A 72,089-nucleotide genomic window follows, 5' to 3' on the forward strand; every position below is an offset into this window, starting at 1 on the left:
ACAGGTACCCGAGATTTCCCTGAATCCAGATCCAGAACTCTGTCTCCTTCACCTAGGTGCTTATTCCCATTTCACAAATAAAGAAAGTGAGGAGGTGAGAGACTTAGTCAGCCAGTAGTAGAATAAGCATTGGAATGAGCACAAAAGACGTGGATTTCACTCCTAGCTTTATAACTTCCTATTGTATAATCTACTCAAGTCACTTCTCATTTTGGGACTTCATTTTTTTCATTTGGATAATAAGAATATTGAAGTAAGATTGCTCCCTTCAAAGCTATAAATTTATAATATGACTTTCATAAGATTCCAAGACTAATCAGTGACAGAGTCAATACTGGGACCTAGCTCTTCTCATCTAAAGTCCAGTATTATTTCTATTACATGGTGAAGTTGGAATTTATTTAAGGCAAATATCATTTGGGAAAGACTTAGGCAGAAGCATCTTGTTAGATATGAGAGTGAAATCATCTTGCACAAAACTCACAACCAAATTGAAATATTACATATCTTATGAAAATTCAGCTTTCAAATGATCCAAAGGAATAAAATATGAATCTGAGTCCTAGATCACCTCCATGATTGCTCTCAAGTCAACTTCATGGTAGGTCTTTCCCTCAGATCAGGAATTCCTTAACTATAGGGTATTCTCAGGCTTGCTCATGTCTCTACCCCTAATCTGAGAGTAGTAATCAAATAGGACCTTTCAGAGAGAAAAGAAGTCAATCAATTGTCTTCTGGATCTACTCCAGGTGCTAGGGACTTCCCATATCAAATTAGTCCTGCATGTATGGCCACTTTTCCTCTATGAGACTGATATTACTTGTTAAATTATAAGTTTTTAAGAAAACACTTTTCAAAATGCTCTAAATCATTATTGATTAGAAAAATGTACAGTAAGATAACTTTGAGGTACCACTTCATACCTCTCAGATTGGCTAAGATGACAGAAAAAAATAATGATAAATGTTAGAGGAAAGGTGGGAAAACTGGGACATTATTGTATTGTTGATGGAATGGCAAAATGATCCAATCATTCTGGAGAATGGAATATGCCCAAAGAGCCATAAAACTATGCATACCTTTTGATCCAGCAGAGCCTCTACTGGGTCTGTATCCCAGAGAGACCATTAAAAAAAGGAAAAAGGACCCACGTGTACAAAAATATTTGTAGCAACTCTTTTTATAGTGGCAAAGAACTGCAAATTGAATGGATGCTAATTTCTTGGGAAATGGTTGAAAGCTATGGTATATGAACGTAATGGAATATTATTGATCTATAAGAATTGATGAGCAGACTGATTTCAGAAAAGCCTAGAAAGATTTAACTAATGCTGAATGAAATGAGCAGAACCAGGAGAATACTACACACAGTAACAGCAAGACTATATGATAATCTCAAAAAGGGGAAAGGACTCACATTTCTAAAAATGTTTGTAGAAGCCCTTTTTATAGTGGTAAGGAACTTATGATAGAAAGAACTATCTTCATCCAGAGAAAGAACTATGGAGACTGAATGAGTAATGCAGCACAATATTTTCACAATCTCATGATTTTTCCCCCTTTGGTCTGACTTTTCTTGCATAGAATATGGAATATTCCATATTCCATGAAATATAGAAGTATTTTTAATTGTACATTTTTAATCTATATCAGATTACTTGTTATCTTAGAGAGGGAGGGAATAAGAGTAGGGAGGGAGAAAAATTTGGAATGCAAAGTTTTACAAAAGTGAATGTTGAAAACCATTTCCACATTTATTTGGGGAAAAATACTATTGAAAAAAATTTAAATAGCTTTTCATTTTGTATCCTTTGTGCTAAGCACAGTGCTTTGTACCTAATAAACCCTTAATAAATGCTTTTTATCATTTTATATTAATTTCCTCCTTTTCTTTTGGCTTGAAGGCCATCACTCTCTCTGCCTATCTTTTTCTCTCATCAGTTTATAACATTCAAAAATCTATTTGACTTTAATTTAATAGAAATTTTAGAGGCCATTGTATAAAGGCAGGGATTCCTAACCTTTTAAGGCATTATGGTGAAGTCAGTGGACCCTTCTCAGAATGCTTACCTTAGGTTCAGAATCCTTGATAATGGAAAAGAAATTGGATTTGGGGGTCAGAAGACTTTGCTCCATCACTTTCTTTCAAGTCCCAGCTAGAATCCCACCTTCTACAGGAAACCCTTCTCTATCCCTCTAAATTCTTATATCTTCCTTTTACTGATTATTTCATACTGATCCCACATATAACTTGTTCAAACAGTTCTTTTTATGTTATCCCTCATTAGACTGAAAGCTCCTCAAGAGAGGAACTGTCTTTTCTTGGTATCTTTACTATTTAGCACAACATAGACCCTTGATAAATGTTTACTGACTGATTGTATAAGCATTTATTCCTTGTGAGCCTTAGTTTACTCTTTTGTAAAATGGAAATCACCACATTTACTCTAGCTGCCTTTTTAAGATATAAAGATGATCACATGAGATAATTTTTATAAAGTGTTATGTAAATGTGAGTTAATATTACAGAAGTGCCTTCTCTTATGCAACTGTATAGTTAATATAGTGACTTACAAAGGCACCAAGTATATCCTACCTTCGCCTATATTTCACACAGTTGCTAAGGACAAGAAAATGAGACATATTCCCAGATATTTTCTTTATAGAAACAATATTATAAACAACAATTAAATATAGTGGAAATGTTAATCTTATGCTTCAGAAATATTGTGAATCAATGGTTCTTCAAATTTAAACTCAAGTTACATCTTCTTTGTGAAACCTTTCCTAATGGCTAGAGCTGAAATTGTTCTTCCTCCTTAAAATTAACTATGGTATTTTTATCAGGATCTTTCCTTTGTCTCCTTCACTCTTAATGTTGCATTATGCTGATATTTATATACCTGTTCTACTGTACATTTGAATGTAAGCTTCTTGAGGGCAGGGACTGCATCACCTTTTTCTTTAAATCTTTGTATCTCAGATACTTAACCCTAGGCCTTATGTTGGCACTTAATAAATGTTTATTGAATTATTAGCTAGTCTGATAACTTAATATTTAAGTTATCATTTTTGTAAAACAAAGAGATCCAACTAGGACTAGGTTCTCTCCAGCTTTAACACTTTCTGGTTTCATGGGAGCCTGTAGTCTGACTTCTGACATCTGACTGACAGCCAGATTTCCAAAACATAATTCAATTCATCTCAATTCAATTCACATTTAATAATCATCTACTGCACAGAACACTATGATAATTTGTTTGAATTTTTTGTTTGAAAGTTTTACAAAGGCAGCAAAATAATTGTATGGACATGTATACATACATTGTGTTTAACACATACTTCAGCATATTTAACATGTACTGCTCTACCTGCCATCTGGGGGAAGGGGTGGGGGGAAGGAGGGGAAAAAGAGGAACAAAACGTTTTGCAATTGTCAATGCTGAAAAATTACTCATGTATATATCTTGTAAATAAAAAGCTATGAAAGAAAGAAAGAAAGAAAGAAGGAAAGAAAGAAAGAAAGAAAGAAAGAAAGAAAGAAAGAAAGAAAGAAAGAAAGAAAGAAAGAAAGAAAGAAAGAAAGAAAGAAAGAAAGAAAGGAAGGAAGGAAGGAAGGAAGGAAGGAAGGAAGGAAGGAAGGAAGGAAGGAAGGAAGGAAGGAAGGAAGGAAGGAAGGAAGGAAGGAAGGAAGGAAGGAAGGAAGGAAGGAAGGAAGGAAGGAAGGAAGGAAGGAAGGAAGGAAGAAAGGAAGAAAGGAAGAAAGGAAGAAAGAAAGAAAGGAAGAAAGAAAGAAAGAAAGGAAGAAAGAAAGAAAGAAAGAAAGAAAGAAAGAAAGAAAGAAAGAAAGAAAGAAAGAAAGAAAGAAAGAAAGAAAGAAAGAAAGAAAGAAAGAAAGAAAGAAAAGAAATATAGAGTTGGAAGGGACATTTAATTCATGAATGTCATTTAATGCAATCCTTCACTTGTTATTCTTTTTACATTTTTGTAAAATTTTATATGTGCCTAAAAAAATCTATTATTATTATAACGCTTAACCCCACCCCAAAAGGTGTGCTAAGAACAGTATCTAGCATATAGTAGATCCTTAATAAATATTTATTTATCAATTGGTCAATGCTGCTTTTTCACATATTACACACACATACCACACATTATTCACATTCACATATTTTACATATTCACATATCACATATCTTCCTTTTTTTATAGATCCTTTTCTACCTCATTTACCATGTGTATGGAAAAATTTGTTGCTGCTATTGTTGTCTTTAATGGCATGGTTACTGTCAATGGCTATATTATGTGCAGAACACTGTACTAGCAATGAGGGGCAGCTAGTTGGTGTAATGGATAAAGTAGCAGCCCTGAATTCATGAGGACCTGAGTTCAAATCTGCTCTCAGACACTTAACACTTCCTAGCTGTGTGACCCTGGGCAAGTCACTTAACCCTAATTCCCTCAGGGGGGAAAAAAAGATAGTGCATTGTCTTCTAGATTTTTAAGGTATATATTTTAAAATGTTTAGACCAATTGGGAATTTGTTCTAGTATATGATATGAAATTTCAGTTAGTTTCCAGTCCTTCCATTTTAGCCGAAAAAACTGAGGTCCAGAGAAGTTAAATAACTTGCCTAAGGTCACATAGCTAGTTAGTAAAAGATCAAATGAATACCTAGGACTTCTAACTCCTGGTCCAATGTTTTTTTTCTACTAATCAGGTAGTCTAACTTAATCTGAATTGTCTATTAGGATGCTTCAATCTTAAGAAAATAATTTTCTGTTAAGTTTGTTCAAAAGAATATTTGAGAAATATAAGTAGACAACAGTGGACTTTGGGCTTAGGTAAGACCAGAAGTGAAATGGGAAGAAATCTGAAGAAAGAGAGAAAAGGATTTGGGACTATTTCCTGTGGTATGAAGCAAAGAGAGAGACTTAGGGATGGGGAAACAGTCATCCAGATGCATTAAGTAACTAAGGGAATGGGCTAGATTAGAACACTAGAGAATGATTATTCTAGTTTATCGGGGGACTACAAATTATGCTGGACAAAGTTACCATCAATTCAAGCCATTAACAGAATATCCAAAATTAGTAGCGTCCCTCCTTCCATTAAAAAAAAAAAAAAAAAAAAAAGTCTGGTTCTTCATAAACCTCTGTTCTCAGAAATATCTTTTTCCACTGAAGATCCTACTTTTCCCTGCAGGAGAAGGTTTAGTTCTTCAGGGCCTTTAGATATTCCTCTGGAAAATGGATAACAAGTCACAGACATCCTTCCCCAGTCCCTCCCAACTTCTGCAATGGAAACTCTTCATTGATACCTTACTCCGGGCCCCAGCCATCACCAGCCTTCCCATGGCTGAGCTCTAACCCTCACTTAGATCCTTTCACCTCAAAATAAACAGCCAGACTTTGTCAAGCTACCCAATTTTGGTCCTTTGCAGCTACTCTCTCTTCCGATTACCAAACCCTCCCCACCCCCCACCCCTAACTCTCTCCTTTCCAGGGATGCTCCTTCATGCTTCATTCCAGCCTCATAGTTCACATGCATGACAGTGTCTGTTGGCTCTCAACATCCCTTGGGGGAGGGAAAGGTGGTGGGAGCCAGGGCCGAAGAGCAGGTTAATGTTACAGCTCTGGATAAGTGACCTCGGCCAGTTGACGTCAGGGTGATGATGGGTATAGAGGAGGGCTGGGTTTCTGAACTCTAAAGATAGGTCAAATAAAATATAATTGAGCTCCCAGCAGGATAGAGTAAGGGAGCCGGAGACAGTCCCTGAGCCATGGTCTCCACCATCCTCAGAGGCTCAGCCAGGGTTCCTCTGCTCCCAACCCGAGTGCCTGCGGCAGGTTTTGGTTTCATGTCAGGAGCTGTAGTCTGCCTTCCAAAAATAAGCCCCTGCGGCCATGCTGAGGGGAGAAAAACAAGAAGGGCGGTATTTTTAGGGCCATTAATTCTGACCACGTGCCTGGGAGGCAAGGTGGATGGCCTTCCCACAGAAGCTGCTCATCACTATGCCTGCAGGAGGAGGTTGCCTCGGGGGCACGCTGTGGGCTTTCATCTTCTTGGGTATTCTGGCTGGCATGCTGGTACCCTGGCCACTGGTGGGTGGCTTGGCCAACCCTGTGCTCTTGGAAAGGGGCTGGGGGACGCTGCTGGGCTCCCAGCCCCAGGCTGGACTGCCTGGTGGGCTATCCAGCAGTAACTGGGAGAGTGGCTACTTGCTGGGGATCAAGAGGCAGAGGAGACTCTATTGCAACGTGGGCATTGGCTTTCACCTCCAGGTGCCCCCAGATGGCAGGATCAGTGGGACCCATGATGAGAATCCCTACAGTAAGTACAGTGGCCTCTGGTGGGGTGGTTGGGGAATAAAGACCCTGAGAGAGAAGGAGCGGGGAGCCTGCCCTCATGGTGGGACAAGGGAATAAAACTTGCAGGAGTCTGGAAACCTGGTTCACAGATCTCTTATAAAAGAGAAGGGGCTTTCCCAACTCACTTCCAGTTGATCAATGATGGACAGAGGTAGCTACACCCAGAGAAGAAACAATGGGAAGTGAATGTAAATTGTTAGCACTAATATCTGTCTGCCCAGGTTACATGTACCTTCGGAATCTAATGCTTATTGTGCAACAAGAAAATGATATTCGCACACATGTATTGTATCTAGGTTACATTGTGACACATGTAAAATGTATGGGACTGCCTGTCATCGGGGGGAGGGAGTAGAGGGAGGGGGGGATAATTTGGAAAAATGAATACAAGGGATAATATTATAAAAAATATATAATAAATAAAAAAAGAGAAGGGGCTTTCCTCTTCATTCCACTTCCCCTTTCTTTCTCATTACCCCCCATTCGAGACTGAACCTTTGCGGTGGCAGGTGATTGGCTAAAGATCCACCCAGCCTCTCACCATCATCTCTCTGAGCACCTGAGGGAAAGAGTAGTGCAGGAAGGAGAAAGAATAACGGCCTGAGCCTGGGAGAACACACACTGCAGTCCAATCTTGGCTCCCACACTTACTAGCTGCATAACTGCAGACATTCAGTTTACTCAACTGAGTTCAAAATAAGGATAATGTTGCTTGCACTACTAATCTCAGAGAGTGGTTGTTAGGGATGTGCTTTGTAAAGCACCATATGAGTCATTTTTTTATTATTATTATTGCTAATTACCTCCACAGGATTAGCAAAGTCCTATCTATTACTTTATTAAGATCCCTGGAGCTCCTTCAGTTCTGGAAACCATGAGGGAGTATGTGTCAGTAATACTTGGACTAAATAGAATCTAGCTTATTTTAAAAAAAGAAAAAAGAAAAAAAAAAAGGTTTTGCTCCACAGAGGAAGAAAGGAAAGCAGCTTGCAATTTCTAGCCTTGTAAAGGTCTTCCAAAATCCCTATCCCACCCCTTCCTCTTTTCTCACCCATTTCCTCTTTCTAAAATGTTCTGTTTGTGGTAGATGTGGGACAGAGAGAGGGACAGCTATCCTGATTCCAGGACCTGGGAATGGGGAGGGGAACAGACTGAGGAAACCAAGTTGAGGGTTTAAGAATTATGCAGTCTGAGATCAGTCCAGTGAATCCACTGGTTAGAAGCTAGCTGTCCCTGACTACTAACTACTTGTGTCCAGCAAGTCACTTTATCCCTCTTGACCTCAATTTGCTCACCTGTAAAATGAGAGAATAGAGTAGGTGATGTCTAAGGTCCCCTCCAGTTCTAAATCTTGTAAATCTCTATAAAGACACTTTAACTATGTAGTCTAACTCCCTTACTTTAGGAATGAGAAAACTGAGATCCAGAAACAAGTGACTTGCTGGCAAGTCTTGGCTCCCGATTCATTTCAGTGATCTTTCTCCTACATTGCACTGATTCAGAAAAAGGGCTGTTTGTGATGGGTGATGCCTTAGGAGATGCTAGATTTTAAATGTAAATGAAGTGGTTAGAGACTCAGTCACTTTGACCCATTCTCCTACTGGTGGGTGCTCTCCTAGTAAGAACTAATTTTGTTTGGGCACAAATTAAATTAAGTACAGTGATGGTATTCAACTAGATATTTGAACTATTTGGATTAGACACCAGAAAGTACTTTTGGATCCACAGGAAAGCACTGGCAGTAAGGATGCTAAAGTAGGGACTGGATTGATGATTCCATCTGTGGAATTCCCTTGAGGAAATTTCTTCTCATAATGCAGGACTATACCTCCATTATACCTCAGTTTTATGCCCGGGATTTGCCCAAGGTTACCTGTCAGAAGTAGGTCTGGAACCCGCACTCTTGATCTACTACTCCACACTGTCTCTTTCCAGAAGTCAGTATGAAAAAGCAGGGAGACTGGGCAGGATTGGGGGAAGGAGTGATTAACATATGCAACTTTTCTGGAAGACAGAAATTCATATCAATTTTGAAGGCAGGAGCATGAATTAGATGTCCTTCTTAAGTCCCTAAATTCAGAGTTTCTAGCTAGACCTTGACACTGAAAAATGTCTTCTTGCTTAACACAAGTCCCAGGGAAAGAAAAAGGTACAGTGAGAAGTGAACAGTCCAGAGATGCTATTCTGTTTCTCATTCTGATTTTGTCCCCAACTATGTTACTTTGAGCAAGCTGTTCCTTCTCATTAGATATGAATTTTCTTTTTAGTCAGATAAGGACACTGAAGCAGGATGCCCTTAGGGACCCTTCCCCTAGATGCATTCTAAGAGCTTAATGTTATCAGCCTTTCTTTTTACTTAGGTCTTCTGGAAATTTCAACTGTGGACAGAGGTGTTGTGAGTCTATTTGGAGTAAGAAGTGCTCTTTTTGTGGCCATGAATAGTAAAGGAAGACTTTATGGAACAGTGAGTACATGGATCCTTTTCTTTATGGTTCCCATTCTCCTGAAGCTCTGCAAATGAATAAGAATTACAATAAGCAAGTTTCTCAGGAAGGTCTAGTGTGCATATGTGGGGGGTGGGGATGGGAAGATCATTTTTTTTTAATTTCTTTTTTATATCTTAATCTTTGACAGTCTAGAGAAGTCTATAGTTCCCTTCTCAGAATAATGTTTTTAATTGCACAATAGAAAGAAACTGATTCTATTAAAATAGCTATCCAATCTTTTCCCCAAGAAAGTCATGGACCCTCCATCCATGGACTCTTGGTTGAAAACTTCAGCTCTAGGGTCTAAGTACTGACAGAATGATCCTATTTCTTCTGTTTAATTTTCTCTCTCTTCAGAATCTATAGAAATTAATGAGGGGAAAACCTTTTTCCAGGCTGCTTTGGATAAAACACACTTAAGCTAAAGTAGGAATAGGGTTTGTGGGACTAAGAGTTGCTGTTTCTTACCCTTTATGAAAGATTTACAGATATAATGCAAAGTGATTCAACTTCTCCCCAAAAAATGACTGGTGAGTACAGCAATTCTTGTTCCCCACAATCAATCAGCCATTGTGCTATGTGCTGGGAGTATAAAAGAAAAAAAATGAAACAGTTTTTGAATTGATGAAGCTCATATTCTCTCAGGGAGTGGTTGTAGAGATTTGAGTTCCAGTGGATTTGGGGTATTAAGGAGGAGAATTCTCTGCAACTCAGATGAGATGTTTTTCCTCTTCAGGTTTCATAGTTTCATAAATTTAGAGTTGGAAGAGCCTCAGAGTTCATCTATCCCAACCCCCTCATTTTACAAATGAGGAAACTGAGGCCCAGAGAATGAAAGTAATTCAACTAAGTACACTAAGTGAACATATTTGAACCCAGGTCCAAATCCTTTGATCCCAAATCCAATCTACTCTCTCTTCTAGACAAGATACCAGACTGTAAAATCATTCTTCTTATTACTTCTAGCATTAATGCTTTAAATAAAAACCCTATCATTTCTTAGGAAAGAATTACTTGGCACTATCATAGAGAAAAGGGTTTACTTTATGTTAAAGGTGAGAGTTGAGCTTTATGACCTTTGAGTTCCCTGTGAGAGTCTAGGATTTACAGCTTGCCATATTCACAATCCAGTCCAATAGGATTCTGTTCTCACTCCTGTACACTGATTTGTGTTAGTTTGCTGCTGGAATACAGTCCTTGTTAGGAAAGATTATAAAATTACATTACTGGGGATAGCTAAGTGGCAGCCCTAAAGTCAGGAGGACCTGAGTTCAAATTTAGCCTCAAACATTTAACAGTTTCTGACTGTGTGACCCTAGGCAAATCACTTAACCCCCCCCCAAAAAGTGACATTATTAATGCTGAAGACAAAGACAGTTTTCAAGAAATACAAATTGTTAGTATGTGTCAAGAAATAAGTTCTACACCTTCACCTTCAGGAAGTGGTTTTGAAAGTTAAGGAAGGGAAATTAAATGAGGATTTGGGAAAAGATATTTTGTTAGATGTGAATGCTAGAATGGACTTGACCAAACACAGGTTTTCAAATGTCCAGGAAGGTTTTAGGGAGATAAGGAAAGTCATCTACTTTGGAAAAATTTTCTATTATGAATGGAGGATAGAAAGAGAAAGAGAGATGAGACATATTGGAAAATAATTCTTAAACATGGGAACCATCTTGGAGGGATAGACAGTGAGCATGGGACAGAATAGTTTCAGCAATCAAGCAAGCAACAAATCAACAGGCATCTATTAACAATCTATTATGTATCAAACACTTTGCAAAGAAATGGAGGAATCAAGGCAAAAATGAAACTGTTTTCAAGGAGTAGAGTGACCTAATGTATGTCTCCCAAGAGACTTAGTACAAGGAACTTAGGTAAGGAATAAAGGAAGGGAATAAGCATGCATATAGAGTCTATTTTGTGTTAGGCACTGTGACAAGCACTTTACAAGTATTTTCTTATTGGATCCTCACAACATTGTGAGGTAGATGCTGTTACTATCTTCATTTTACAGTTGAGAAAAATGAGGCAACCAGATATTAAGTGGGATCACTTATTCCCACAAAGTGTCTGAGGCTGTAGTTGAACTCAGCTCTTTCTGTTTCCAAGCCCAGTGCTTTAAGATGCCATCTAGTCTCAGCTTTACCAGTAGGCTGAGTAGGAAACCTCCTTTAGGAAATGATTTCAAGGATCCTAGAATGTTTTACCATTATTATCCATAGTGAGAGAGAGCTAGAAAGCAACCCTTATTTTCACAGACAAGGAATGATTATGCAAATAATAAAAGGCTGAAATCAGATCTATGTTCAGGTTTTCTAGCATGAAATTCAGCCTTCTATCCACTACACCAAGTTGTCTCTCAAGTAGAAGCTTACAGATAACAATGTTATTAAAAACTTTTCATTTTAAGATCATCAGATGAAACCTTCACTGAGAATTCACTTACTACTGAACATTACACATGCTTTTCTATAAGGCATCATGATGCCCTCTTCCAAAGGCACCCGGGGAGAGCTGAAGGCATGCTAAAAGTGGGAAAAAAGAGAAAACAGGAGACTGTGAAGATCAATAGCAAATTTCACAATTTTACTCCGGACCAATATGGAGAAGGGGACTGCAAAAGGATATGAGGTTTTAAGATTTTAAGAGAAAAGGCTAAAGAAAAAAAAAAAAAAAAGAAACTCAGAGAACACAAATGAAAAACAGATTCAAACTATTGAAAATTTCTTACTATTAGAGGCACATATAAAGCATATCCTCATTGCACACCATGAGATAAGTAACTTTAAAGGGGACACAGAAATTTGTAAAACATTATTCTTAAATGGTTAAATTCCAGAGGAAAAGGGAGAATCCCTGTGGGAATTTCCAAATCCTTAATTCTCCTCTCCCTGTGGCATCTGGCCAGAGAAAAGACTGGTTCATCAAAGCCTCTTCTCTGATATAGGAGATTCCTTCCCAACCCCCACCTTTGCTCAGGCCTCTAAGCAGCTATATGGGAGAGCTTCGGGGGCCTTACAGAGCCTGTGTCCTGGGTGCTGACAGCAGCTGACAGTTGGTGTGGCAAAAGACCAGGTGGTCTGTTTAACCTTCCCCCCCTTTTCTCCTCTCCAACCCAGCAGCACCAAACTAGGAGCCTCAGAGGTTGTTATCACAGTCTAAAAAAACAATTGCCCAACTGAGCACTGAGCCAGGAAGGCTCCTGCTGGGTGATGATTTCATTCAAGCTATTTCTCTTTAAGCTTCTAGAGTTGCTTCACTCTGGATTCTCAGCTGGAATAGCAACATGGTTTTCAGCAAGAAAGGCTGCTGTTTGTACCCAGAGCCTAAATTACCCAGAAGTTTGGAAATACTTCTGAGATGATGAAGCCTGGGATCTCCCCAAAGCTGAAAGGAATAATGGGGATAGAAAATGAGAGGAAGGAAGGAAGGAAGGAAGGAAGGAAGGAAGGAAGGAAGGAAGGAAGGAAGGAAGGAAGGAAGGAAGGAAGGAAGGAAGGAAGGAAGGAAGGAAGGAAGGAAGGAAGGAAGGAAGGAAGGAAGGAAGGAAGGAAGGAAGGAAGGAAGGAAGGAAGGAAGGAAGGGAAGGAAGGAAGGAAGGAAGGAAGAAAAGAAGGAAGGAAGGAAGAAAAGAAGGAAGGAAGGAAGGAAGGAAGGAAGGAAGGAAGGAAGGAAGGAAGGAAGGAAGGAAGGAAGGAAGGAAGGAAGGATGAGTGGGAGGTACCACTAGATAGTCCAAAAAAGAATATTTCTTCCAAAAAATTTCATTAAAGCTAAGTGTTTTTTCCCCTTTTGACATCAGGACTTTTGGTATCAAGATTGCTACACCTATGTCCAATATGACTAATACTCTGCATTTATGGGTATGGTTTTGAAATAGTTCTCTCCTTGTACTTCATTAGGTTCTATCATTAGGAACTATCCAGAAGTGGAATGGATCACCTCAGGAGATAATGAGTTCTCAGCACTGGAATATTTCATCTAGAAGCCAGATAACCATTAATCAATCAGCAATGTTGTAGAGTTTTGTAGCCTTTGAATCAGGATTTAACAACCTGAAGTCTATAAACCCTTTCTCAACATAATGGTTTTAAATATAAAATACATAGGATTGCAAACAAAATACATTTATTGATATAGTTATCAAAAAAAAATTTAATAGTACATGATGGAAAAAGAGTAGATGCCTATCAATCGGGGAATGGATGAATAAGTTATGGTATATGAAAGTAATGGAATATTATTGTCCTATTTTTTAAAAATTAATGAAAAAGCTGGTCTTAGAAAGGCCTGCAAAGATTTGCATAAATTGAGGCTGAGCCAAACAAGCAGAACCAGGAATAATTGTACACAATAATAGCAATTGTGGAATGATAAACTATAAAAGACTTGGTTCTTCTCAATGGTTCAGTGACTCAAGGGAATCTCAATAAAATTTGAATGAAAAACAGAGAAAGAGAACTATAGACACATAACGTAAATCAACACATAATATATTCACTTTTTCCCTCTTTTTCTTCTGTTTTTTTTTTCTCTTGTGGTTTTTTTTTCTTTTGTTCTGATTTGTCTCTCCCAACATGATGCATAAAGAATTGTGTTTTTAAAAAATGTACTGCACAATCAGGGAAAATAAATAAATGGAGCAAAAAAATAAAGAATAATTCATGGACTTTAAGGTTAGACCCTTAGCTCTAAAGCAATAAATAAATTACATGTGCAATATTATTACTATCAGAGGAGAGGTTTGGTCTAAATGACCTGTGCTGCCTCTACCAACTCTGGGATTCTCTGATTCTGAAGTCTAGGGCAAAGGTTTTCAAAGCGTGCTCCAGAGAATCCTGGGGGTCTTTGAAACCATTTTAGAGGGTCTACAAACTCTAAATTAGTTTTTATTTCTAATTTGGAATATCTATAAATATAATGCACATAAACAAAAACTCTTTGGCTCTATCCTCAATAATTTTTAATAATATAAAAATACTGAGAACAAAAGTTTGAGAACTAGTGGTCTAAGGCGTTATCTTGGAAGATATGAGGAAGGGAAGTAATTTGGTTACCTAAAACATCTGATGTTGGTTCCCACCAGGAAGTATGGCTCTAAAAGGAATGGGACATGGTCCATACAAGTCTTAAGGGAGTAAGAAGGTGAGGAAAATAATGCTTCCATGAACAGCATTGGATTCATGGCTTGGGGGGGAGAAGAAGGGGCAGGGAAGGAATTAATATTAAGGACTATGGAAAGTGGGTGCTGTTTGGTCGATTCTTCCAGGGTAAATCCTCCTAATGGATACCATAGAGAGGAGATTGAATTCCTCCCAGAATTTACAATCTAACTGGAAGAACAAAACAAATAGAATTGAGAAAAAAATCCAGAAAATATTTTCTAAAAGCCATGTAAATAAGAATAGATCAATACAGTATAAATGGTACTAAGGAGTGATTGGAAAATAGGAAGTGACTAAAATAGGAAGTGACCTCAGTCACTTGGCCTTTATTCATTAAAAATGAGATTAGAAAAAGGAAAAATGATGCAGTAGGAGAGATTTAGGATATTCAGAAAGAACTTTATAATAGCTAGGATTGTGAGAAGTTTGGAATGAATAGCCAAGGAAGCCTTTGGAATCTACTTGGACTTCAGAGATCAATTCTTCTAACACTTTCATTTTTACACATCAAGAAGAGATCTCAGTTTAAAAGTTCCCTTTTACCTTTGCAGCAAAACCAGGAATAAAACCTGAACGAGACCTCTTCTCTGAAAGTCTTTAAAATCAGAATGTCCCCTTCTCTCTTTCTGGGGCTGGTTTAAGTATAAAACTCTGTATAAGACAGAGAACATGGGAGACAACCTTTTCCTGACACTATTGGAATCCCATATTTTTAAGGAGCATTTTTGCTCCAGAGAATAAACCTTGAAATATTCATTAATTTGTCTCTTTGCAAAATGTCTCTTTTCATTCTGAGAGCAAAGAAGTGTTAGAGAGATAGCTTGCACATATGTCCCATTAGATCAGCACAGAATTTAAGACCATATAGTCCCAGGGCTGGAGGCATGACAGGCCCAGGATATGTGATCCTGTGGGATTATTTTCATTTGTTAAAGTAATAATATACAGTAGCTGCTTTTATTAACATAGCATTCACATGGTTGGAACTCTTTCTTGCCAGAGATGAGAAGCCAGCATTCCCTGTCATTGGATATTCATGTAAATTAACAACTAATACAGGGACTTGATCTTATATTCATTTCAATGGAACAAGCACTTAGTTAAGCTCCTACCATGGGCAGAGCTCTGAAATAGGTGTTGGAATAATATAAAGTCATGCATCCTTATGCTACAGCAGTGGTTCCCAGTGTTTTTGTTCTAAAAACGCCTTTCAGCAACAATAAAAATGTATTGTAAAGTAATATGAGACTCATAATATTCTTTTAGAATTATTCATTGTGTTCACAGTAACTTAATGCCTTTTACCCCCAAAAAGCTCCAAATCAAAATTTGCATTATATAATTAAAATTATAAACTTTAAAATTTACAAAAGCATGAAAACCCTAATTTCAAAATTATAAAACTCTATATCATGATTGAGAAATCATTTACTGCTTAAGGCACCATGAAAGAAATTTTAGCACAAACCTCTTGGATCATCTTCACAAACTCCCAAGGAATTTGAGAACCATTAAATAGGAACCACTGTCTTTATCTGGTCTGTGCTTAACATAGTATCTGGCATGCAATAGAAGCTTAGTGAAATGTTTATTCACTGACTGACACAAGGAAGAAATGCCCACCTGTAAAAGCTGAGTATATGATGGTGCTAAGAGCAAACAACTTTGATCGTTTCCTCATATCCACCAATGAATAAATGCAATTTATTTTGGTTCAAGTCAACAAATATTTATTTAATACTTACTAGCCTGTAATATCAAGATACTATAAATAAATGATGGAGAAACAAAGAATAAAAAGCAAACTGAATCATTTCTGTGTTTAGGGAGTTTATAATCTAATAGTACTTGATAGTTTAGCTTGCTAGCTAGTTAGTTAGTTGAACTTATTTATTAGTTTAGTAACTTAAACTTAACAAATTAAAAAGGTATGATCATGTCTTAAGTTTTCCATGTGTAAAGCCCCACTTTAAATCAATCACAAGATCAGTCATCATAGCAATACCATCATGCATGTAAAAACTTTTCCATTCATGTTTATGATATCAAAGGTTGTAAGAAAAAAAAAGTAGGAAAAATTGTTTTGCTTTAAGAAACCTATTTTGATAAATTTATTTACTTATTTATTTATTTTTTTCCCCTGAGGCTGGGGTTAAGTGACTTGCCCAGGGTCACACGGATAGGAAGTGTTAAGTGTCTGAGACCAGATTTGAACTCAGGGCCTCCTGAATTCAGGGCTGGTACTCTATCCACTGCGCCATCTAGCTGCCCCCTATTTTGATAAATTTATATTCATTTTTTTACATTATTGGTATTTTCAGCAAAAAAGTAATTGCTTTGCTAAAAAAAATTGTTTCAACATAAATTGATCAGTTTTCATAAACTTTTAGCATTTTAGCAAAAATTAATTTAGTAAAAACAATTATTTTATGTAAATTCACATTTGTTTTTGCAGATTATAACTATTTTCAGCAAAAAAAAAAAAAAAGTAATAGTTTTTGGTGCAGCTAGATAGCATTGTGGATAGAACACCGGCCTTGATTTTAGGAGGACCTGAGTTCAAATTCTGACTTAGACACTTAATGCTTCCTAGTTATGTGACCCTGGGCAAGTTACTTAATGCCAGTTGTCTCAGCAAAAAAAAAAAGAAATAAAGAAAAAAGAAAAAGAAAGAAAAAGTAATAACTTTACTAAAAATTATTTTGATATAAATTTACATTGTTTTTAATAAATGTTTAGCATTTTCAAAAAAAGTAATTGCTTTACTAAAAGAACAATTATTTTCATTTAAATTCACATTTTCACAAATTTTCAGTATTTGTTGAAAACTTCTGTTGTAAGAAGGCAGAAAACTACCCAAATACTTACTTTTTTCTAAAAAAACAAAACCAAAACCAAACCAAAACAAAACAAAACAAAAAAAAATCCTTTTTTGATTAACAAAAAATTATAAACTTTTTAATATGGCAAAGATGAACATGTCATACCACTCAAATCATGTGTGGAATTATTCACTATAAAGATCTGACCATACAGGACCTATAAACAAGGTATTTTAACCATGATTTCAAGCTGATTTCACTTCTTGCTAGTATCTAGATATACATATACATAGAAATCTCTCTTATTCTCTTTGGTGAACAGGTTAAAATGATAACATGTCACTTGTTCCTTCCAAAAATGACTTGCCATTGATAAGGAGAGAAGGGGCAGGGGAGGCGGGGTGAGAACAGGGAACGAGCCTTTATTAAGAACTTACTATTTACTGAACACTTTACAAATTTTGTCATTTTATTATCTTTTGATAGATCTCTTTTGAAGGATAAACTTTTTAAAAGTGATTTTCCTGTTATTACATCTACAATTTCCAAAGAAATATTCCCTAGTGCCCAATTCAGATTCAGAGATTTATAGTCCAGATCTGCCACAATTAAATATGCAGATTATATGAAACTAATAGGAAGACCAAATATAACTTTCTTCCCTTAGGAAACAAATAAATTGTTTTTTCTAAGAACTGAGTTATCTTAACCCCTTGATTTATTTTTTTCTCCCCAGTTTTAGGCTTTAGTGCTTCTATGAGACTATTAAAGAAAAAAAAAAAAAAAACAACCCAAATTATGCACTCAGAATGAACCTGATTGCTCACAGTTTTGGAAACTGGTTAGTTAAGCTATGCTGAAAGGCAGTACTCCTAATGAGGACACTAATCTCTGCCCAATTCTAAGCCTGCTTGTAGACAATAAATTAAAGCAAGGAAAGTTGAGATCTCTGAGTCAGTGTTTCTTAAATTGCCTTTATATTAAGGTTGTGATGAAGCTAATGGGCAGCTAGAAGGTGCAGAGGATAGAGCGCTGGACTCAGAATGAGGAGTTCAAGTCTAACCACAGACATTTAGTACTTATGTGACCCTGAGCAAGTCATTTAACACTTTTGCCTCAGTTTCCTCATCTGTAAAATGAGCTGGAGAAGGAAACGGCAAACCACTTCAGTATCTTTACCAACAAAACCCCAACATGGAGTCACAAGGAAATGTACATAAATGAAATGACACATCACAAGATGATAGCATTGATGTAAAAAATAAATAAGTAAACAGTTGAGGATCCTTTGTGGCAAGAAGCAGGGAAGAATATGATTACCTGTGTTGTTTTTCTTTTGCAAATGTGTTTCTTTGGGTTGTATGGGTTCCTGGGAAGTCATGTGCTCTCAACAAAATTCCATTTGTATGTCCAACTATATAGCATAGGAAAATTCTTTCACCTTTCAAGCAACTACTGGCATAGGACAAAGAGCAATTGTTAGACAAGGACAGAGACCACTATTTTCTAGGCATGGGTGATTTTTTTTTTTTTGTGGTGGTGGAGGAGGAAAAGAGGACGAAGAAGGGGAGAGCTTATTGATGTATGATAGAAAGCTAACATCCATTATTTGAGCATTACTTTTCTTTGACAAATTAGTTTAAAATAAGATGATATTGTGATCTCTAGAAAGTAATTGCTCTCCTTTTTTATTAGTTTTGAGGGTTTCTGGTCCTCTACAATACCATGTATACATACTCCCATAGAAAGGGATGGTGGGAAGAACTTTGGACTTTTAGTCAGAATATTTAGATTTAAGTCTTTCCTCTTGTCAGAAGATGTGTGATCTTGGATAAATCATTTGCTCATTCTCAACCTCAGTTCCCTTGTGTATAAATCAAAGCTAATAAATACTCACAAGACTTATCTCATGGTGAGTGTGTCTATATAACTCATAGTTTAGGATTCCAAACTTTAGGTTTATACAAAATTCAATCCTAAATTGTTGCTTGTTGATGCTGTGTCCAATTCTCTGTGACCCCACTTGGGGTTTTCTTGACAAAGATACTGGAATTATTTGACATTTCCTTCTCCAGGATATTTTACAGATGAGGAAACTGAGGCAAACAGGGTTAAATGACTTGCCCAAGGTCACACAGCTACTTAGGATCTGAAGCCAGATTTGAACTCAGGAATATGAGTTTTACTAATTCCATACCCAATGCTTTGTGCACTTTTGCACTATCTAGCTACCCCTATTATGGCTTTTTATTACCCCTAGTTAGAATTGTCTGAGAAATCTCAGATTTCATCTCTGAGTTTTGGAGATCTCCAGAAATATGGTTACAGGTATCATCTGACCTTATACAAGCACAAAAAATGCAAAAAACAACTATTGCAGAAATTATCTGGGGGATAATGTTAGTTACATTAAAAACTTAGGCGTGGGTCTCTTTAAATTATAGGAATGATCTGAAACATTTCTTTAGATAAGTCACAAAAAGAAAACCCCACATTTAGAAAATCAGGAAGTAATCATGGAAATTTTACAAATTAGCACTGGAAACTGAAAGATGTGGTACAGTGAATATTTATAAAATGGAACCTGGATTTAAATCCTAACTGTACAACTTTAGGCAAATCAGCTAACTTCACTTGGTGTTAATTTTAAAGGATCATAAATGTGGATCTGAAGGTGAACCTTAGAGGTCATTTGTTTTATCCTCCATCATTTTATAGGCAAGAAAGCAGAGTCAAGATCTAAACCTGAATTTTTGATTCCAAGTTCCATTATATTATGTTACATTAGATTATATTACATTATATCATATTATATTATACTATAGGATAGTTATATGTTATGTTATATAGTATGCTCATTAGGAGCCTAGCCACTTTCAGCTAAAGTAATTCTCTGAGGCTATTTGTCAAGTTATAGAGAGATTCCCTTCTACTCTGGTGCTGGTAATCCTGAGATCAGTGAAAGCAGTTGTTGTTCACTCAACCAGTGTCCAACTCTACAAGATCCCATAGACTTTGTCCATAGGGGTTTCTTGGCAGAAGTACTAAAGTGGTTTGCCATTGCCTTCTCCAGTGTGTCCCCATTTCATAGATGAAGAATTGAAGCAAATAAGGATTAATTGATACAGCTAGTAATCTGAGGTTGGATTTGAACTCGTGTATCTTTCTGATTCTAGTCCTGCTGTTCTATCCACTGCACCAACTAATAAAGGATAATTCCCCCAAATACTGAACTGTCTATAGCATAGAACATTGTCTATTATGGCCATGGAAAGAGCACTAGATTTAGAGTTCTAATCTCAGCAATTAAAATAATTCATTATGAGATTATGTGCAAGTTACTTTACCTCCCTGTGCCTCAGTTTCCTCATAGGGAAATGGGTAGAATGTAGAACTTGGAGGATTAGCCCCTCACTAATTACTTGACCCTAAGCAAGTCATTTAATCTGGTTTAGCCTATGTTTCCTCTCCTGTAAAATGAAGTAATATCTACTTCAAAGGGTTTCTGAGGATCAAATGTGATAACATTTAAAATTCTTTTCAAATTGTATAGTATTATATACTTATACATACATATATAGTATATATACATATTTATAAATGTTAGGATGTTATAATAGCTTAAGGTTCTTCCTCTTACATTCTCTTACATTCTATGATTCTTGCTGGATTATTTGATTGGGGGATGTAGCAAGTTTGGGAGGGAGGGGATGGTCCTATCTAGAATATGATTATGATTGCTATTAGTCCTTCTCATAAGCGCTCTCTGCCAATTATCCCACTTTTTTGCTCCTCTTCTCCCCAGCCCAGTTTCCAAGAGGAGTGCAAATTCCGAGAAACGCTCCTGCCCAACAATTATAATGCTTATGAATCTGACCTGTACCGAGGGACCTACATCGCTCTGAGCAAGCATGGACGAATAAAGCGTGGCAATAAGGTGTCCCCCGCCATGACTGTCACTCATTTCCTGCCCCGGATATGAAGAAACCAGGAAGAAGGCTTACCTGGAGAGGATAGTTTCTCTGAAATTTGCACAAATGAATAAGCGTCCCTTTCCCACTCCTACCCCCGTGGATGTCCCTTGAATCAAGTGTTTTTAGTGTTCATGAATATGTGTATATCAGGAAAGTGACCAGGAAATTTCAGCCTTCTTAACAACATTTGGTCGGCTGTTGCTGCTCCTCCTATCCTAATTTTATGGTTTTCCTGGTGCTTCCTAGAAATTTCACCCTCTAGACACAGGAAGAGGGCCCCCGTCTCCCAGAATGGCAATGGAGTCTTTGCTGAGATCTTATACTGTAACAGAAGGTATAGATGTCTGCCATGGGATACAAGTACACACATGGGGTGTGTGTGTGTTTGTGTGCGCATGTTTATGCATACTTATATGTCCTTATATGTACAGAACAGAGGCATTTCAAGGCATTGAGTTTCATTTCTCTTGGCTTCATGGCTACAGGAATCTACCCACAAGTATGTCACTTGTCAAACGGTCAGGATTGATGGATGCTCTCTGATATGACCTCTTCTCTCAACTCTCCACTCAGAGGCCAGTGACTTCACAGCAAGCAGGGAGCAGCTGTCCTGTAAGTCCACAGAGTACAAGGCAAGAGATTTCAACTATGAACAGGAGGAATGGTGATTAGACACGCAAAGATTCTTGACTCCAAGGCACTGGAATGCATTGCTAAGGAGAGCTGGGGGTATCTTTTTAAGAGTAAAAGGGGACAACAGCTGCCTAGAATGGTTGAAACAGACCTGCCTGCAGGCAAAGGGTGAACTGGATGGTCCAAAGAGGTCCCTTTCACTGGGAAGGCTCTCTTCAGAATAAAGGCAGGGACAAGGCTGCCCGCCCGTAATTCTTCTTTGTGTTAAAACATCGTTTTAATTTGGGAAGGCAAGGTGCCTCATATGGTCACTGCCTTTGAAGGAACAAGAAAGGGGTTGGAAAAAATAGATATGTATCAGGACACAAGTGCAAATACTATGCAATAGCACCAATTTCTGGAGTCATTAGCCTGGAGCTGATAGAATGAATCTCTAGAGGTTCTGTCTTCCTGCATGGTCCAGGGGTTATATTAATTCTACAAAAAAAAAAAAAAAAAAAAAAAAAAAAGAGCTGCTGACATCAGCCAAACATAAGTTGAACTCTTGTCTACTAGAATTCCATGACACCCCCTGCCTTTTGAAGTGGAGGTCCCCAAATCAACTATAAATAATGACTCTCTGCCTTCAGATTCCTGCCCTGCTGGAGCACTCTTAAATCTAAAACCAGATTGAGCCGTGTCAGAGTACAAAACATTCTCTGCATATGTGAACCAGAAAGTTACAGAATGACCTGATATCCCACCCTGCCGCCATTTTCTTGACCCCTCCCTCGACCGCAAGACAATCCCTCATCTGTTGCAAATACCTTCAACTTCAGCATACCTCTCTATTTGTAGATGCTCCCATCTATAAATAGATCTGAGCAGTGGGTATGTGGACCAAAGATGGCTCTACAGGACCCAAAGACAAGAAACTATGCTAGCTATAGTCCTATTTGTCAAATGCCAAAGGCAGCCTTGTGTCTGGTCTGTTTGGAGGCAGGGATCTGGGTGAAATGACTTCTGGGGGCATCTTCCAGATTATTAAGTCAGTGATGGTAGAAAGCATCATTATTAGGGATCCCCAGATGTGAATTCAAAATCTGGGGTTCAGGGAGCACTGAAAGAATGGCAGCAGAATGCTCCGTGGAAAGGTGGTAAGTCATCTCAGTCAGGGAAAAAGGGAAAGATCATTTCCTGTCTTTTCATCTCTTTGCAAAAACTTGGCTTTAATGAAAAGAAACTCTAGAGAGTGCCATAAGAGCCAAAGTTACTTCTATATCCTCTTGTATTCAAGGACATTGGTTATTGGATCCATATTGGATGACTCAAATCCTGACTGGGAGCTGTTTCAGATATCAACTTCCCTTTCCCAATCTAGGAATGGATTGAAAAGGAGGCCAGTGAAAAATGTCCTCTAGAGGATGCAGTGGTTAGTGGGTTGTCTTTCCTTAGATATGTTAGGCAATCCTACAGCCAACCTTTGATTACCCGTGGGTAATCTGCAAATAGTCCAGCCACATTTTAATAGCCAAAAGTTTACACGTCTCCCTACTAACTGAATTTAGTTAAACAGACAGTTTAAATTTCATCCCCTCTTTCTGGTGAAGGTGAAAAATGTGTCACATGATGACTAAGAGGAAGGAGAGAAATAAGAAACTCATGTAATTATAAATTGGAAATGTGTCACTCTTTGACGTTGACTGTATTGACTTGAGGTCCCTGAGCCCACTCTGATTCCCCAAGGAGAGATCATTGTGGAGGGATAAGAATGGGTACCCCAGGAATAGATGAGGGGTACCTCTATCCTCATACCTCTCTGTTCTTTATATATACCATCCTGATTCCAGCGTAGCCAGTCCCACAGAACCAAAATGGTTGTTGAGAGGACTAACTCAGTCATAGGAAGGGGAAGCCAAGGATGACTTTCCCTCTCTACCGCAGAAGTCCAGTCACTTAGCAAAGATAAGTATGATTTAGACCATGCCTTTCCTAAGTTCTCACGAAGTCTTCCAGACTCCAGTCAGAGCTAGTTGGCTTCTCTTCTAGCCATGAGGACAAGAATGTGATGTTATTACCTCTCTAGGCTCACAAGGCCAGTATAAAGAACAAAACTGTCAGGATGCTTGACCCTGATTGTAGATACACATCTTCCTTAGCTGGGAGCTAGGGGAGTTGGTAATCTTACTAGAAAATTCAAGAATTACCTAAGGGCTTTCTGCCTTTATGAAGACCCACTGTAAGAATACCAAATGACTTTTCTACCTTTTTAAAAATTATTATATCTCAGTCATATTTCACACACACACACACACACACACACACACACACACACACCCCTTCTCCAATGTCCCCCATCAGTTTTCTTACTTCATACATGTTTCTTTTGAAGAAACTCTTTAAACTAGTTTTTTAAAAAACTATAAATTCATTCTCCCTCCTCATCTCCCATCCTTTGAATTCTATCTAGAATTGTGATCTAAGAAAGGGATAATTTCCTCTTCTTTTTTTTAGATTATCATATTATCACATTAAGGATGGATGATCTATTACTCTTGTCTCTAGAAGTTTAAGGCACTGGATAAATTTTCTTTCTGGGGCACTTATATCATGGTCTAGTGCTATCTACTTTTCATGGTGGTGGATGATACATTTATCTACAAGAACTCATGTGTCTTCACTTCTACTTCCTATATGCACCAGTATCTAAATGCTGTCCCCTTTTTTGCCTTGGATACCATCTCCTTACAAAGTAATCTGGACTCTATTTCTGGCTTTTAAGGCCTTAGAATATCTCAACCTAACCTCAGGTTACATAGGTCTTTGCCCTTTTATACATGGACACAGATGTTAGTTTTCATTCATCTTTCCATCTTCTAGAAACCTTTGCTCTTCCCCTAGGGCTCCAGGCAATGAGCTCCTGAGAATATGTTTCCTACCCCATCAAGTAATTTAGATTGTTTAATACTCTTTTGCCTCAAACCAAATAGAAAAATGGAGGAAAATGGGTAGGGGATGAGAAAAATTCAACCAATTCAGATCTGATACTCCAGATACATAAATCATTTAGCAGTGTCCAGTACATTGGTGTATCCTTGTCATCCCTCAAGGAGTGTAATGCTTTCTTGCTGTCTGGAGGAATCAAACTTCTAAAAAGAAAAAAAGGAAAGGGATTAGGAGTTGCTTGACATTATATAGCAAATATCAAGTGCCCCTAATATGCCCATCCAACTGCTGTGTGAATCAGAGGCCAAGTGAATTGCCTACCACCTGGACACCTTAAACCAACTATTTGTATTCTTATGGGTCAGTGATCTCCTTGGTATGGCCATTGTCTCTATTGATGTCCACCATGACCAATTCATCCCTTCTCATTCTGTGGTTCTTAGTGACTTCTTCACGTATCTTTGATAGTAGATAAATTCAACTTAAGCATAAATCATCATTAGTAATGTACAGCCTGCTCACTTCTATCAGGTTTCTTTCCTTTGCTCCTTTGGGTCACTCAAAGTTGTGATTCTTTGGAGATCAAGAGGTGCCATGGCTCATAGCCACATTGCATGACTGGGAAAAATATTGGTGCTAAAAAAATGTGCTTTTGTAGCAGCAAGCATTTTGACAATGCTAAGACATTTACCAAATGTGATTCTGCCCCCTTTTTACTCCTATTCAATTCTGGACCCTCCTCATTTGCCCACCTGCATCACCTGTCCGAGATATACCTCATTGAACAATCGCATTTTTGGCGTTCCTTCTTGCACAAAACTGGACAGTGTTGCATCCTGATATGTTTTCTCTTCCTCTAAATTAAGATATACCTCATATCAGGCCTTCGCAGTTCTAGAGGTTTGTACAACAGGTCAGAAAACAGGAGCTGATCAGTCAAATGTTAGTAAAAGATGTGATGCTTCTGTACTGTTTTGAATGTATGTGCTGTGCACAAACCATTTCATGTACCAGTGGGAAAAAAGCGGTCTTTTTATACATTTCTCTAAGCTGTTTTAATCCCCAACTTCTCTTTCCCATTTCCATCCTGTATCTCTCCTCTGTCTCCCCATCTCCCTTCCCCCAACCCCATTAAAACGAATGATAAATCTTTGGATTGTAGTTGTGTCTTTACTTCAAGAAGCATGAGCTGTCTTACCATTGTATCTCTATCACTATCTGGGCAGTTATTGCAATCAAACTGAGACTTGTGAACAAAACAAAACAAAACAAAACAAAACAAAACAAACAAACAAACAAACAAAAACAACCTTTAACTTAAAAGGGCCAAGGTCTCCCATTGTATCCAGAGCCATCTTCAGTTGTTCTAATTCATGTCTAGCCTCTGGACCCCACTCTGGAAGGAAAATTGAAGCAAGTGACCTTGCACAGTCTCCCTCACTCAAATGCAATTCATTTGCATGTTACAATTTAGCCTCCCGGATGTCATGGTCCCCTTCCAGAAGGAAGAACAAACAACAACAGAAAACACCAGAATGATTCTTCTTATTTTGCAGGTTGAGAGAATCCAATCATTGACAAGTATTCACTGAGTGCCTACCATGCCTGAATTGTACAGAATACAAAGACAAAAATATGTTAAAATCCCTTGTCCTTACAGAGCTTACATTCTATTGATGGAGATAACATGCATATAAATGCATACAAATTAAATGTTACTTCAGGTGGAGTGGGGACAGGCTGCAGGAGAGTAGCACTGGAAGAAGAGTGACAAAAAACACCTCACGTAGAAAATGGCCTGAGCTGGGATTCAAAGAAAGAAAGGTAGGTGAGAGAACGATGACAATATATGTAAAGGAGAAGGCCATTTTGGCTGGATCATAGAGTATAGGAATAGAAGTAATATGTAATAAGCCAAGAAAAGTAGCTTGAAATCACATTGTGAAGTGTTTAAAGTGCCAAATGGAGAAAACAAGGCCCAGAAATTTACCTAAAATCACACAAATAAAGCATCATCTTTGCTTCTTCAGGACTCACTCCTATGCTTCTGAACTCACTGGATAATTGACTTTACAAATTCCCACACCTAGAACAAGACAGTACCTAGAACATTATTCAAGGATCCTTGATTTCAACAATGTTCCACTAACACAAATTGCTACTGTTTTATGCTTTAATAGGTGGTTAGGTGATGCCATAGCACATAGAGTTCTGGGCCTTGGAATTAGCCTCAGACTCTTGTTATCTGTGTGACCCTGGGCAAGTCACTTAATAGTTGTGTGCCTCAGTTTCCCCATCTATAAAAAAATCATCTGAAGAAGAAAATGGCAACCACTCCAATATCTTTGTGAAGAAAATTCCAAATTAGACACAACAATAAAAGAAACAAACAAAACAACAACTAAACAACAAGATGAGAAACTTCATGAGTTGTTGAGGCAAAAAAAAAAAAAAAAATCACCTTGTTGTTACCTGGTAACTCTCAGACATAATCACTCAGTGAATCTATGCTTGAAGTCATTCTGGTTTGGTACATGGCCCCTGCCAGAGCTTAATGCCATGGGGCAGCTAAATGGGTGAATAGAGTACTCAGCCTAGAACCAGGAGGACCTGTGTTCAAATCCAGCCTTAGACACTTAACACATACTAGCTGTATGACCTTATTTCCTCTCAAAAATTACCACCAAAGTTTATGCCCTGCTGATCTTTAAGACCCAGGATTACCTCCATGCCCTAATGAGGCACGAGAGGAATATCTTAGTGGAGATTCTGGCAAACAGAAGGTACTTAAGAAATATTTACTGAAGAAATGTTTCTTATTCTTCTCGACATCTGCTCCCTGAGCCCCCAAATACTATAATTAAAAGATGTGAGTGGAGAGGAGCAAATGTGGTAATTCCCTTAACTGAATAATTTTGGATTCAATAAACCCTTCCCCTCCTTTACCTACTGAATTGAGCTTACAGTCATATTCTCAGCATGGTACTGGTCCCTGCCTAATGATCATGTAATGTAGATGAGAGAGTGTAGGACAGAGAACACACAAAAATAAAGAAAATGGTCAGAAACCATTCTATTTAACTGTGAAAATGAAAATAGATAAATTGGGTGAATATTTAAAAGAATATAAAATGCCTAGATTTTAAAAAGAAGGAAATTGAGACTCTAAACAATCTGAGCTTAAAACAAAAAACTAAGTAAACCAAAGAAAGGATGGTGGTGAGAAAATCTACACAAATTACAAGGGAATTCTACCAAACATTTAAAGAATAATTAGTGTCTAAGATAAATAAAGTGTTCACAAAAGCAAAGGAAAAAAGTACCTTACCATATTCTAACTATGGGATAAATATACTTCATATCTGAACCAGTGAGAAATAAAAGAGAAAAATAAAATTATAGACCACTATGATTGAATACTATTGGAATAAAATGTTAAAATATGAATAAAGAAACTACAGCAACATTTTTAAAAAGTTATTCATTATGATCTGATTGGATTTATTATTGTAATAATGTTTCAACATCAGGAAAGCTACAAATGTCACAAAATATGTTAACAAACAAATAATAAAGAACATGTAACTATGAATTAGAATTAAGAAGAAACACTTTTAAGTTCCATTTCTGACATAATAGCTGTGTGATTTGGGGCAAATAACTTAACCTTTTAATATCCAGGCAAATAGAACTATAAGTAGCAGTAAAAGTATCAACAATATTGTTAAAGGAAGCTCTGGAAAAATTTTTTTTAATTTTAAAAGGAAGTTTTGATTATCATAAAATCACAAGATAAATGGGGGGAAAAGTCTCTATATAGGTTCACAAAAAGCCTTTGACAAATTGCAGCTCTCTTTTATGTTATAAACACAGCATAGAAATGAAAGAATTTTTTTAAAGTATGATCTAAAGTTTATACTCAAAACCAATTATCAACATTAATTGCTATGGACAAGCACTAGAAGCTTTCCTAATAAGATCAAGCTAAAGCACAGGTGACCATTATTTCCACTATTAGCTTAATATGCTAACTAATATATTTTTTAAAAAATTAACTGTGGGATTAATAGTTAGCAGAAGCAGAGAGGAAATTACCTTTCTTTGCAGACAATATTGTGATTTACTTAAAGAACACAAAGATTCAATAAAAATGATTAAAAATATAACATAAAATAACAAGAGACAAAATAAATTCACAAACAACATCAACCATTCTGAACATCACTAACAAAATAAAACAAAAAAGAGCTAAATGAAGGAATTCCATTCAAAATAGTTTTAAAATGCATTAAACATTTAAGAGCAAGTTTAACAAAACTCATCTAGATGTACGTGAGTATATCAACAGCATATTCTTTGTGGGGCAGTGGTTAGAGTGCCAGACTTGGTGTCAGACTCATTTTCACAAGTTCAAAAGTGGCCTCAGACACTTACCAGCTGGGTGACACCGGGCAAGTCACTTAGCCTTGTTGTCCTGTTTCCTCATCTGTAAAATGAGCTGATTCCAGTATCTTTGTCAAGAAAACCCCAAATGGGGTCACAAAGAGACTCACATGACTGAAAAAAAAGCATAACAATAAATAACATTCTTTATAGAAATAAAGGATTAAATTGCACACCTATTCACTATTTTTGGTAAGAAATAAAAATTTTTATACTATTTATATCAATTTATATTTACACTATATGTACTTTATCAATTATGCTACCTAATCCTAAAATTCTGCCTCCTCCTTTCTACTTCTTCCTCTCCCTCTGTTCACAGGAGAAAGATTCTCTAACCCACACATTCAATGAATACACTTCATTGTTCTCTTTGGAAGCCAATGCCTTCCTTTATTTATTATCTCCAATTTTTCTGCATATATATATTATTTGTGCATAGTTGCTTTATGTTTTCTCACCCTGAGAGTGTGAGTTCTTTGAAAGCAGAAACTATTTATTGCCTTCCTTTGTAGCCCTAGTGCTTAGCATAGTGCCGGATATATAAAAAACAATAAATGCTAAGGACAGATTTTTTCTTTTATTCCTTTTTTTCCTCTTCCCCACTTATATGTTCTATTTTTTTCTTAATTTTTTAAAAAATATTTTTTCTTAAATCAGAACAACTAATTCTTTTGCCTCATATAGTTTTTATTTATGATTTCTGGAAAAATAGCTATAAAAAAACAGACTGTTAAAGGCCATATTGATTCAAATGGAGTTACTTGACTATTCCTTTAAACCCAAAGCTCTCACTGCTTGGCCAATAATAGGTCCCAGCCCAAACCTCACTTGCTCTTTGTCTAGGTTTTGATGGCTTACAGTGAGTATAAATAGCAATTATTTCAGTTCTGGCCTGAAATCTTAAGGGTCTTCACCTAGCCTTTAATCACTAAATGGGTATTGCCTCAGACAAACTGAGACCTGAGAAAAACCTTAGCTTATAAGGGCCAAGGTCTCCCATTGCACTTAGGGATATCTCCTGTTGTCCTAATCTATGCGTTTCCACTGGACTCCAAAGACTGGAGGAGAGAGGGAGGTTGATGACTTTGCACAGCCATCCCTCGCTTAAATGCAATTCGCTTGCAAGTCAAGACATCATCTTGATGCTATTGGTCTTTTTATAGACCAAAGGACAAACAACAAAAAAAAGGATACTTTGTAGAACTAAAGAAATGATAACAATTTATTTTGAGAAATAAAAGGTTAGTCAATAGCATTTATTAAGTGCCTATTACATGTCTGGCACTGTGCTAAGCACTAGGGTTACAAAGGAAGGCAAAAGATCGTTTTATTGTTTCTGCTCTCAAGGAACTCATACTCTATGAGGAACATACAAACAACTATGCACAAATAAGATATATACAGAATAAACTGGAGATAATAAACAAATAAAAACCACAAACTGTAAAAACATGGACTCTATTCCCATAATTCTTGGTTGTTCAAGAAGAAGTTATAACAAGAGAAACTTTAAATACTTTTTAAAATGATCTCATTTGAAAAAAAAATGTTTGACAACATTTGCCTTTCTCCATCTTCTAATATCACTTCTGTTTTCTATTACTTTTCAGATACTACTGACAGTGGTTCAGGAATCACATCTACCAGTTCTTATAGACTTTGTGACTTGAATTCATCCAAGACTTCTAATAAATATCCCTCAAAGTAAATATCCTTTTATAAAGGCTGATTGATGTTAAGTGGTTAAATGGAACTGGGATGCTGAGTGATGACAGCTCAGCTTGAGGAGATCACACCAGAATGGAACTGGAGCTCTGTGCATTAGAGAAAAACATTAGGTATCATTTTTGTTCTGCCATTTCCACTGTGAAGGTCATTCTCTATTTTAGGGTTTAAGAGTTGAATAATTCTACCTTCTCTATGTTTTTAATTATCATTATCCCATCCACTCCCAGAAAGGAACTTGTTCCTTCTTTGACCTCTGTCTCCCAAATATAGCTAAAAACCCTTTTTGTTTGTCCTCACTTTCCATCACTACCTTTATGTTAAACTTTAGCATTTCAGACACTGTTTTCATAGAACTGTGTCACAACCTAAGACCCATCCTCAGTTATTGGTCTTACTTCCATCTTCTATACATTTCTTTTAAAAATCTAAATTGGTTGTTAAATTTCTTGTATATCTCCATTGTTTTCTCCATTTTCCTCTTCACTGGAATTGTCTCTTTGAGGTTTCAGAATATTATTCTTGAGTAGATCTATACTGCTTGGGCTATATTTTCTTGAAGCTTTTTATTATAACTTTACCTATCTCTAAAAATCTGCTTTTCTCAAAACTAGGATATGTATCAAGTTATTTCTATGCCCTCTTCTGTATCACAACTCTAGGACTAAATGGTCACTTTACTCTGGGTTTTCCATTATTTCCACCCAAGTAATCAATTTCTCCTTGTTAGTGTCATATCCATAATAGGATGACCCCTGTTGGTTCTTTCACTATGAAATTTTCTCTAAGCTAAGTCAAGAAATTATTATCTGTTCTGCTTTTAGCAGAGACCTCTGGCAGATGTCTGGATAACTAAAGTTCCCATCATCCCATGCCTCTGTGAGAGGTTTATGATGTTTCTCAAACTTTGTCATTTCTTCATTCTGTTTGGGTGTTTTCTAGTAACAAAATAATTTCTATTATTCCCTCCTTTGACCCAAATACCCTCTATCATGCCTTTCCACTATGCTTCTTGGATTTTCTTTCACAAGTATACTTTGTTAAACACAAAAAGTTCTCCTTACCCTTCCTTAAGATATAGCTATCAAGAGCCCTACTCCAGTCATGAGTTTTATCTTAACAAATTTCAGTGCTACCTATGGGATCAAATTTGTCTTCTTGCATAAGTTGTTCTTGTTTATCACCTAAACTTAACTTAAATTTAAGATAGTCACTTGATGCAATTGATGAGGGTCTAGTGGTAGAGAATTGGTATGAGAATCCCCTCTGATCAAAGATGCAGGTCCAACGTGAAAGAATTCATGAACCTGAAAAGTCTGAATGGCAAAAGGGAAGTTTATTGTTGGCTGAAAAGCCAGCTTTTCTAGGAAGACAGACTCCTCAGTGGCAAGAAGTCTTGTCAAAGAAATAAAGGTTCTCACTAAGAAAAGAATGTCTTCACAGCAGGCAAGAATCCTAGTAGGCAGCTGTGTCAACAAGAGTGGTCCCTTGGCAAAGCATAATCCTACTTCAGACTTATACAAAGATTAGGGGTTCAAAATTGTCTTTTTATTGGTGGTCTGCGGCTTGGTTCCAGTTGAAAAGAGAATCAATGCCCCCAGGCCTAGATACTTATCTTGGAGTTTCAAGCCAGGCTTTTTTCTAGAGCCTGGAATTTCCTGAAGAGGATCAGGTTACCCCCAAAAGATCAATGGAGGGTGATTTAACCAAGATCTCCAATTGAATGAAGCCACTTAACTTGTCTGGGAACATATGCTTTCCCAGACTTTGTAGTGTCTGAGACTCCAAATCTCCTTTCTTTTACAGATCAAAGGGGACACAGTTTCAGAGTTCACCCCTATTGCTTCCCCCCAAAAGTCAAGGGGAACAATTTCAGGGTTCACTCCCATGACAATGGCTGTTACTATCAGCTCCTTTCTTGGGTTAACTCTGATGAATTTATGGGTATTTCAGCTATCTGGTCTTCTGCCTTCTTTGTGGCTATTCTTTATAGTATCTAGCTTTAGTAATATACATTGCCCTACCCCTACCCTTAATTGTTTTTAGTTTTAAGTTTTGTTTTTTTTTTATTATGTTTGCTAGTCACCTAGGAACTCCTTTGTCATCCAAATGGAGATCTTGACATAATTAGGAAAAAAGAGAATTAAAGAAGGAACAAGTTCCTTGCTGGGAGTAGATGGAAAAATGATGATTAAAAACATAGAGAAGTTAGAACTGCTCAAATCTCAAACCTACAAAGGAGGGTTTCATATGTCTTCTTGCTTTCTATTTTAATGGTCATTATTAGTAGATTATTATATCAAGTAAGCAATAGTAATTTCCATCAACTCTCAATACATACCATTTTAGTAACTTTAGGGGCTTATATAGATCCAAACTGGTTTCCATAATGACTGAACCAATTTACAGTTCCATCAACAATGCATCAATGTGTCTATTTTGCAGCACCTCCAGCATCTCATTTTTTATTTTTCTTAGGTGGAATTTATTCAGTAGGAAATGATTTAGTCAAGTGTTTCCTTAAGGAAAAGCATTTTGGGAGCAGCTAGATGGCAAAGTGGATAGAGCACCATTTAGTTTTTGATACTAATACTAAGCCGAGAGAGAGAGAGAGAGAAAGAGAGAGAGAGAGAGAGAGAGAGAGAGAGAGAGAGAGAGAGAGAGAGAGAGAGAGCAAGCATAATCATATGTATGAAAATATTTATAACAATTCTTTCTGTAAAGGTGAAAAACTGGAAATTAAAGGGTACCCATAAGTTGGGGAATGATTGAACAGATTATGCTATGAAAATGCAATGGAATATTATTTTTACATTAGAAGTGTCAAAAAGGTGGATCGAGCACCAGCCCTGAAGTCAGGAAAACCTGAGTTCAAATCTGACCTCAGACACTTAACACTTCCTGGCTGTGTGACCCTGGGCAAGTCACTTAAACCCAATTGCCTCCGTGAAAGAAAGAAAGGAAGGAAGGAAGGAAGGAAGAAAAAAAGAAAAAATTACTTTTGGGAAGGTGTCTGACATGATATAGATTGAAGTAGGAAAATGAGGAAAATAATGTCTACAATGACAACATTGTAAAAACAACTTCAAAAGACTTAAGGACTTAAGGACTCTGATCAATGTAGTGGCCAACTGCAATGAAGGATTGTAACTCACCTTCAAATAAAGAAGTGATGGACTCAAGACATTGAATGCATCATACATTTTTTTTTTGACATGGAGGTATAGGAATTGTTTTGCTTAATGATCTATATTTGGTTTTTTGTATTGTTTTGTTTTTATTTTTATTAAAACTTTTTATTCTCAAAACATATGTATGAATAATTTTCAACATTTACCCTTGCAAAATCTTGTGTTCCAAATTTTTTAATCCCTTTCCTCCAACCCCTCCCCTAGAAAACAAGTAATCCAACATATGTTAAACATGTAGTTTGTCTATACGTATTTCCACAATTATCATACTGCGCAATAAAAATCAGATCAACAAGGAAAAAAAATGAGGAAGAAAACAAAATGCAATCAAACAACAAGAAGAGTGAAAATACTATGTTGTGACACACTCAGTTCCCACAGTCCTCTCTCTGGGTGCGGATGGCTCTTACTGTTGTCATGTACAATGAGCTCCTGATTCTGCTCATTTCACTCAGCATCAGTTCCTGTCAGTCTCTCCAGGCCTCTTTGAAATTATCCTGCTGATCATTTCTTACAGAACAATAATATTCCATAATATTCATATACCACAATTTATTCAGCCATTCTCCAATTGAGGAGCATCCACTCAGTTTCCAGTTTCTTGCCACTACAAAAAGGGCTCCATAAACATTTTTGCACATGTGGGTCCCTTTCCCTCCTTTTTGATCTCTTTGGGATATAAGCCCAGTAGAAACACTTCTGGATCAAAGGGTATATACATGGTTTGATGATAGCCCTTTGGGCATAGTAATGATGCATATTTATTAGAAGACTTTTTTTCCCTTTTATTTTTCAATGGGGCTAGAGGAAATGAGAGGGAAAGAAAAGAAATACTTTTACATTGGAAAAAAGGTTTTCAATTTTTAAAAATTCCTGTGACCTTCTATTGCCTTTAGGACAAAATATAAGCTCTATTGGTTGGCTTTCAAAGCTCTTCAGAACTTGACCCCCCCCCCAATTCATCTTCCTGTTTCCTGAGCTAGGTGGCACAGTAGATAGAGCATTGGGTATGGAGTAAGGAAGATCTTAGTCTAAAGGTGACTTTAGATGACTTTTTGGCAGTGTGACTTTGGGCAAATCACTTAACCTCTCAATTGTAAAATGGCCCCTATATCATAAGGTTATTTTGAGGGTCAAATAAGATATTTACAAAGTGCTTAGCACGGTGCCTGGCAACGAGTAGGTACTTAGCAAATTCTTGCTTGCTTCCCTCCTTTTTGTCCTTTTCAATGGCACAGCCAAACTTGCTGTTTTTCACGTATGGCTGACTCACATTTCACGTATTATTTCATGTATCACTGACTCTTTCCTTTGCCTGGAATATATTCCCTCCTTGCCCCTGTGTCAAGGAATCCCCAGCTTCCTTCAAGATATAGATATCTTATACAAAACCACTTCAGCTGCTAGTATCCTCCTTTTGTGCTTAACTACCTTGCATTTATTTTGTGTTTATTCTGCACATATTTTATTTTTATATACTTATGGATTATGTTACCTGCCACAATAGAAAATAACCTTCTTGAAAGCAAAAATTATTTATTTTTATCCTAATAACTAAATTGTCTAGAATAATGATGAACATATAGTAAGCATCCAAAAACAACAACAAGTAAATCCTTGATATTTCTTAGGATAATTTCACCCTTCAAAGAGAGAGAGACCAAAAAAGTAGGAATTCGATTTTATATCTCAGTTTTACTAAGAGAAAAGCTGGTTGCTGAGCTAAAAATGATGAGAACCCTGGGGAGAAGTGACCACTCCATTTAAGAATTTGTGGTCCCTTCTAACTCTAAATAAGTTAGCCTGTTTTCTTCTTTAATTGTTTATGGCCTGTTTCTACCAGAAAAAAAGTTTTTTATTTTGCTGATTAGAGACCCATAAGGCCAATTTGAAGGGAAAAGAAATAATTCAGACACAGCTAGTATTTTGGAACTGAGTTCCATGTACATAGTGGGCTATTAAAATTATTTATTAAATTTATAGGAAGGGGAAAAAAAAGAATTCCTGTATCATAGACTTCAATGAAGGAAAACGATCTCAGAGGAGTAGAGCCCCATCATTTTGTAAATGAGAAAAGCAAAGTCAGGGAATGAAGTGATTTGGCCAAAGTCTCATTGGTAGTTGAGCAGCAGAGCCTTCAAACAGATCTAGCGTTCTTTGTCCATGGCTTATTCACTGTCTCTGCTGGGTTAGGGGTCACAGACAAAAAGGCAGCAGTGGCTTCCCAGGCAGGAGGGACATTGTCTTCCATTTGGTCTCTACACTCATGTAGGGATCTGGCCAAATCCCTGGCCCATTGTGCCTTCACTTCCTCATTGCCAATTTACAGTAGTTTTGAGAAACAGCAAAGGAAGTGGAGAAGAGAAAGCATGGACAGCTGATGAGATATTGGCAAAGAGACAACTGTCTCTGGCTAGCCAACAAGATAAACATCAAGCCAAAAACATGCTTCCGGTCACCTTTAGTTCCCTACATACAACAATTTATTGTAAGCATGACTCTTCCAGCCAACAATTCTAGGAATCAAAAAATTCCTGAATCCTAGAACTGGAAGGAATCTTCAGAAATCAACAATTCCATTCCCCTACCTTGAGATGAGATGGGCTTAGTCCTAAACCAATTCTTTTTTGTTTGTTTCCTTTTTTTTTTTTTTTTTTGCTTAATATTTTATTATATTATTATTTGTTACATACATACATAAACATGTTACATACATACATACATATAACATATTATTTGTTACATATAACTTCATTTGTATTAAGATATACTATAAATTGATTTATTTTAACCAAAAATAGTCTTTTATATTTTGGCTGTGTTGATTAAATACGAATATTGATAAATGGAGTCCTAGTCAGTAACTACACATGTGTGTAGATAGATAGATATAGGCTATAGACACACATATATATAGATATGAATATACACATTTTAAAAGCCATGTTGACTGAGAAGTCATAATATCTGGCTTAATAATAGGCCAAACTAAAATTACACAGATTTTACCATGTAGAAATTATGCAGACAAATCTTTCTGTACATATTCTGTTCTGGTCTCTCATGACCATTTCTAAAGTATGATTTTTTTAGTGTATTATGTAAACTTTGAGGTAATTTTCATTTACATAAAGTTAACAAAGAATGACTACTGTCAAAAATGAAGACAGTCTAAAGATCCCAGATTCCCAGGCCAAATATAAAACTAAGGTTCATTCATTTATGTAGCCAAATTTGACAGTCAAGATGCATTTATTCCAGTTAAGATCCTTATACAAAATATTCTATATAGAAGTAACAATTAATTAACACATATACTAATATAAAAACATCTAAATGAAGCATTTTGAGCAAATATTTAACAAGAAATAAATACAGAAGTTAATAGTACTGAAAATATCTTTTAGTGTTGTGTTTACTAATGAAGAGATGGTGAAAATCTCTCATTCAAATTTCTCATCTTCTCCTTCTACATCTTTAAAGCTGAGAACTTCCAAAGGACATTTTCTTTTATCTCTCTATAACCTCATCAATTTTTCTAAAGTAGACTAAAGACCACCAACTCTCAAGTAGGTCAACATGGACTAAAAAAAAGCCAAAGTTGCTGCTGTTCTCCCAGCAACTTTTACCAGTTGCTCTTAAAGCTCCTTTAGATTTTTTAAATTTTTAAAAGATTTATGAGACATATCTCTAAGTCATATTGATGTCCTGTTGTATTTTGTGACAGCAGTTTTAAATAGAAGTTCATCCCTATATCTAATTTAAATTTTCTCTTTTGAAACTTAAGTCCATTTCAAATCAATTCACTTTGCTTCAGGACATGAAAGGGGTCTTAGACACTATCCAGTATAACTCCCTCAATTCTAAGAAGAGACAACTCACGCCTAGCAAAATTTGGTTCATTTAAATTCTGGATGGTAGAATGGAAAAACCACTAGATTTTTTTCCCTAAGGTATTATCAATGAAAAATGTAAAAAGTAAATGACCAAAGTCTAATTCCTTAAAACAAGCAATCAAAGCTGAGTCTAGCTTGACAATATGCTCCGACCTTGAAAAAGTATAAAGAGCACTGATGGAGTAAATTGGGGTTGGGGTTAAGGGAAGGGGAGATATCATTAGGTTTTAAAAGAGAAGATCTATGTTTTAGTCTGAATTTTTCCATTTACTATGTCTTTTGATGTGAGTTGGTTTTCCTCCCTGGAACTTACTTTCATCCTTTATAAAGAGGATTGACATTGTGGAAAAAAGCAATATGGAATTTTGTGAAAAAAAAATTGTAATAGTTTTTATCAGAGCAAAGAACATTGGGCGTTCATCACCTATGGTATGACTAATCGACCTGTAGCATGGAAATGTAATAAAATAGTATTGTATTGTATGAAACAAAGAATAAGAATAATTCAGGAAAAGCATGGAGTGACTTACAGGAAGTGATACATAATTAAATGAGCAGATCCAAATAAACAATACACCATACATGATGACTAGAACAATTAGGTAAGAATATAAATAACAATAAACTAAACATTGCAATTTTAATGAGCAATCTTGTCCCTGGAGAAGTTGAGGAATATCCAATTCTCCTCTCATGGTGAGAGAAGAAGGGCAACTATAAGCCTGGGATGCTGCATTTGTCTACAATATAGATGATGTTGACTGATTTTGCTGATTTTTCAGTTACCCTAACCCTACTTGCTAGGGTAGAGTGAAATATATTCAGGAATGAATTATGATGAAAAGAAATCAATAAACTTGAGGGGGAAGATAGGAGGAAAGGAATTGGACTAGATAAAGTCTAATCTTCCTTCTATTTATGATAGTTTTTCATCCAAAGGCAGCTTGGAAGGTTGGCAGGAGAGGTCCGTTATATTGAGGTGGATCTGGAGTACAATCATAGTCAGGCCATGCCAGCACATCCTGGCCTCATGAAGCCAAGAAGTGGCAATTGTCTCCAGACCTCTCAGCCACAGAGGGCAAGGACAACTCAGTATTTATCACACAAAGTTGTTGAGCTTAGTGAATCTTAATATATATATTAGCTATTGAATTGGGAACTAGAATTACAGCAAATAATAAGTCAACATTTGTGACAAAATCTCAGGGATACTAAAGAAGTATAAGAGTTAGTGTGGTGCGGTTGTAAGAGTACTGAATTTGCTCAGAGGGACTGGGTTTGACCTTGACTCTGTCAAGGTCTTACTTACTATTTACCTGAGTGATCATGGGTAAGTCATTTAACTTATTTGAAGTTAAGTCAAATTTAGAACTTAAGAACCTTTAAGGTCCCTTGTAACTCTAAATCAATGACCCTGCTCTCATGGAGTATACAATCTATTTAGGCAGAGAAGGGTAGCATCTTTGAAACAAATTAAGAATAATACATGTTATCCAAAGAAGTAGAAAGTGAAAGAAGAAAGGGACCAGAAAGCTCCTTAGAGACCTTCTAGTCTAATCCACTCATTTTTCTTAAAAAAAAAACTAAGATCAAGAGAAAGAAAGTGATTTGTGATTTTTTCCAAGGTCATTCATATAGTTAGTAACCCTAAAACTAGGTTTCTTTTTTTAATTAAAGCTTTTTTATTTTCAAAATATATACATGAACAATTTTCAACATTTACCCTTGCAAAATCTTGTGTTCCAAATTTTTTCCCTGCCTTCCCTCCACTCCTTCCCCTAGATGGCAAGTAATCCACTATATGTTAGACACTTACAATTCTACTATATATATTTCCACAAATATCATGTTGTACAAGAAAAATCAGCTCAAAAGGAAAAAAATGGGAAAGAAATGAAAACAACAACAAAAAGAGTGAAAATACTAGGTTGTGATCCACACTCAGTCCCCACAGTCCTCTCTCTGGGTGCTGATGGCTCTCTTTATCACAAGACCATTGAAATTGACCTATAACAATCTCGTTGCTGTAGAGAACTATGTCCATTAGAATTGATCATCATATAACCTTGCTGTTGCCATGTATAATGATCTCCTGGTTCTGCTCATTTCACTCAGCATCAGTTCATATAAGTCTCTCCAGGCCTCTCTGAAATCATCCTGCTCATTATTTTTATAGAATAATCGTATTCCATAACATTCATATACCATAACTTGTTCAGCTATTCTCCAACTGATGGGCATCCACTCCATTTCCAGTTTCTTGCCACTACAAAGAGGCCTGCCACAAACATTTTTGTATATGTAGGCCCCTTTCCCTCCTTTATGATCTATTTGGGATACAAGTTCAGTAGAAACATTGCTGGATCAAAGGGTATTCTCAGTTTAATAGCCCTTTGGGCATAGTTCCAAATTGTTCTCCAGAATAGTTGGTTCACTTCACAATTCCACCAACAATGCATCAATGTCCCAGTTTTCTCACATCCCCTCCAACATTCATCATTATGTTTTCCTGACATTTTAGCCAATCTGAGAGGTGTATCACTAGATTTCTTGATCTGAAGGTTACTCATGTCAGACTAAACTCATTTATTTTTCCCCTAGATTTCCTCATGTCAGAGATCAGAAGAATGCTATAGTTATATAATAGTTTATATAGTTTCCTAGATTTGTAATTATACAATTTGCTATGTTTTTAATAAAGCATTTGACAGTTTATATTACTTTTGTAAACAAGATAGAGAAATATGGACTAGAAAATATCAAGTAGATTTAGAACCAGTTGAGTTACCTGGTCCAAAGAGTGACCATTAAAAATCTATCAACTTAGAAATGGTCTCCACTGGAGTATCCCAGGGATCTGTCCTTGGTCCTATACTATTTAACATTTTTGTCAAGGACTTGGATGAAGACATAAATAGCATCTAATCAAATTTAATCATGGCACAAAGGAAATGTAGATTACATGTAGAATGACAGAATAAAAATTCAAAAAGATCTTGCCAGATTATTATACTGAATAGGCTGAATTTAATGTGACCAGAGTAAACATTGGGATGTGTCTTGAATGTGTCTGAATAAAAGAAATGCATCTCATTGATACCTTGTACCTTGAAAACAACAGCTAGAGAACTGGTTTTCATTTCCAAGACAACATCTTGATGAAGATGACAAAGGGATTGAGACAACCGCAAATCATGCTTTATGAGAAAAAAAATAGGAATTTTTATCCTCATGAAGAAATGAGTTAGGAGTTATAATAGCTGTCTATAAAATATTTTAAGAATTATTATGCTAGAAGATAAATTAGACTTGTTTTGCTTAGTCCCAGAGGGCAGAAATTAAAGTAAAGGAAGTTGCAGAGGAGCAGATTTAAGCTCAGATAAAGAAAAATTTTCTTAACAATTAAAGCTATTCAAGAATTGAATGTGCTGCACCAAAATGTGTAGATGCCTTTTCTTGTGGGCTTTAAGAGGATTCTGGATGACTACTTGTTAAAATACTATAAAAGGTAGAGGTCCTATGTAGAGCTGGAAGACTTTTACATTTCTTCCTTGTAACTCTGAGAGATGATGATTCTGACTTCCCTCTCCAATTCTGTAGACATTCTATGATGTGATTCCTCCATGAGAATAGGGGCTGCAGATAAATCCATAGTTTTTAGCAAAGTAATATGCATTCTGTGGACATTTAATGCAAGATTGATTTGAGAATGGTGTGATGTGGTAAAAAAAAAAAAAAAAAAAAAAAAAAAAAAAAAAAAAAAGGACATAACCTCATACCTGTTGCAAACTTTCCATCCTTAGAGCCCAATTAAAGTGTCACCTCCCACATAAAACCTTCCTTTATCTCCTTGGTTAGTAATGACCTTCTTCCACAAACATCATATGAAATCTTTTTTTTAAATATTTCTCAGTTGCTTTTGTCATGCGATATTGTATAGTATCATTATCTATTAATTACTATAAGTTCTCGAATTTTTAAAATGAGCAGGCAAAGGAGAAAGAATGCAACCACAAAAACTTACTATGGGAATAGGGGAAGCAAGGGTTCATTTTTAGAGAAGGACAAGAATGTTTTTAAAAAACCTTTTCTCCCCAAAGAGTAATGTAAAATGGCTACCTCTTCAGAAAGAATTTATAGAAAAACTCAAAAAAAAAAGACTTTTGAAATCAAATGAGAGAGATTGAGGGAAAAAAGTAAATGAATGAATAAACAAATAAAAAACCATCTAGGAAAAACAAGAAGACCATGAAAAGAAAGTCAACTGATTAGAAAAGGAGATCTAGATTCTTGAAGAAAAAAATATTCTTTGAAAATTGGAATTGGGCAAGGGGAAGCCAGTGAAGGCATAATAAATCAAGAAATAACAAAACAAAATATAAAGAATGAAAAAATAGAAGAGAATGTGAAACATCTTATAATAAAAACAACAGATCTGAAGAACATATCAATAAGAGAAAACATAAGAATAATTGGACTACCTGAAAGCTATGACCAAAAAAAGAACTTTGACACAATAATACAAGAAAGTAGAAATAGAAAAAAATCTACCAATCATCACCTCAAAGAAATTCTAAGGAAAACACATAGGAACATTATTGCCAAATTTCAAAACTCCAGATCAAAGAGAAAATTTTACAAGAAACAAAACAAAACAAACAACAACAAAAATTCAAATATGCTGGAGCTGTAGTTAGAATTGTATAGGATTTATCAACAGCTATAATATAAGAATGCAGATCCTGAAATATTACATATTATCCATTGAAAGAACTATGTCTATGGCCAAAAAAATATCCAGTAAAACCAATAATATTGAATCAAAAAAAAATACATTCAACAAATTTACAGATTTTCATGTGAATGTATATATATAAATATATATATATATATATATATGTGCGTGTGTATGTGTATAAATATATTCTTACTTAACTGTAACCTGTTTAAGGACAGTGAGGGGATGAAAAGGGGAAAAAAGAATAAATTTAAAAGTTCACAGCAGAAAACAAAAGAAAAACCCACAAGGAAACAAAGAAAAGATGGACAGTTATCAATGTTTTCTATAATTATATGTGCTTTATCATTTTTATTATATTTTATTATACTTATATATAATTTATTATATTAATATGTACTATATTCTACTTTGGTTTTTGCTTATTTTATATTTAGTTTTAAATAAATTTCAAAAATCTACCCAAAAAAATACAATGAAATAAAAATAAAAAATAAAACTTTATGAAGAGCTAAGAGAAAATACATCATGCAAAAAACACAAACTCAATAAATTATTTTTAAGAGAATATTTTGGTGTCTTTTTCATCTTTCATAGCAAAAAATGAAAAAAGTATCATTAATTCACGGATTTAGCCATAAAACTAGTATTTAATGAGCATATTTTGTGCCCAGCTCTCAAATGAGTTCATAGTAATTCTTATAAATAAGCCTGCTCTCCGGAAGCTTAAACTCTAGTTGTAGGTCATACACATGTATATTGTTATATAACAATAAAAAGTTTAGTAACAAACAGAAGAAATTTTTATAAGGCCATGTAATAGGGTCAAATGTATGGCATAGATAGTAATTCATTCAAATTTAGAAGAAGAAACAGTAGGCTGAGTTGATCAGAAAAGGGTTTATGATGAAGACACAACTTGAAATAGGCCTTCAAAGATGGGTGGAATTTACATAGAGAGGAAGACACTCTAGAAAATGGGATAATGTTGATCAAAAGTATCAAGATGGGATTTCACAGGTCACAGTGAACAGACCAGGTATATCATTATTGTACCCACTATGGTTTAATGGAAAGAGTTGAAAGTCAAAAGAGATGAAATTTGGATTCATATCCTGACTCTGACATTACATTAAATTTACTTCAATTTCCTCTAAGAGTATTTGATATAAGGTCACCATAAGACCTTGTTTCTTGTTCTGCCATTTGCTTCTAAAATAAGGACTTTGTACTACATTAGATTCCTAAGATCTCTTCAAAATCAAAAGCTATGATATGGTTAATATGGAAATATATAGCAAGATTTAACATGTACAGTTGCTATCATATTGCTTGCCTTCTCAATGCAGGGGTAGGGAGATGCACTGAACAAAAAATGAATTTGGAACTCAAAATTTAAAAAAAAGGTTATAATTTTTTTTTAAAAAAGAATAATCTTAATAATACAATTGCAAAAAAAACTATAATGTTTTTATAGCATTCATTTCCAGTAATTCTGGCATTCTATGTATTACTGGATTCAATTAGAGATAATACATGTCTTGAACTTTGATCAAGTGCTTACTCTACTAACATACCAGGAAGGAACCACAAATAAAAGAAAGTAATTAACTGGAGGAAAACCATAAAACAAAATACAGAGGGAAATCAAGCAATACAATCATTCTCTTCTCTATACAGAAATGAATAATTTTCAAAGAGATTCACAAACTAATGAGTATATAACCTTTTCTCTAACCTAATACCCAGGAAAATCATGCTTGAAAGCAAAGAATTCTTTGAGTTTCCCAGCTATCATGTCTCTCAGGTCTAGGTTCTCACAGCTCCATCTTCCTGTGTTTGACTGTGGCCCTTTGCCACTTCCCTAATCCAAATTTCACAGTATCTTTATTCATTAGTATCCATTAGTATCCATTGGATACTATTCACTGATGATAGAGAGATACTCCATTCCACAGTATATTCAATGGATACTATTCACTGATGATAGAGAGAATGCTACTTCATTCTGCCTTCATGACTATCATCCACTGAAGTTTCACCCTCCTGCTGATTCTGCTGATCCAAGAAAATGCAATCACTCTTTTAGAGGAAGACAACTTGAGACAATATGCTATTTAACACATTAACTCTTTTCCTATCTGGCCTCACAGCCTACCCTGGGTAGCACACAAAATGGCTACCTACGTGGCTGGAACTATAATGATTTGAGTTCTAAATGTAAGATAACTAGTTCTTGCACCAGTTAAATATGGACCCTTTAATTCCATTCCCTTATCCCCTATTTCTGGGTGCAGACCATCGTTTTAAATCTGGGAATATTTATACCCATTTGCAATTTCCATTCTGATTCCCAATAACTATCTTGAAATTCCAGAAATCTTAGGAAGGTATTGAGAATAGTGAAGGAATGGTAAAAGCCCCATCCATGCCTTTTCATCTCAGGGGATACTTGTCCATTTTTGGCTTCTTGGAAATTCTCCACAGATCTGCCCAACTGCACTTTAGTTTATCAGTTCAATATTCAGGCTAATTCATCTTATCTTGTATACTTGCTACATAACAAATCCATATTCTTTTCCATTAGTGAATTTGTTGCCCTAGGAAGATTGCTTCTGAAGCACATATTTCTGAACAACATATTTTAAAAATTTTATTTATATAACAAAATATTTCTCAATTACATATAAAAAAGTTAACATTCATTTGAAAAAAAACTTAAGTTCCAAATTTTCTTCCTCCCTTCTATCCTTCCCTCACCCTCTGAGAAGGCAAGCTATGTGAAATTGATTATACATATGAAGATATTAAAATTTTAATTCCATATGAACCATGTTTCAAAAGAAAATACACACACAAACCAAACAAATATAGAAAGTTTAAAAAAGTGTGCTTCAATCTGCACCCAGCTTTTATCAGTTCTCACTCTCTCACTGGAGGTAGATATCATTTTTCGTCAAGAGTCTTTTTGAATTGTCTTGGATTATTGTCTTGATCAGAGTAGCTAAGTTTTCCACAATTGATCATTCTGATAATATTGCTATTTTATAGTGTACAATGTTTTCCTGGTTCTGTTCGCTTCACTTTGCATTAGCTTATATGTTTTCCCCAGGTTTTTCTGAAACCATCCTGCTTGTCATTCTTATAACATACTAGTACTCCAATAACAATCATATACCAAAACTTGTTCAGCTATTCCTCAATTAATGGGCATCCCCTCAATTTCCAGTTCTTTGCTGGACAACACATTATTAAGAAAAGACTTAGATGGGGGCAGGTAGGTGGTGCAGTGGAAAGAGCACCAGCCCTGAATTCAGGAGGATCACAGTTCAAATCTGGTCTTAGATACTTAACACTTTCTAGCTGTGTGACCCCAGCCTCAGGAAAAAAAAAAGAAAAGAAAAGAAAAGAAAAGAAAAGAAAAGAAAAGAAAAGAAAAGACTTAGATGAAATAGACAGGATCTAGAAGAGAGCAATGAGATGGTGAAGGGCCCTAAGCTATTGTAAGACCAACCAAATAAATTGGGGTGTTTAGCTACAAACATAGAAAACCTAGAGGGGAAACAATAACTTTCTTCAAGTGTTTTAAAGTTCATATTTTTTAAAAGAAATTAGATTTTTTGACTTGGTTCTTAGAAAGCAGAACAGGAAGCAATAGCTAGAAGTTGCAGAGGTAAAATTAGATTTCATATAAGAAAAACCTTCCTATTTCTATTCCTTGGATATTTAGAGCTATCCAAAAGTATAATGGGAGACCTTGGGAAATATTGAGATGTCTTTCACTAGAGGTCTTCAAGTAAAGACTTGGTGATCATTTGTAATAATGATGATTATGATGATGATGATGATATAATGTAAAGAAAAATTTTGTTCAGGAATAGATTGTACTAGATGCCTGAGTCCCTTCCAATGCTGAGATTCTATGACATTGTATGACACTTCTTGATGTATAAATCATTGCTGGTAATAAACTATAGTTTAATTATATCCCCCATACATTCATTGCCCTTGGGTTAGCCACAATTTATATTCTTTGGATATTGTGGTATTCTATGATTAGTGATTATGTAGCATTACTGAAAAATTTTTGGCATTTTGAAAGTAAATTTTTTCTTCAGGAAACTCTCTTGGAATCATTGAAGGAGCCAAATGTATTCATCTTATCTTGATCAAGTCTGGGTCAAACTCATTTCTATTTGCAGTAACTCTCCAAGATATATGTATAGATTTTTGGCCTCGAGTTTCCTGTTCAATTGGCTACCATTATTTGAAAGTCTTCATATATTTTATTTTCCTGAGTAATCTCTTCTCAGTGGCCCTGTATCTCAATGAGAAATTATCCATTATACCCTGGGGCTTATTGCAATGAATATGAAGCCATCTGTGAACAGGAAAATGTAGAGACTCTCACTAACTAGAAAATCATTTTCTTAGACTTAGTGAAGAATTTCTTCCATGATTAGTAATTACCTTTAATGAAAACATGTCTCATTCTTTTCCAAAGACAAAATCAAGATGGTAAAGTATTAGGAAGCAATACTTCCCTTCACAAAATTCCTTTGAGCATATCCAAACAATGCATCAGATTTTCCTGATGGAGAAATTCAGAAAAAGTTACAGTGAGTCATTTGTCCAGCCCTGCTCAGCACAGGAAGACAGCTAAGCTCTGTGGACACTAGAACAGGGTCAGAGCAGAAATATTCTGCACAGAGCACTCTGGCACCCAGGGAGAAGTTGTTTACAGGGCAATAGGAGGTTCCAAACTCCTATTAAAATACTGGCACAGATATGGCTGCAAAGTAGTATCTATGTTGTCCACTGCCCTAGATCTAGTAGAGATTGAAAAAGATACTTGTACATAGAGATGACCATTTCTAGATAGGGAAATCCCAAATGGTGTAACAAGACTGGAGCAAGTTCAGAAGCCAAGTAGTGGTCATGTGGTTCATATCAGGATCTCTATTTCAAGACTTAGCCCAGCCTCAATAGCCAATACAGGAATCACAGACCAAAGGGGAGCTCACAGTTCTTCCACTTAGAACTTAGAATTTTCCACCTGGCTGATAGGGACTGAGTCCAACAGTATCTACTTTTAGACCAAGGTCTAAGAGCTTGGTAGGCCAGGTCAAGAACTTTTAGAGTACAGATTAGAGGACCAGTTATCAGATATTGCCCTGGATTGGATCATTTTGGGAGCACTAAAAGCTTGCAGATCTATAGCCTGTTCCTGAGATCCTGGACTAACACAACATTAAATAATACAAGAAAGGAGCAACAGACAACTAGTCCAGAACTTCATTCCAGAATTATGGCAAAGCCCAGCCCTAATATAAATTCTAAAGTCAGATTATATCCTTAAAAAACAAGCAAACAAAAAAGGAATTCCATCATAATGAACTATTATAGTGATAAGCTTAAGACAGAAACCTAAAAGAAAATGACTGGAAAACATCTATTAGCTAGAAGAAAATGACTGGAAAACATCTATTAGCAAAGCCTTGGTGGAGGCAGGAGGGAACACAGCTTGGGCAAAAATTCAACTAGAATTCTTGGAAGAAAGGAAGCAAGATTTAAAAATAAAAAGCATTAAGGAATGAAAATGATAACTCTTGATTTTTTTTAAATGTAAAAGAAATTATAAATGTAGAAGAAAAAATTGGAAAGGAAATTTAAAAGTTTGATGCAAGAAATATATAAAACCTTGTCCAAGCAATAAACTTCCTAAAAATTCAAAGGGACCAAATGACTCCTCAAGACAAGAAGAAATACTAAAACTAAGTCCAAAGCCAGGAAAAAATAGAAAGAAATCTAAGGTATCTCCCAGCAAAAGCAACTGAACAAGAAAACAAATGAAGGAGAAAAAAACTGAAGAATCATTGAACTATCTGAAAGCTATGATTGAAAAAAAGAGCCTAGACATCATATTTCAAAATGTCATAAAAGAAAACCATCTAATCTCTCTAAAATCAGAAGGTAAAATGGAAATAGCAAGAATGTGTCCTCTCCTGAAAGAAACTCTCAAATGAAAACTTTCAGGAGCTAAAACCCAGAGTTTCTAATGCAAAGGAAAAACACTGCAAAAAGAAAATTCAAGTACTGAGGAGTCAGAGACAAAATCCTACATGATTTAGTAGCTACTACTATGATGGAGTAAAGAATTTGTAATACAATATTCCAGAAGGCAAAAGATATTGACTTACAAACAAGAATAATGTTCCCAGTAAAACTCAGTTTAATTTTGGGGGAGGGAGAATAGACCTCAATGAAATGGACAACTTCTAAACATACTTGATGAAAACACATTAAAAATGATGCTCAGAGAAATAAAAAGAAACATAAAAAGTCAATCATCAATAATAATTATAAAAGACTATAAATAAGTATATACAGTTCATATTCAACCAGAAGGGAATCAACTAATAAGCATTTATTAGGTACTTACTATGTGTAAGTATGTAGTACTATTGTGATAAGTGCTAGAGATGCAAATACAAAAAAGGAAGATATAAAAAAGACATAAAAATAAAAAGAAACTCATAACCTAATGGGGCAAAACAATATAAAAGAGAAAGCTGAAAAATGATGATGGGAGGCAGGGAGATAAAGAAAGAAGAAGGAAAGGTTCCCAGTATGAAGACAAGATCATCATGGAATCTAGTCTGAAGGACTTTAACTGGGTGTGGAATGAAAAATTGACTGACCCCAGGAACCTTCTTTGAAAGAAGTCTTTGGGAGGAAATCTTTGATCTGCCCTCCAAGGGATGTAGGAATAGAGAGAAGTAATGAGGTTACTGTTAAGGTATAAGGACCAAGGCAAATGCAATCCTGCAAAGTTTCCTAATAATGACATTTCATATTGTAAGGAAGAGGGAGAAAGAAACTAGCCCACCAAATGCTTCAAGACATAAATTGATAGACAAATAAATAGATCGATAGATGATAGGGAAAGATAGATAAATAGCATTTTATTTCATTCAACTATGTTGCTATTGCTAATTTAAAAAAAAAACTATCTTCAATTCATTTGATGAACAGTTATCAAATATTTTTCTTATGTCAACCATTACATTACTTATTTTGATTAATATTGAAAAGAAAACAGATATCTTTCCCCAACTTTAGAGGATTCTTTTTTTTTTAAATTAGACAATTTTTAAAATTTATTTTTAGGGGCAGGTAGGTAGTTCAATGGATAGAGCACCAACCCTAAAGTCAGAAGGACCTGAGTTCAAATGTGGTCTCAGACACTTAACACTTCCTAGCAGTGTGACCCTGGGCAACTCACTTAACCCCAATTGCCTCAGCAAAAACAACAATAACAAAAAAAAAATCTATTGGAATTGCTTTGGATCACTTAATAAGCTTCAGTTTCTACAGCTACAAAATTGGAATTATAATTACTTTTCCTACTTATCTCACATATGGGAAGGTGTTTTGCAAACTGTAAAGCTATACAAGTATTCTAATAATAACAGTGATTTCAAATGCCTAATTTTTACTGATTCTTCAATAAATTTGTAGAACTTATTTTTTGGCCTTTTATATGAAGCCTCATTTGTGTAAGAAACAGTTATTGAATACCTGCTATGTTCATTTTAGTAGTATGCATCCTTTTGTTGTCAGTTGCTTTTTTCTAAGAAGACTAAATTTTTCTCCTGGACAGAAAAATGTCATGTTGTATTTGGATTCCAGTAGAAGTGATTTTATTTGCCATTCTGCTTTGTCCAGAGTTTATCTGTTATTCTGCTTTATCTATGCCATAATTTCCCTTTATTCATATGGATAACTGAGAGTCTACTCAATTTAGCATGTAAAGATTTCCATGAACTTTTTTTCCATTATTGTGCCAAGTACACTTCCCACTTTTAAACACAGTTCTATAGCTCTCTGGGAATTCTCAGAATCTAAACTCCTGAGTGAAGAATTGACAGGGCTAACCAGGGGAGGGAAAAAGTTGGAGAATCATGACATCAGGGAAATGATGCTATGACATGCCAGTGAATTGGATTGAAGTGAGAGAGGGCTATGAAAAGTCATCAGCCTCCCTTTCTCTCTGGAGCCATCTGAGTCCAGTGGCAAGATGTGATATGGTCTATCTATGATGATGAGTCAGGATGAGTGGAAATGGCTGTGGACACCATGGGAGACCTTGGTGTTTTTAAGTTAAGGTCTTTAACAGGTCTCAATATGAGAGAGACAACATCCAATCAGGGATTAACATAAGTAAGAAATGAAACAGAGAATGGCCTCTTTTACCTAGTCAAACAAATCAATCTGACAGGGGAAGAACTTTAGGGTTTCTAGCCAAAACAAAACAATTGCTATTTATTATATTCACTCCAAGACAAACTGGGTCTACACAATGACCAAATAGGGCTTAGGTTAGCGTCTATTATTGGTCAATCAAAGAGAGCCAGAGTGATTTGGATTTAAGATATGATCATTAAGAAAAAAGTCTAGCCCATAAAGCTCAAGACATAGTGTGAAGTTTCAGTGATCAAAATTTACATTCCTTTGCAGAGCACTCACAGGGAAGAGTATTATACCCAATGTTCACCTAGAGAAGGGAAAGGAAAGAAAAAAGAAAAGAAAGGAAAGGAAAGGAAAGGAAAGGAAAGGAAAGGAAAGGAAAGGAAAGGAAAGGAAAGGAAAGGAAAGGAAAGGAAAGGAAAGGAAAGGAAAGGAAAGGAAAGGAAAGGAAAGGAAAGGAAAGGAAAGGAAAGGAAAGGAAAGGAAAATTTAAATGAAGCAGGTAAATAGCTAAAAATAAAGTACAAAATAACTAAATAGAAAAAAAAGTAAAGAATTTAAATAGCTCAATCTCAGAAAAAGAAATTAAATAAGACATAAATGAACTCTTAAAGAGAAAAAGTCTCTATAGAAGGTGAATTTTCAATTTATTTCTATCAAATATTCAAAAAACAATCCCAATGTTAGATGAAATGTTTACAAAAATTTGAAAAGAAAGGATCATACCAAATCCTTTTCTAAGATTTTGATGCCTAAATTAGAGAGAAACAAGTCAGATAGAAAAAAGCAGTGGACAAATATCCCTAATGAATATTGATGCAAAAAAAATGTTGAATGGAATATTAGTGAGGAGGATACAACAATACATAAAAATTACATATTATAATCATTAGGACAAACTAGGAATGCAAGACAGCTTCAGTATTATTAAAACCATAAATACAAAAGTCCATATTAATAAGAAAAACAATAAAACACATGAATATAGCAACTAAATAGAGAAAAAAAATAACTTTTTGTTCAAAAACATTAGAAAGCAGAGAAATAAATAGATCTTTCCTCAATAGGTAAATAGAACCTATCTAAACAAAGAGCTAGACTTGTATGTAATTGGAATAAGGTAAAGGACTTTCCAATAATATGAGATAAAGTAAGAATAACAATTATTTCCATTATTACTCAACATAGTGGGGCAGAACCAAGATGGCAGAGAGCAGACATGGATTTATGTAACCTCCTTTGACCTTCCCTCAAATCAACAGATTAATCAATAGATTAAGCCTGGTTTTGGAGTAACAGAACCCACAAATATTTGGAGTACAACAAATATCCAGAAGAAAATACTTTGGAAGTACTTCAGGAAACATCTGTTTCAATTGGGCATGGAGAGAAGCTACCAAGCCCAGTCTGAAGCACAGGGAGTTTGGGGCAAAGAGCTGGGACAGGGAGCCAGAACATTGCAGTGTCAGGACATCAGGGAATCTGTGAGGCTCTAAGGCTACTGTGTGCTGATTGAAAGCTGGTGGTTTAGCAGATTTGCTATGAGACACCCAAGAGCAAATGCAAAAAGTAAATTGTAAGCCACTGATCCCTGGAAGAACGTGGGACCTGGCCACCTGGCCACAATTATCCAGCACTGGAAGTCAATTAGAAACACTGGCCTCATAGCAAACTAAAGAGGCTGTCACTCCTTTGCCTCAAGAACAGACATCAACCTTTTTTAAAAATGAGCAAAAAACTAAAAGAATTCTGACCATAGGCAGCTTTTATGGAGAGAGAGAAGAACAGACCTCAAACCCTAAAGTTCCTAAAGGAAAACCAGCTCCAGATGAAGTCCCAAAAATGATCCCCATTTCACAAAGCTCTCTTGGGAGAATTCAAAAAGGATCTTAAAAGAGAGTTAGAAGAAAAATGGGGAAATGAAATATTTGCAAGACAGTATAGAGAAGGAAAACCAAAAATTATCTGAAGAAAACTCTTTACAAAATAGAAATGAAAAAGAAACCAATTCACTGAAAAACAGAATTTGTGAAATGGGGAAAAAAAGCAACGAACAAAACAATTCATTTAAAAATTCAATTGGCCAAATATAAAAGGAACTAAAAAAGGTAACTGACTAATACACTAAAAATTAGAATGTAACAAATGGAAATGAGTAACTCAATGAGACATCAAGAATCAAACAAAACCAAAAAAAAAAAAAAAGAAAATAGAAGAAAATGTAAAATACCTCATTGGAAAAACAACTGAGGTGGAAAATAGATTTAGGGGAGAGACAATCTAAGGATTATTAGACTTCTTGAAAACCATGATGAAAAAAAAAAGAGCCTAGACATCATCTTTCAGGAAATCATCAAGGAAAACTGCTCTGATGTCTTAGAACCAAAAGGTAAAATAGCCATTGAAAGAATTCACTGAGGGCAGCTAGGAGTCACAGTGGATAGAGCACCAGCTCTGAAGTCAGGAGGACCTGAATTCAAACCTGGCTTTAGACATTCAACACTTCCTAGCTGTGTGTGACCCTGGGCAAGTCACTTAACTCTAATTGCCTCAACCCCCCAAAAAAAATAAAATAAAAAATAAAATAAAAAAGAAAGAACTCTTGAGAACTATATCTTTGTTGTGGATATACTTAGAGTACAGGTATAATTTGACTTTATTGTAATAATATGAAAAAGAAACTAGAGGTATAAAAGGGGATTGTATTGGAAAAAAAAAGAAAAATGGAGATAAAATGAGGGAAATTACATCTCATGAAGAGGCAAAGAAGACTATTATAATTGAGCAGAAAGAAAGGAAGGGGAATGAGCATTGTGTGAATCTTACTCACATCAGAATTCACTCAAAGAGAGAATATCAGACATATTTGGTTTCACAGAGAAATTTCTCTCACCTTATAACGAAGTGAGAGGGGAAAGGGGAAAGGAAAGGTAGAGGTTAATAGAAGGCAAAACAAAAGTAGTAGGGGAAAAGGTATAAGAAAGGCGAGGGGCTGTAAAAGGGGAGGGCTGTTTGAGGGAGGTGGTGGTTAGAAGCAAAATACTGGGGAGGGAGGAAAGGGGAAAAGGAAAGAGAAAAGCATAACTTAGGATAAATAAGATGGTGGGAAATATAGAATTAGTCATTTTAACTGTGAATGTGAATGGGATGAACTCTCCCATAAAACAGAGTCTGGAAATTTCCTGAAGGGGATCCAGGCCATCCCCAAAAAGATTCGATGGAGGGTGATTTGACCAAGATCTCCAACTGAATCTGACCGCTTAACTTGGGGAGGGTGATATAGACTGGGGATACAAATACAAAGAAAAGAATAACTCCCTACTTGCAATGACTTTATATTTTATTAAACAAGAAGTGACTGGTTACCACAATAAGACTCATTTCTCATCTAGATGTTTTAAAGAAAAGGCCAAAATCAAAACCAAATTAGAGGAGTAAAATAAAATGTTAATGAGAAAATATTACATTCAATTTTGATCCTGGGAAAGGAAACTTAAACTCAGTTTTTTCCATCTATAAAACAAGGATAATAATATTCCTTATTTTATAAGGTTGTCACTAGGATCAAATAGTATCACATATGTGATTTTATAGAGAGGTTTTATGCTACAAATTAGGATCAAAAAGGTAAGATCTAGAATGATATGAATATTCAGACAAGAAAAAATTACTTATGCAATCTATTTTTGCATATACAAATAAGAACAACACAGAAATAAAGAAATCACAAATCTAAAACTTTTTTATGGAGTGGATAGATAGATAATAGATATAGATATGATGGTGGTTGGGTTACAAGATAGAAAGGGATATATTAGAGATTTGTTATGAAGGTAGAATCAAATGGGCTTATCTAAATTACTACTGATTAGAGAAATGAAAAATAAAACAACTCTGAGGTACCATTTCACACCTATCAGATTGACTAATATGACAAAAAAGGAAAATGGTAAATGATAAATGTTGGAAAGGATGTAAGAAAGTTGGAACACTAATGAATTGCTGATAGAGTTGTGAACTGATCCAACCATTCGGATCAGCAATTTGAAATGATGCCCAAAGAGCTATAAAACTGCATATTCTTTGATCAAGCAATATCATTATGAGTTCTGTATTCCAAAGAGAGCATAAAAAAGAAGAAAGTACCCACATGTGCAAAAATGTTTATAGCAGCTCTCTTTGTGGTAGCAAAGAATTGGAAATCAAGGAGACGCCCATCAATTGAGGAATGGATGAACAAATTATGTTATGTAAATATAATGGAATATTATGGTTCTACAAGAAATTGATAAGCAGGTGGAATTCAGAAAAACCTGAACTGATGTTGAATGAAGCAAGCAGAACCAGGAGGACATTGTACATGATAACAACATTGTGCAGTGATAGACTTTGATAGATTTAGGTCTTCTCAGCAATACAATGATCCAAGACAATTCCAAAAAAAAAAAAAAAAGAGTATGAAAAATCATAGCATCTGTATGTAGATTGAAGCACACAATTTTTGCTTTTCTTTTTTTTTCTCATAATTTTTCCATTTTTGTTTTAATTATTCTTTCACAACATGACTAATGTGGAAATGCATTTAATATGATTGTACAAGTATAATAGATTGCCTGCTGTCTTGGAGAAGGGGAGGGAAGGCAAAAAGAAAGAAAAAAATGGAAATCAAAATCTTATAAAAGTAGATATTAAAACTATCTTTATGTGTAATTAGAAAAATAAAATATTATTAAATGTGTATGTGGGGGGGATAAATTATTTAATTTTTTAAAAGAATTGACAGGACTTGGCAGCTGATTGAATGTAGAAAGGGAGAGAAAGTGAAGAGTCTCTAGTTTTAAGCCTGATCAGCTAGGTGGTGCCCTGGACAGTACTGGGAAAATTAGGAAGAGAAGAGAGCTTAAGGGATGGAGAAAAATGAGTTCAATTTTGGTTTTCTTAAATTTAAGATGTGTAAAAGACACCCAACCCAGGATGTCCATTAGGCAATTGAGAGATGCAAGACTGAAGATTAGAAAAGTGTTATGCCTGGATGAGTAGATCTGGGAATCATCTGGGCTGAGAGATGATAAATGAACTTATGGAAGCCTATGAGATCACTAATTATAATAGCATAAGGGAAAAGAAAAGAAAAACCAGACAGATCTTTGTGGGAGACACCTATGGGATTAGCAGGTAGGACCTGGATGAAAATCCAGAAAATAAGTCTAATAACAAGTGGTCAGACATGAGAGGAAAACCAGGAGAAAACTACAAATGAATATGGGGAATGTGATCTATAACAGAGGTGTCAATTGTACAAGCACGTGACCTGAAAGGCTCCCCCTGCACTTGAACCAGATGGAAATGTAATTGGGAAATATTTAATAAAATAAATAAAATAAAAATACAGTATAACATAACTAATCTTAATGTGTAGTGTTCTATGTCAAAATGCTGCTTGTGGAGATTGTTTCTACTTGTTTCTAAAGTGTCAAAAACAAGATTGATAACTTTGGAGAGAGTAGTTTCATTTAAATAAAAATATTGGAAGCCAGACTGCAGAGAATCAAGGAGAGTAAATGGGAGGAGGTAGAGAATTAGAATTAGAGGCAAAGATTATAGAAGCATCATCAACCCTGAGTATTGATATTATATTGATTATATTGATAAGTTTTTCAAAATTGTTTTCCTTTCCAATGTCTTAATTATTGTATAAATTGTTTGATTCAATTATTTTAGACCAGTTGTCCCAAGTTTCTCTTAATCCATCACTTTCTTTACAGTGTAACAATATTCCATTATATTAATATGCAATCATTTGTTCACCTTCAAGTGGTGGGCATCCCCTTAGTTCCTAATTCATCATAATAAAAAGTGCTTTTGTGAATATTACATGTTTCCTTTATTTTATTTTTTGGAGTATATATGGTTGATAGTAGCATCACTAGAGCAGAGGATATTGTAGCATTTTGCAGACATAGTTCCAAATTATTTTCCAGAATGACTAATCAATTCAAATCTCCACAAAGAGATCCACAGTCAACGGTGTACCTATTCTCTTGCATTCCCTATGACAATTGTCATTTTCTTTTTTTAGGGAGAGGTCATATTTGCCAATCTAATATGTGTGAATAGATCCTCAGAGTTGACTTTTTAAAATATTATTCCCCCCCCCCATCCAATTACTTATAAAAACAGTTGCTTAGATTTGCATTTCTCTTAGTGATTTGGAGCATTTTTTTCATAATGTTATTGATACTTGTCTTTCCTTTGTGAACTTTCTGTTCATTTCTATTAAGGAATGGATCTGTCTATGTTCATATCAATATATAGATTTAGATATATATGAATTAGTTCTTTACAGATCTTGAATATCAGAACTTTTTCAGAAAGGGCAGCTTGGTGATGCAGTGAATAGAGGACTGGTTCTGGAGTCAAGAAGATCTAAATTTAAATTTGACCTCAGACACTTACTAGTTCTGTGTCCCTAGGCAAGTGATTTAATCCCACTTGCTCAGACAGACTGACAGATAGACAGAGAAACAGAGACAGAGACAGAGAAAGAGAAAGAAAACCTTATCAGAAAAATTTGTTAAGGGCAGTTAGATGGAACAGTGGATAGAGCACCTGCCCTAAATTCAGGAGGATTTGAATTCAAATCTGGTCTCAGACACTTAATACTTCCTAGGTGTATGACCCTGGACAAGTCACTTAACCGTAATTATCTCAGAAAAAAAAAATGTTGTGAAGATTTTAAATTCCAAATTAACTGTGTTCTTTCTGATTTTAGCTGCACAAAGACTTTTTGTTTTGCACCAAATCTCTTCAGTTTTTTGTAACTAAAATTGTTCATTTGATCTCTTATGATTCTATTTGTTGTCTGGTCAAGAATGCTTTCCCTGTTCATAGCTGTGAAAGGTATTTCTTTCTGTGTTCTTTAAATTTGTTTTTGATGTGATTTTTTTATATTTAGGTGATAAATCCATTTTGAGTTTAAGATACATGATATGAGACTTCCCCTAAATCTAGATTTTACTAAATTTCAGTTTTCCTAGAAACTTTGGTTGAAATATGAGTCATCTTTCAAGGTATCTTTACCTTGAGATCTTTAATTCTATTGAGTACCATGCTATTGTGTCTGTTTGTCCTTTTGTTACTAATTTATTACTAAATTTTTTGCTTTTTTTATTCTTTATTTTTAGCAAATTAGGATTTCATTTTTCCAATTACATGTAAAGGTAGTTTTTAGCATTCATTTTTATAAAATTTTGAGTTTCAAATTTTTTCTCTCTGCCTCCTTTATGATCTTTCCAAGATGGGAAACAATCTGACATAGATTATACATGTGTAATAACATAAACATATTTCCACATTAATCATGTTGTGAAAGAAAAACAGAACAAAAGAGAAAAGTCAAAACAAAACCCCAAAATTTTAAAAAGTAAAAATAGTATATTTTGATATGCATTAAGATTCCATTCTTCTTTCTCTGGTTATGGATAGAATTTCTCATCATTAGTCTTTTGGAATTGTCTTGGATCATTGTATTGCTGAGAAGAGGCAAGTCAGTTATAGTTGACCTTTGCACAATGTTGCTGTTACTATGTACAATAGTTCTGTTCACTTTACCTAACATCAGTTTGGGTAAGTCTTTTCAGGGATTTCTGAAATCAGTCTATTCACCACTTCTTATAGCACAATAGTATTCCATTCCATTCATATACCAAAACTTTTTTGGCCATTTTCCAATGATCCCCTAAATTCCAATTCTTTGTCAGCACAAAAAGAGTGCTATAAGTATTTCTGTATATGTGGATTATTTTCCTTTCTTATGATCTCTTTGAGATAGAGAAACGTTTGTATTTTTTTTTTAATTATACTACTTGTGATGGAAAAACCCATCTGCATCCAGAGAGAGAACTATGGAGACTGAATGTGGATCAAAGAATAGAGTTTTCACCTTTTTTAATGTTACTGTTTGTTGGATTTGCTTTTTTTCTTTATCATTTTTTCCCCTTTTGATCTGATTTTTCTCATGCAACACGACAAATACGGAACTATGTTTAGAAGAATTGCACATGTTTAACATGTGTATTTATTGGATTGCTTGCTGTCTAAGGAAGGGGAGAAGGAGAAAGAGAGGGAAACAAGGTTTGCAAAGGTGAATGTTGAAAACTATCTTTGCATGTATTTGGAAAAATAAAATGCTATTTAAAAATTGTACTAAGTAGTTTTGATGATTGTTGTTTTGTGGATGTATTTGAGTTTTGGTAATGCTAGACTCCTTTTCATTTCTTTTTTTATTATTTCCTTTATGATCCTTCATATTTTCATTTTCTACATGCATTTTGTGGTTTTTTTAAAGCTTTATGAAGTTACCTTTAAGTAATTCAATTAGTATGGCACTATGCAAAGTATTTAATTTATCTAGTCATTTTTAAATTATATTGGCATGTTTAATATCTTTCCAATTAATTAATTATTTATGTTAATGTTCTATAGCTGTATATGTAGTTTCTGTGGGTGTCTTTAGTAGATACACTCCCAGATATTTTATATGTTCTATAGATATTTGAATAAAATTTCTCTTACTTTTTCTTCTTGCTGGGTTTTATTTGTCAATAAATGTAGAAAAACAAATTATTTGGATGGGTCTTTTTTATACCTTTTAGGTATTTGCTAAAAGTATTATTTAACTAATTTTACATTTGAATTTATAGAGTTTTCTAAGTTGTTTATCATATCATCTGCAAAAGGGAAATTCCAAATTAGCCTATGCTTATTCTCCCAATTTCTTTTGTCTTATTGCAATATCGAACATTTCTTGCAGTGCATCCTAATTATAATGATGTTAGAAATTTTTGCTTTACCCTTGATTGTATTGAAGAGGCCTTTAGCAGTTTTTTATTTCAGTTACTACTAGCCCGTATCTAAATAGACACTTATTACTATAAGTAATACTAAATAATAATAATTTAGTAATACTAAAGAAAGAGCCAATTATTTCTTTTTCTTTTTGTTGTTTACTGTTTTAATTGAAATAAAAGTTGTGTTTTGTTAAAAAAAAAAAAAACTTTTAATGTGTCTATTAATATTGTCATGTGATTTTTATTTTTTCCATTATTAATATGGTCTATGATGCTTATAATTTTCATAATATTAAACCAGCCTTGAATTCCTGATGTAAATCAAGCCTGGTTGCAGTGTATATTTTAAATATGTTGCTGTAGTCCCTTTGCAAATATTTTATTCAATATTTTTGTGTTGATATATGTTATATTAGTCAATACTTTCATTTCTCTTATTTTTCACTTTCCATTTTATGTATCCAAATATTCATACTACAGAAATAAATTAGCAGTATCTATTCCTATTTTTCCTAACATTTTAATGTAATGTTGGCATTAATTATTCTCTGAATATTTTTAATTAAATGATTAACTCACGGTCCCTGAAGTGGTTGGGATTTTTTATTTGAGTAACAATTTCTGAATTTTTTTAGTGTCTTCTTCTGAGATTGTATCTTAATCCTCTATTTCTTGTTCTGTTAACCTGTGTATTTTATTTTATTTTCAAACATTTATATTTTTTCACTTGTTATCATTTATATTGGACTATAATTGGACGAAACTGCTTCTAATAATTTCTTTTATTTTTTCTTCATTTGTTGTGAATTCTCCTTTGCTCTTTCTGACATTGGAAATTGGGATTCCTTTTCCTTGAAAATCAGGTTAGCTAATTGTTTAAATATTTCATTGTCCTTGTTGTTTTCAAAAGATTGGCTTCTAATTGTATTTGTATGGGCTTTTTGGCCTTCAGTGCTGCTTTTTTTGATTTTCAGGATTTGTATATATTGTTTAATTTGGTTTTTATTGTTGTTGTTATTATGTTGCTGTTGTTACTCTTCTAATTCTTTTAATTGCATGCTTAATTCATTGATGTGTTATTTTGCTCTTTGTTTTAAGGATATTGATTTCCCCTGAAATAATTTTTTGCTTTCATCCCAAAAGATTTAGGAAATCATGTTATTATTGTAATTTTTTTTGATGAAATTCCCTATTATTTCTATGCTTTCTTCTTCAATTAACCAATTCTTTGGATTAAATTAATTGGTCTGTGTTTAAATTTGAATTATTTTTTCAAAAGTCCTTTACTAGTTTTAATTTAATTTTGTTGCAGTAAGTAAAGGATGTTTAATATTTCTGCTTTTCTGCATTTGCCTATTATTGTCAATGTTGTTCAGTCATTCCATTTTGTCTAACTTTTTGTGATCCCATGAACCATAGCATGCCAAATCCTTCTATCCTTTTTCCAAAGTCTGTTGAGGCTCATAGTTATTGCTTCTATTACTCTATATATCCAAGTCATACTCTGCCATTCCCTTCTCCTTTTGCTTTCAATTTTTCCCAACATCAGAGTCTTTGCCAGACTCCTGTCTTCTTGTGATGTAGCCAAAATATTTAAGCTTCAGCTTTAGTATTTGACCTTCCAATAAACAGTCTGAATTAATTTCTTTAAATATTAACTGATTTTATTTCCTTACTCCCTAAGCGACTCTCAAAAGCTTTCTTAAGATCCACAATTCAAAAGCATCAATTCTGCAGAGCTCAGCTTTCCTTATACTTCTAGTCTCATAGTCATACATTGCTAGTAGGAAAATCATAGCTTTGACTTTATGGACTTTTGTCAGAAAGGCGATATCTCTGCTTTTTAATGTGTTACCCAGATTTGCCATACTTTTCCTACTCTGGCACAAGCTTATGCATTTGCTTATCAGGTTTCTATACTCTAATATGTGGGTAATTTTTATAGAGGTGCTATGCACAGCTAAGAAATAAGTATAAATTCTTTGTTGTCATTCTGTAATTAGCAGAGATATATTGTATTTAACTTTTCTGATATTCTGTTCAGGTTTTTTAACTTCATTCTTATTTCTTAGACTTGTCTAAATCCCACCAGGACATGTTGAGGGTACCCAACTATTATAATTTTAATTATGGAAACTATGTTTTCCTGAAAATCAGTCAACTTTTCCTTTCAATGGTTACATGCTATGTTATTCAAGGTATATGTATTAAATACTGGTATTATTTTGTTGTTAATTGTGCTTTAAAATATAGTGCAGTTTCTCTTTTTATACCTTTAGGTCAGGTATATCTTTACTGTTTCCTTGTCTAAAATCATGATTAGTACCCCAATTCTTTTTTTTTAGTTCACTTGAAGCATGATATATTCTGATAAAATCACTTATTTTAGTTCTGTGAATTTTTCACATTTTAAAATATATTTCTTGTAAACAACGTATTGTTGAATTCTGCTGTCCTTTTTAATCCATTTTGCTATTCACTTCCATTTTATGGGTGAATTCAACCTATTCATATTCATGGTTATGATGACTACCTGTATATTTCCTTCCATCATATTCCCTTCTCAACCCCCCCCACTCCCTGTTTTTTTGGTCTTATGATCCTGGAATGTGATCAACACCAGTGATCTGAAAATAACATAATTTGTTTCCATTGTATTAACCTTCTTCTCTTCCCCTCATCTAGATCCCAATCAGTGGTTTACTTTCTATTTTAGTTTCCAATTTGTGAGGCACTCTCTAAGGTAGAAGTTTGCTTTGTGATTATTACCCCCCCCCATCTTAAATTTCTCTGCTTTCCTTTTGAAGTTTAATATCTTAATATTTATGTGTAGTGTTCAATCTTCCTGTTACCCTATTCAGATAAGCCTTTGATTCCTGCCCATATGTACAAAAATGTTTGTAGCAGCTCTTTTTTGTAGTGGCATAGAATTGGAAATTGAACAAATGACCAAGAACTAGAGAATGGTTGAATGATTTATGGTATATGAATGTAATAGAATATTATTGTTCTATAAGAAATAATGACCAGGCTGACTTCAAAAAAGTTTGAAAAGACTTACATGAACTGATGCAGAGGGAAGTGAGTAGAACCAGAACACTGTACACAGTAACAGCAAGTCTTCATGTGTACAATGAATAGTAAAAGGAAATGGAAAATCATTCTAGTGTCATGAAGAGTCAAATGTGACTGAAACTGAACAACAGCAGATTTACCTTTTAAAATTTTTCTTGATTCCTATATTTACAATTCTAAGTTTCTATAATTCCTCTTGACCCACTCTCTATGCTGTATTTCAAACTTAGCTGCCTTACCAGCTGCCTTCTCCTCCCCCAATCCCCAAGGATGAGGCCACTTTTTGGCCTTCTTGATATATATTCCTCAAATGTAAAGACAATCTTGTTTTTCTTAGGTTTTTGTTTTTGTGTTTGCTTTTCCTCCTTAGAAATTAGCAAAGTGCTGAGCACACATAATACAAATGTAAAATGCTTTATTCTTTCTATCTGTATGTCTGCCAATTCAGCTCTGATCTTTTCCTCACAAATTCTAGAAAGTTCTCTATTCTAATAAAGACCCTTTTATTTTTCCTTCTATAAAATTATACTCAGTCTTACAAGATAAATTATTCTTGCTTATATGATTTTTGTGCTTTACGAAATTCTAAATTCATGCTAAATGAAATTCCATTCTAAAATTTTTTCTTCTTTAAGATGATTGTTGACAAATCTTGTATGAAACTCACTGGTTCTTTGGTACTTGAATTCTTTCTTTCTGGCTGTCTCTTTTTGCTTGGACCTACAAACTCTAGATTTTGGCTATGGCATTACTAGAAGTTTTCATTTGGGGTTTCTTTCAAGAGGTGACTGGATTTTTTTTTATTATTTTGCTTTCTAGTTCTAGCAAATCTGTGCAGTTTTCACTTCTGATTTTTTGAAATACAGTCTATTTTTTCCTTGGCCTATTTTCCAGGTAAATTGTTTTTAATAATAGATACCTTATGTTTTCAGTTGGTCCTCCTCCCACCCCTAGCCCTGATGTTTTGATTTGCTTTTAATGTTTCTTATTGTATTATAGATACTGAGTTTCTTTTTTTTTCTATTCTACTTTTCTAGAAGTTTTCTACTAAAATAAGATTCTATATCTTCTGTTACAAGCTATTTATCTTCTGTATAATTTTTACACACTATTATTTCATTTTTTATCTCTTACTTCATTTCTTTTGGGTACTCTTTGCAGCCCAGCCATTTAATTTTTCCTAAGACTCAAAATTTTGGGATAACTTTCTTCTGGGTTAACTTATAGGTATCTCTCGATCCATAATATTTCCTCACAAATGTTTGGTGATAGTTTTTTTTCTATTTATTAATATATCCAACCCTAGTTTCTGGATTGGGATTTTGTGCCTTGACCAAAAGGCACCTTTCCTTCCCCTTTCCTTTCTAGATGGAGCAGTCAGTCTATGGCTTCTGTCAGACCCTCTTATCAATTCTTCCTGATTAGGGAACTACTCTAAGCTTCCATCCCTCTCTGGCCTGCACAATTTAGGCAATGCTCCTGGCTTTTGTTCCACCCTACCCATAGGCTTTTCCAGTTTCAGTGATGCTTTGGGCTTGTATCCCATATACTTCAGTCCATGCTGGCTTTTTTCATGGGACACTTTCTATCTTGTCTTTTTTGCTTGTTTATTTATTTATTTTTTTGGGGGGTGAGGCAATTAGGGTTGTGTCTTTGTTCATAGTCACACAGCTCATAAGTGTCAAGAGGTTACCTTTGAAAAGGAAAGGGCAAAAAAAGAAAACATGGTAAATGCAATGGCAAAGAAGTTATAAAATATCACTTACAAATGAAAATTTTTGAGTTGGACACTGTTCCATCATTTGGCCTTGGACACCTGGTTTTGGATCCCTGCCCTGACATTAAGTAGTTATGTGATGGGGCAGCTAGGTGGCGCAGGTGGCCCTGAATTCAGGAGGACCTGAGTTCAAATTTGATCTCAGACACTTAACACTTCCTAGCTGTGTGACCCTGGGCAAGTCACTTAATCCCAGCCTCAGGGGGGGAAAAAAAGTAGTTATGTGATTCTAGCCAATCCATATAATCTCTTTATCTCAACTTCCTCTTTACAAAGTAAGTTAAAATACTCATATTGGGAAAGAGTTTTATAAATGTTTATCTGCTATAGAAATGTGAGTTATTATTATTAGCATATTTACCCAAAGTAATATAAGCCATTTGTAGTCTTTCTACCCTTACTCTTCTTCCAGGGAAAGTAGATTTGGGAATATGTTTCCACATCTTTAGAATGAGGTGATAGAACTGGATAACCTCAATGGCCACTACCAGCTTTAAATTCATACCTAGTATTCCCTCCTCTTCCCCACCAAAAAAATAAAGCTAGGACTCAGTCTGCTTATCTACAAAATGAGAAAATTAACCTAGATGAACTCTAATGTCACTTCCAAGATCTAGCTAACCTTCTATGACACAGGTAAATTTGCTTAGTTGGAAGGCTCCACTCTTCTGTAAAGCCTTAACTGATCTTCCTACCTAAAAATGACTTCTGTATCATTTAAATCTCATAAAACTTTGTTCTCCCCGTGCATTTACCTTCATCTGATTTATATTATGGTTATTCGTGTACTTGTCTTACTATATCACCCTTTCCCTCCCTCCATTATATGGAAAACTTATTTTTGTCTCTCAATGTGTAGACTGGTGTCTTCTACACAATGGGAGATATTTAATAAATGCCTGTGAAATGAATGGAAAGACTACTATTTATTAGTTTTATAATCTTGGCAAGACATATCACCTTATTGTGCCGAATTTTCCTCACCTATCAAATAGTAATTTAGTTGCTAAATTCTGTCCAAACTCATAAAGCACTTTCTTTACCAGAAATCTGTGAGGTGAATAGGGCAAGTTTTTTTTTTTTTTCTTTTTTTTTTTTCCATTTTACAGATGAGCAAAATGAGGCTCAGAGGAATGAGACTTGCTTAACACAAGATCTGGACCCAAGACTTGAACTCACATTTTCTGATTGCAAGACTGATACTCTCTATTGGAGTCAGTGTCTTCCAAAGTCCTCTTGTGGGGGATGTCATTAAGGGGAAACAAATTGGTGAAGCTATAGATTCAGATGGATGAGGCCATCAGGATTCACTGCATTGATTAAGTGGAGTGGGACAGTGATGGGACTTAACCCCTCCCCACCCTGAAAAAAGGATTATTGCTTGGGGGGAAGGGCTATTCTTGACCTCTAGAACGCATCGAGATAGACGTGTATGTCCTGCTTACCCCATCCTGACAATAACCCTGACCTCTTAACAAAAGCCAAGGGGATGCCTGTCTCCGGAAGTCCTGACATCCTGCATTCTGCTGAACCCACAACGTGTCCAGTCTCCCGTCCCAAGCAAGCACATAGGCGGGGGCTGAGTTACCGGCCCCACAGCTGAAAATAGCCCTCCCCTCCGAGAAGGCTGCATGGGCTACGTGTCCACAGGGAGGGGAGGTGGGAGGGAACGGGAGCTAAAAAGACCCAGAAGGCAGAGATAAAGGGCTTGGGCGGCCACAAATCCGGATGTGTCGGCAGGCTCCGGAGCCCCAAACACGGTGGGCTGGTCTGTGTTATTGGCTTCATGGAGGTGAGTGGGAACCAGGATGTTTTCTGTACAATGTGGGCTGCGTGACAAGCCCGTCATCCTGAAAGGGAAGGGCCAGGGATGCTCCGGACAATGCCCGAGCTCCAAACCCAGCTGTGTGCTCCCCAAGCACTTCGTTCCTGGAATCCCAGAACTCTTGGCAGCTTTGCCTTTTCATCATCCATCGGAAAGCCTGAAACGGCAAAGTTTTACCCAGAAATCTAGGGAAAATTACCGAATCCCAGACCTCTGGTGTCCAGGGGTCATTCTCTCTCTCTCTCTCTCACACACACACCTGTTAAATATATATATATATATTACTTTCAACATCCCAGTCCAGTGAATATTAATCAACTAATTTCCAGGGGTGGGTAGTACCAAATTAAGAGAATGTTGTCCAACTGTACCTTCTATCCATTAATCAACCAGTATTTATTTTGCTGTTTATTTTTCAGTGGTGTCCAATTCTTCTTGACCTCTTTTAAGGTTTTCCTAGGAGAGATAATGGAGTATTTTTCCATTTCCTTCTCCAGCTCATTTTATAGATAAGGAAACTGAGGCAAACGACTTGCCTAAAGTCACATAGTTAATGCCTGAGGTATGGTTTGAACTCAGGCCTCCCTGACTCCAGGCTGAGCTCTCAATCCAAAGAGTCACCTAGCTACCTAAGCATTTGTCAAGTCCCTTCCGTCCTCCCTCCCCCCCCTCCCCTTTTCAACAATGATCTTGTGATGAAGAGGGTCATCTGGAAAGAGTGTTCCAAATCACTACTGATCAGAGAAATGCAAATTAAGACAACTCTGAGATACCACTACACACCTGTCAGATTGGCTAAGATGACAGGAACAAATAATGATGAATGTTGGAGGGGATGTGGGGAAACTGGGACACTGATACATTGCTGGTGGAGTTGTGAAAGAATCCAGCCATTCTGGAGAGCAATCTGGAATTATGCCCAAAAAGTTATCAAACTGTGCATACCCTTTGACCCAGCATTGCTGTTATTGGGATTATATCCCAAAGAAATATTAAAGAGCGGAAAGGGACCTGTATGTGCCAAAATGTTTGTGGCAGCTCTTTTTGTTGTAGCTAGAAACTGGAAGTTGAATGGATGTCCATCAATTGGAGAATGGTTGGGTAAATTATGGTATATGAAGGTTATAGAATATTATTGCTCTGTAAGAAATGACCAGCAGGAGGAATACAGAGAGGCTTGGAGAGACTTACATCAACTGATGCTGAGTGAAACGAGCAGAACCAGAAGATCACTGTACACTTCAACAACAATACTGTATGAGGATGTATTCTGATGGAAGTGGAAATCTTCAACATAAAGAAGATCCAACTCACTTCCAGTTGATCAATGATGGACAGAACTAGCTACACCCAGAGAAGAAACACTGGGAAGAGAATATAAATTGTTAGCACTACTGTCTATCTACCCAGGTTACTTATACCTTCGGAAGCTAATAATTAATATGCAACAAGAAAATGGTATTTACACACATATATTGTATCTAGGTTATATTGTAACACATGTAAAATGTATGGGATTACCTGCCATGGGGGGAGGGAGTGGAGGGAGGGAGGGGATAATTTGGAAAAATGAATAAAATAAATAAATAAATAAAGCACCTAAAAAAAAAAAAAAAAAAAGAGGGTCATCTGCACTCAGAGAGAGGATTGTGGGAACTGAGTGTGGATCCCAACATAGCATTTTCACTCTTTTTGTTGTTTGCTTGCATTTTGTTTTCTTTCTCATTTTTTTTCCTTTTTAATCTGACTTTTGTTGTGTAGCATAATTGTATAAATATGTACACATATATTGGATTTAATTACATATGTATATGTCTTTATTTTTAATTACTTTTTTTGCTGAGGCAATTGGGGCTCACACATCTAGGAAGTCTTAAGTGTCTGAGGTCAAATTTGAACTCAGGTCCTTCTGACTAGAAGGCTGATGCTCTATCCACTGCACCAACTAGTTGCCTCTAATTATATATATATATATATTTAACATGTTGGATTACTTGCCATCTAGAAGAGGGGGAGGAAGGGGAAAATTTTAGAACAACAGGTTTTGCAAGGATCAGTGTTAAAAAATTATCTATGCATATGTTTTGAAAATAAAAAGCTGTAATTAAAAAAAGGGAAAAAAATTTTAAAATGTATTAAATTCCCAATATAAGCCTCACACTGTTCTAGGAACTGGAGATAGATGAAGCAGTGCCTACCTGTCCCAAGACACATATTTTATGAGAGAGACAACACAGATCTTAGTTGATACTAAATAAATGTGTATATACATATATACACACACATAGAGAGATGTATGTGTGTGTGTGTGTGTGTATATATATATATATATATATATATATATATATATATATATATATATATAATTATTTTTTAATTTCTCCAATTCCCCCTACCCATAGTGAGGAAAGTCAAGGGAAAACAAAAATCCTTGCAATAAATAAGCAAAAGTCAAGCAAAACAAATACCCAATTTAACCCTGCCTGAAAATGTGGGCTCATTTTGCATATTAGTTCATCAATTTGCTATCAAGAGGTAGGTAACATTCTTCATTATTGATCCTCTGGTCCAAATGATCACTGATGCTAAATAAATATAAATGAAAAAAATATACATTTTATCATCCGCTTGGCTTCATTTGTAAAGAGAATTCCCAGTGTAGAAACTTCCTCTACCCATATAGATTGACACCTGCTCTACCTGGTCATAGAAACAATATGGCTCTTCCTGGGTTAGGTATCAGTACCATATTTGTGTCATAAAAGAATTTGGCAGGACTCTTTCTTTGTCTTTGAAACAATACTGATCCAAAGCAAGAAATGAAGCCAGGATTTCCTGGCCCCTAAACCAGCTCTATATTCATTATGCATCTCCAAACAAAATATAGGTATAGAAAATATTTAACTACCTAAAATTACATTTAGTCAGTTGATCAACATTTATTAAACACCTGCTATGCTAAGCACTGGGGATACAAATTAAAAAAAAAAAAAAAAGGCATTGATTTCTAGGAGTTTACAATCTAGTAGAGAAGACAAAACTCAAAAGGAACATACAGCCTTTTGAGGGCAGGGGCTATTTTTTTTTTTTGCTTGTACAAGACTGTTCTTGCTTTACATAAATTTACATTATGCAAATTTGACTGCCCGTGGACAGGCTGCTCAGCCAGAGCTATTGCCTCACTTTACTTCAACTCTCTTTCTTGAAGTCCTGCTCAAAAAAACCATTTATTCCCCCCAAAACCCATTGTATTTTGGATGCCTCCGATTGTTAGAAATTTTTCCATTAAGCCAAAATCATATCATAGCCCTTATTCCAGAGACAGGGAGGGAGCCCTTTCTGCAACTTCTACCCATTGTTACCAGGACTCAGGTTAGTCCTGACTTAAAGAGTCAAGCACAGTTCAGTTGATAATTATCAATTGCCCTGTAATTTTTTCCTTCTGATTAAACATCCCCAAGTTTTTAAAATTATCTTCTCACAGAGGATTTCAAGGTCATTCACCATTTTGATAATCTGCTTTTAAATTTTTTCCAACTTATCAAAATCCTTTCTAAAATATGCCATACTAAGATAAACACAATCCCCAGCTATGATCTCATCTCTCTTGCCTATCATATCATACAGGTACTTCATATTGAACTCAGAGTTTGCCAGAAACCCAGATCAGATGAACTGTCATAATGCTGATTTTTTTTTTTAAACTCACTTGTAAATTTATTAGAGTCTTTTTATTTAAAAAGTTTATGTGAGATGGGAGAGGCACTGCAGAAGTAGAGAAAGTAAATCTTATCTTCGTTCTACAGTCTCATGATCTATGCTTGCAAGTACATAATTCAAAATACTACACACAAAAAAAATTATTAAAAGGAGGGGGAAAATCTTGACTGGGAAACCATTGGGTCCAAAGATATATGCAAAATCCTGTTACATATGGTTGTACTAAAAAAAAAAAAAAAAAGGCAAGTGAACAGCATTTTCAAATTATAGACCAGTGAACTTGATTTCAATTCCTGGAAAAGTTCTAGAATAGATCACAAAAACAATGATTAGTGAACATCTAGAAAAGGAAGCACTGATTACCAAAAAGTCTGTAGGGCTCCATCAAGATAAGGTCATTCTAGATTAGTTTTATTTACTTTTCTGCTAATAAACTGGTAGATCAGGTTTACCTCCTCTCAATCTTCCTGTGGAAAAGATGGACAGAAATGGGCAAGATGATAGCATTAGATGGATTCATAACTGGTTTAACATCCAGATTCAGAGAATAGTCATTAATGGTTTAATATTTATTTGATAGGTTCCCAGGGATGTGTGTTTGGTTCTGTGCTATTTAATTTTTCATCAATGTAAATGAGGAGGGGAGCTTGGAAAGTTATGTTGGGAAAGGAGTGCCCTTTCCCCCACTAAGCCTTCCAACAGTTAAATGGTCTCTCACCATTGTACCCTCGCTGTGCAGTCTCCTCATCACATCAATAACTTGAATAAAAGACAAGATATCTTCCTCATTAAATTTACAGATGAGACAAAACGACAAAGATAACTAACATGCTGGATAGAGTCAAGATCCAAAAATAACTTCCCAGGTTGGATCACAAGGCTGCACCTAGTAAGATGAAATTTAGTAACGATGAATATAAACTCAAAAGCATTTGAACAAGTGTTTTTTTTTTAAACAAAATTATTTTCACAAATACAGCATGGAGGACTAAGGATATTGCTACCCCAATAAGGGTCCTTATCTATTTATCTGGCAGCCAAAAAAGCTAATGTGATCCTGGTTTGCATTAAGAGAAGATTAACTTCCAGTGAAGTGTATACCCAGAACACCATGAACACTTTAATAAAGTTCTTTAAAAAAAAAAAAGAAAGAAGAAGAAGAAGAAGAAGAAGGAGGAGGAGGAGGAGGAGGAGGAGGAGGAGGAGGAGGAGGAGGAGGAGGAGGAGGAGGAGGAGGAGGAGGAGGAGGAGGAGGAGGAGGAGGAGGAGGAGGAGGAGGAATGATGATAAAGGAAACCAGAAAAAAAGAAAAGAAAAATTAAGAAGAGAATCAGCTATACATTCCTTGATCCAATGCAGGATTATGCATGAAGACTGACAGAAAGCTGCAGAATCTTTGAGCAGCAAGTAAAAGTAGAAGGTGTAGCAGAAGACAGGGCCAGGTAAACACCCAGGCAACATGGTACCCAAGAGTCCACCTAATAATCCCTCAGTCATAGAAGTAGATGGAGCCAGACTACTATCTGATCAACTAAATATCTAAGCAATCCATACCCAGGCCAGAGCAGGAACCATGGGAAGAGATCCCTGTCTCTTACTTCCTGCTCTAACCTGGGATAGGGGGTCACCTGAGAAGCAACCACCTTGCTTGCTAAGCCAGCCCCACAGATGACATGGACTTGAAGCCCATCAGGATCATAGCAAGGGATAAACCCAATTTTGAGTTTGAGATTCTTCAAGAAAAAAGGAAAGTGAGAAGAAACCAAATTGAAAATCTAAATCACACCACTAGGACAATTTGTCAAAACCCAGCAATCTCTGCAAAGGTAGAATCTTATTGGTTGAGAATGGGAATGGATGAGTTTACCTCTTCCCACCTCCACCATAACATCTATAAAAGAGCTGGAAAAGGAAATGGCAATTTAGTATCAAAGACAAGAAAATTCTAAAGAGTTAGACATGACTTAACATTTTAATAACTGAGCAATAAAAAGTTGAGTCTCATAGAAAAGAATGTCCTAAAAGAGAAGTAAGAGCTTAGAACAGAAAGTGGTAAAATAAATTTAGGAAATAGACTCCTTGAAAATTAAAATTGTCTCGACAGAGAGCAATGACTTTATAAAACAACAAAAAATATTAAAACAAAATCAAAAGATTAAAAAAGAAAATATAAGCTATGTAATATCAAATACAACTTTCCTGATAAAGTTAGCTAGTC

At 35.5% G+C, this 72,089-nt stretch overlaps 1 protein-coding gene across 1 annotated transcript; it reads left to right on the forward strand.

Annotated features, from left to right (window-relative positions):
- The first annotated feature begins 5,984 nt into the window (after positions 1–5,984).
- FGF6 (fibroblast growth factor 6) lies at positions 5,985–25,499 on the forward strand. The gene is made up of 3 exons (XM_074267145.1): positions 5,985–6,333; positions 8,732–8,835; positions 20,653–25,499. Exons 1-3 carry the CDS (start codon positions 5,985–5,987, stop codon positions 20,827–20,829), a joined length of 630 nt encoding a protein of 209 aa, XP_074123246.1. The 3' UTR covers positions 20,830–25,499.
- Positions 25,500–72,089: the final 46,590 nt, after the last annotated feature.

Source organism: Sminthopsis crassicaudata, chromosome 5 (genome assembly GCF_048593235.1).
Source record: "Sminthopsis crassicaudata isolate SCR6 chromosome 5, ASM4859323v1, whole genome shotgun sequence".
Taxonomy (NCBI): Eukaryota; Metazoa; Chordata; class Mammalia; order Dasyuromorphia; family Dasyuridae; genus Sminthopsis; species Sminthopsis crassicaudata.

Coding starts and splice junctions, on each gene's coding strand:
- FGF6 (XM_074267145.1), top strand. CDS start 5,985: ATGGCCTTCCCACAGAAGCTGCTCATCACTATGCCTGCAGGAGGAGGT. Junction 6,334..8,731: donor CCATGATGAGAATCCCTACA/GTAAGTACAGTG, acceptor CTTTTTACTTAG/GTCTTCTGGAAATTTCAACT. Junction 8,836..20,652: donor AAGGAAGACTTTATGGAACA/GTGAGTACATGG, acceptor TCTTCTCCCCAG/CCCAGTTTCCAAGAGGAGTG.